Below are 67,902 nucleotides of genomic sequence, written 5' to 3' on the forward strand. Positions count from 1 at the left end.
CTAGTAATTAATCTTTTTTTTCCCATTAAGGTCCTGTATTCATATTTTACATAGCGGTTATCTTCAGTCTTATTCATCCATGTGCAAAGAAATCTATCTCTCCTTCTAAGACAGAGAGTCAGCATATTCTTTCTTTCTCTTTCTATCGTCTTCCTTCACTTGTGCATATAAAACTGGAGCAAGGAAGACTGGAAGGAGAGGTTTAAGTTCTACATTTAAGGGTCTTCATCGGAAAACAGTTTTCAGACCCCAAGGGTGAATACCCATATAATATCAGCAGGGTAAACCACGGCAGCTCTGTCAATCTTATTCATGGTAAAACACAAATTAGTTTTTCAAATAAGTGGATCCAAGAAAGTAGCATTTGAGCTATCTTGAAAAAAGCAGCAGAAAACAGCGTGATGCACCAGGGCAACCTGCTAAGACCAACCTCCCACCACCTCTTAGGAGGTCAGTGTCTACATGTTGAAACAGTTGACACTTCTCTGGTTTCCCTATGGACAGTACCAACCAGAATGCATTCCAAGTATAGCCTTGAGATGACAAAGGTATAGATTAAAAGACCTACAAGAGATGGAAAAAATCTGGGTCCATGCTTAAAAAGTTGTACCAGTGTGATACCATTTATTGTATGTACCACTTTTCTGAAGCACAATGGATTGTTTTGAAGTTAACTATAAATTTTCATTGCTTTTGTTTTGTGATAAATCTAGCACTTCTTAGCGAACCTCACTGGTGGCTAAGACTTCTTGTGTTTACCTTCTTTATTCTTATGATAGAAAATTTATCAGGTGAATCTGGAAATATGACCTCATGTGTTACAACTTTACCAAAAGTCTTATGGGCCACCAGTGAGCCACAGACTCTAGCTCTTGACAGTTATGTGACATATACCCTTTATATTGGTACATAATTTGACATTTTAGTCTGTAAACTATTAGCAGCAGAAAGCAAAAATTCAGAACCACAGTGTGATAATTTTCATCACTAAAAAATCAATAGCATTATCCGAGTGTGTAAAGTTCTGAGAACAGGAAGATTCATCATCTTGTCAATATTTTAAATTTCACTTTCAAATCATGCAAGGTGCAGCCTTGTGCAAGATATCAGTTGCTAGACCGTATCATAGCTAAAGAATACAAAGTTTGAAGGAAGTAAAAAGAAAAATGAAGAATTATGTTATTAAGAAATACATTAAGAATATTTAATATTACATCAAGGTCAGATGTCCGATTAAAAGATGTGCATTCATGCAGCATTTTAGCCAATCAAAACATTCTACAAGCACTAACTGGTTTTCACAAAATCATTGTGAAATAGGGAGGAAATTATTATCACACTTTTCCTATCATCAGAACTGAATATTAGGACTTGAAAAACGTATCATATGTCACTACCACTGATGAGACTTGCAAGAAGTAGTAGTCAAGATTGCCATCTAGTCTTGATAAATCGTTGGACGATTTGGAGTTCATAACCACCGTGGACAGCTTCTCTATGCACTATGAAAAATGGTTGAGCTAGCCCATTTTGCTTCAAAGTAAAGTAGAGTTTGCTTCAAAGTAAAAAGAAAATTTCATAACATTGCAACAAAAAATATAACATCTTCCTGTTTTTCTAGCAATTCATGACCTTAATTTACAGAAACTTTTGATTCCTAATATAGCTCGCTTTCTGCTTTTTTTCTTTAATTTATCCAGCAATTAGATCTGAAAATTTGAAAGTCATATTTCAGAAATTAATGTTAAAGACATTGCACAGGAGGAGAAAGACAAGGTAAGTTAATAAAAATCAGAAAATTCCGCTATGAAACCAAAGGTTGAAATTTAAGGAACAAACCTTTGCTTCTCAAACCCACCACAAGTCCTGTTAGGAGGCATGGTTTTACCCTTCTGCTTTTAAACCAGCTTAGGGGGTAATGTTCTGATTATTGAAACTGAGAGGAGCAAAATTGTTAGATGCTGCGGGAATATGATTTTTTTAGTATTTTTTCCTTTTTACAGTGAAAAAATTAGGGGATGATAAGGTTACTCAGACAGATCTTCCTTTGCCAGTAATAAGAGTTTAGCCTGAATGAGTATCTCAGGATTCAGTCCATGTTTCTACTTTATGGTTTATTGCTTACAGACACCAATGCAGGTGAAGACACAAAGCAAACGAAAGAGTAAGTGGCTGATGGACACTTTTAGTTTTGTTTGAAATAGGTATCACAGAACTCTCACGCATCTTAAAAGTGTGACTCATCTTGTACTTTTTTGTTTCTATTTTGCTATGGAAAACATCATTTCTGCTCTGAGAAAGTTTGTTTTTGTGGCACTTAGTGTACTGCTAAATTAGCTCAGCTTTTCCTCCATGCAAGAGTGAAGTTGGTCACATGCTTAAATGCTGCCCACAGGAGTAGAAGGGACATTGGATCGAGCCCTTTCTGACAATTTACATCATTGGCTAATGGTCGAGGAGAAGATGAGTGGCACCACCTCAGCCATGGTCCATTGATGACCTGCCTTTTGTCACTCCTGATTCCTTTTATTTTTTGGAGCTAGAATGCTTTGCAGAAAGCAGCTCCAAGAGAGAAGGAGCACTTTGAGAAATTTATTCAGTTAATTAAAGTTCAGTGTTGACAGGCTGAAGGGATTCCCATCCAGACATTGGCAGAAGAAAGGCTAAAACAGAGCACAGAAAAGAAGTGTAAAGCGTGACTGGCTCAGGAGACATAAACTTTCCCCTCTAGGTCAAAGCATCGACCTTAGCCTGGAACAGGGATGATTAAAAAATCTCTGTTATCACTGTTGCTGTTCAGGATGCCGTGTGAAATTTAGTGATAGCCAGTCCGGCTACACACATCACAAAACCCTCGTTATCTTTCTCAGCTGTTTACAGTTTAACGTAAATCAGAACCAGATCTGAAACAAGTCGTATAACTTGAATTGGACTGATGTTCTCTATACAGTAATTCTTGTTTCCCTCTTGCCAAAGTGGTGAAGTTAGAGTAGCCAGATCTTAAATATCAAGCCAAATATGGACAAGAAGGAGCTGTATACACAAACTCTTCTAGAAATAGAAATATATTCATTTTCAAATAGAAATGTCACTGAGCAGTACACACAGACATTGCATCTGTACAGGAATATGGAAGTTTCCCACCTTCATATTTAAATAGGACTATAGAAAGTAAATTTCTCACTTACCACATAGCACTACTTGCAATAACAACAACAACAAAAAAAATATCTTCTGAGTCTCCTTGTTTTGCTGGAATGGAGGTGGGGAGAAATCCAGCTCAATTCATCAACATGTTTAAATAGTGCCTTTGAGAAAGGATTCAGAAGCAAATATGTACTGTTGCACCGGGCAGCTGCTCTTGCGGATTTCCAGTTAAACAAACATCTATTGCAAGGTATGTCTCGTAATGAGGTTGTTTTCTCTAGACTTTTTCTAGGGTCATGGTCATCACCTGGGAATTGTGGTTTTCAGTTTTACGAAATTACTAATCAATATCTGTGCAAAATTACACAATAGTATAATAAACAATAGTGGTGTATGAATGTGCAGCACAGAAAAGTAAAAAGTGAATTTCCTGTGAGAATTGTTGATTTCCAGATTTTACTTCAAACTGTACTTAACAGAATCAAGTAGAGTAAGTGACAAAACTTGTAACATGTTAAATAATTTTTAAAATTTGATAAAAAAAGAAAGACATGGAAACTAATGGTGACAAAATATAAATATAAATACAGCTCCATTTTAGCAATACTTGTATCTGTAATTTCTGATTACTTTCAACAGGCAAGAGCGAAGTAAAGAAGCGTGAGCCTTTGCAGGAACGGTGATGGCTCATTGCAGTGTGCTCAGTCTTCTCTGGCATGTTCATTCAGTCTGCTGAGCCAGGAAAAAGCTTTTACTAATAGGATTTGATTAAAAGAAATACTAATTGCCTATTGGAAGACAAGAATCATTTTTTCTTTAATACTTAAAAAAATTTTTAAAATGGCTGATATACTAACAGATTGTTCTCATTAAGTACCCTTTTAACCAGCATGGTAAATACATTTGTTTTCAGCTTCAGAAAGACAAAACTCTCCAATTTGGACTTCTTTTCCGAGTGCTTTTACAACTGTATGGAGTTACAACAGGGTCTCAGCTACTGCTAAGACTCTGTACTCACTTCTGAGTTAGGTGCTCAAACTGCAATAAAGTGCCTGGCTTCATTTGTCTCTGATTTTTAGCAGCTGTGTTTGAATTGAGAGCTTGATTGACAATTACCTCACCTTGACAGAAGCTTGATTACTTGGGCTATGAAAAGATTCTTTACACTATTTTGTAATAAACAGTTACTTTTTTATCCCACTTTTTGACATTAACTCTTACTTGTTCCTGAACAGCCACAGCTATAGTTTTTAAAATTAAGCCAAAAACATTAGGTGGTTGTGGCTGGCATGACGCTTCAGTGTCTAGTAATGTTACTTCTTGGATTTGCTTATGTTGATGACGTTTTAGCATGGATAAAATTCAAAATCAGTTTTTATCCAAGAGTTCTACTGAGCAAGGATTGTGATAAACTCTGTTAATTTAGGATTAAAGAGAGAATGAAAAGCCAGCAATAAAGGCCCTTTGATAGCAGTGGGGGATGAATAATGGAAAATGTTCTTGCTGCAGACTAATCAGAGTGTAATTGCTAAAGGAACCAATCTTTCATTAATTGGAAAGGCAGTAAACTCAATCAGTCACAGTGCCAAAATATTGCAGTTCAGTTGAAGAATTTTATTGAACTAATTGATTTAATTGTTTTCAGTAATGATGTTATGAGTCATTATTAAGAAATATTATTCTCAATATAATTTTCTGAAACATAAAAAATTTTTATGAGGCAAGTGATTTTCATTTCAAAAAAAGATGAGACAAAGGTTTTGATTTAAAAGAGCAACTTGACTAGGTTATGTTTCATTAGAAATTATCAGTACTTGATTTTGGATGTCATCATGGATAATGTGAAGCACTTTGTAAGTGAAGGATACTTTAGCTATGTTTAGACTAGCTTAAACATTTCTGACGGCATTTTCTCGGAGTCAGAAAATTGGTTTCATCTTATCTGCCTAATCGGGATATAATGGACCGGGGAAGTCTGCCTCCTGCTTTTGCACACCCACCCTCCACTCCTCTTCAGCCCTGAGGGAACATTGTACAAGTGCTGTAGGTTACTCGCTAGCTCCGCAGTGAGTTTAAACTGGAATAAGCAGTCCTGGCTTACCTTCCAGTCCTCTGCCTGCATATTGCCACTTGAAACTCACTCTCCCTTCTGCCAGATGTTTGTGCAGCCACACGGTGAGTGGGAACAGGGCAACGCTCTGGGTTAAAACTAGCCTCTTTTTTTTTTTCCTCCCATATGTATTTATGACTATTTGCAGTCACTGGGGAAGCAAAGAGAGTGAAAACAGCGATTGGGTCAGTGGGAAGCTGGCACTGCCTCTTTTAGCATCAGCATTTGCTTATGTTGACTTAAGGGAGTTGTGGGACTATAGTGTTAGGAACGCTCCTCCAGGGTTCAAACCCAGCCGGGGTCTGTGGAGTAAGAAGCAGGAGCCCAGATACGTCGGTCACTGGTTCTCTTCCTTTCCCAACAGTGTTTGGACTGATTGAAAAACTCATCTCATTGGCACCAGTTCTGATGCAATATCCCTTAAATTCAAAAGCAGAGGGAGAGTGCTTTATGTAACCCTATATGAACTGCAAGTGCAGTGTCCTGGCCATGTCTGTGTAATCTTTCTGGGTCTGTGACAGTGACAATAAATATTGACATCACTGCAAAGCCAAGCAAACTCTTTGGGAGTTTTTCATGCCACAACGAACCTTTAGTGCATTTCTAGCAACATCCCATTGGTTATTGAATCACAGACAATCCTGACGGCGCAAGATTTGTAGGGGAAGGTAATGTAATTCATTAGACCCAATGGCAGAATTAAGGAGGGAACATTCCCATTTCCAGACATCAGGTCCAAAAGGCAGAGCTTGTTGGTCTTTCAGATACGGTCCACAATCAAGGAGATATCAACAATGACTGAGTTCCCATAAGGTGACTTTCTTTGATTGCTATTTGTGTTCAGAAAGTTACTTGGCAGGCTTCTTGCCATCAAGCTGTGGAGTCATTGTGGCTCAGGGGTCCAAAAGGCTCGATTAAGTGCCTGGAAAGCCTCTCAGCCAAGGTTCTGCACAAATTCATTGCAGCTGCAGTATGAAAATAGGGTTGTCATTACTGTTGCTTTATCACTGTTATTTTTAGCTATTACATATGTCTCCTGCGGCTTCTCCTCTTGATCAAATGCCATTATATTAACAACCACACAGGCAGGCAGTACATGACCATTTCTAACTCACATTTTTTAGGAAAGAATAGAGCTTAAAACTCAGGAAATCTCATGAATTAGGACTGGAATTCATGAAGGCATCTTCCCCATGGAGTGCCTACCAGGATTAGGTGTGGTACTGAGAGGTGGAGGACAATCTGCTGGGTCAGATACTGGCTACCATCATGTGAGGCTGTTGAACTCGGCGGATCAATGGCTTGATCAGAGGGGGCAAAACCTTGCAGAATTTTCACAGTTTGTTCAGAGCAAAAGTATGTTTTGCACAAGGTAACAGGAGGGATATAAAAACATGACAGTGTAATAAACGTTTCAGCTAGTGTAATAAACAGAATTTGGAGCCTTCAGAGCTGAGCCAGATTTCTCTTTTAAAAGAGGAAAAATGCACAGCCAGGCATTGTCTCATATGACAAATTATAATAATAAGTAATAACGATAACATGAATCAGTGTTATAAGTCATCTGGTGATTTTTTTATTTTTTTTAGAAACTAATAAAGCATTACAAAAAGTCACTACCATGGGGTGAGGAACACTATCAAGAGAAGCATGTGGAACTGACAGAGACAAAGCTTTTCTAGATATGAAGTTTCAACAGAAAAAAGTAAGAACAAGAGTGTTTCACAGAGTATGGTTTTGATCTTTTTTAACCCTTTTTGCATCTTTTTTTATGTGGCTTTACTATACCATTAATTCATTAACTAGCTGATAAATGGCAGCCAGTTTTCCTTGAGGGCCTACATGCTCCTTTGTTGCTTAGCCTTAAATATACTTATCCCTGTGATGTCCAAGTGAAACAGGAAGGTACTACATCCCCAGTTTTGCAGATGGAGGACGGGGGAGCAGAGAGTGGATTAGATCCATTAAGGACATTGGGACATCTTATTCTGAGCTGCTGCGAGTTTGTCTACAAGGTGTATTTTAGGCAGACATGCACTGACACTTCCCATGCTCAAAGTCAGTCCAACCCATGGAACCCTTAGGAGTGCAGCAGCGAACTGAAGCTTTGTTAGGCTGCCACGTCTCATACCAGTAAATGTGTGTTTGGTGTATTTCGAACAGATTGTGCAGACTGAACAGTGAAGAAACTTTGACTTTGTAGAACCTGAGTTGCCTGGGTGCTGAGCTGCTCAGCCCTGCCCAGGAGGTGGCTGCGCCAGACAGGGCTGTGTGCACCTTGGGGACCTCCCCAGGGAAAGTGTCAGTGCCTAACACATTGGTGTGAGCTCTGACTGCCACTCTGGTCCCTAAGCTCTCCACAAACGTTGCCTTAGAGGTGTGTTCAAGATGGCAGAAAAAGTCTGCAACAGAGCCAGGAATTCCATTTTATGCCCTGGACTAACTGCAAGGCACCTGGGGAGATCAGGACCAGGTGTATGGCATCTCCCTCTCACTGCCAGAAGAGAGTAACGGGCTCACACTCTACCAGACCAGGAACGTATTGGTTTCACCTCTTTTTCATTCATTTTAATAAATGGGAAATCCTTGTAAGCTGTCAACACCCATAGGTCTCTGAAGGCATGCTTTTCCCCTCATGTAAATATAAACCTTTTTAAGAGTGGTACCTCATTCTGATTCCTTCTAAAGAGCTGACTCTGCTCTCAGGGTCTAAGTAGTGTTGTTAAGTGCTGCAAAGTATTATACACTGCTCAGACAGCACAAAAAACAGTATCGCTCTCCCACAGAGTCTGCTAATGAAAGGGAAATATGATTGTTTTCACGGGCTGATTTTAATCGCATCTAGTTTATATGAACACGTTGTTATTTTTATAAACAGAAATGTAGTCACAGGACCCTAAGTATTACTGGTGAAACTAAGTTATCAATGGCTTTTTTCACGTTTTATAAAAACTTCTTGACTCCTAATGTAACAACAACTGAAACCACACAACTCTGTGGTTAACACAAACACAGTCAAGGACAGACTAGACAAATGCATATTAGGAAGAGCTTGTCCACTTTTTCCAGCTAGGTCAATGGTCTGATAAAAGTGGTGCCCTATCCCCTTGCCCGCTTCTTTTCCTTAGCTCACCATGGGAGCTACAACTATGCTTGTGGTCTTAGTCAGGAAGGACCCAGCTGTTGCTAACCCTACTGTGGGTCAACTGTGTTCAGTGCCCCTCTGCCTCCAAGGAGAGCCTGGCTCTTCTCCATATCCCCATTAGGTTGTTGTAGACAGCAATAGTATCTCTCCTTAGCCTTCTTTTCTGCAGGCTGACCAAGCCGAGCTCCCTCAACCTCTCTTTGTATGCCTTGCACTCCACTACCATCTTGCTGTACTCTTTCTTGCCGGGGGAGTGGGGGGTGTGTGTAAAACTCAAAAGTGCCTGATAGAGGAGAATAATCTCTCCCCTGCCCCTTACCTGCCAGCTGCACTTTAGCTAATACAATCCAGATGGTTTCATGAGAGCTCTTCCAGGCCTTCACTCTGTGACCCCAAGGTGAGGAGTAGTGGTGTCCAGCTCTTCCATCCCAGAACGTCATGCCAGCACGTATGGAGGCATTTGAGAGCTGTACACTACTAAACAAATATAGGCTTCTTTGGTTGACTAGACATGAACAAAAACATATGTATGTGTTCCCTATTAAATGATGAAGGGTGAGCTCTCCCCAACCTGTGTGACTGGAAGTGTATTTATCTCATGGTAGATAACCGTGGACATGTACCATGGTGAACACACATCTGGTCATGCAATAGGACAGGCATTGGGCCCCAGGGAAGAGGGAGCCACAAGCAGGCTAGCCTAGGGAGTAATCCTGCTGGAAACCTTTCCTTACTCACATCTGAAGGGCCTCCACAAGAGGTGGCAGCAGAGATGGGGACCACCTGGATGAAATGTTCTGGCAGGTTGGATCTGAGCTGGGCTGCTTCTGACGAACTGCTCAGGATGCAGCGGTCATTGCAGCTGCTGCAAAAATTAGCCTTCTCAAATGAGGATGGAGACCAAAATATCAAACTAGGTTTAACTCCTTTTCACCCAATAGATCTGGGCCTGCAAGTTTTCAAGATCTTAAAAGAAGCAGAGGTCCCAAAGACGTGCCTAACCTGCAGCTCTGGATGCTCCCAGGACCACTCAGTCTCAGCACTACTCACTGCCCAAGTCACAGGTGTCAAACCAGTGGTACATTTGAGAGCCTGAAATCACTAGCTCACATTTGGGCAGACCATGGCAGCAGCTGTGAGAAAGCACAGGCACTCTGTTAGTCACCTGAAAGGGCAGTTCTCTACACTTAGCAAATGGCACAGTGTAAAGAGATTGGATAAATTGCAATATATAGCTCCAAACAATCAGGGATGTTAAGACTTCTTATATACATCAGTATGGAAAGGGGCTAGGCTAAAGTGATCTAACACCTCAATATTCCTCAGTGAGCTATTATATTTAAAAGCATATAAAACCATGGTATTATATTGCATGTTATCCAGCAGTGGCTATTCACTACCTAGTGAATTCATCATTCCTCTGCCCTGCAGCTTTGTCTGCTCAGTCTCATTCCATGCAGACCATGGACAATACATTCTTTCTAGCACAGGTGGACACTTTCAGAGCAAACAATAGACTCAGGGTTGCAGTGAAAACCTCCAGGTAGCCCCTGCCTTTTCTCAGGCACGGCTTGAAGCCAGGAATTATTGTCCTGACAGTGCAAGATATTCCCAAACCTGTTCTGAAAACAATGGAGGGTGGATTGGCACCACTGAAGTAATCTTTTTTATGTGAGGGTGAGGAACAACAGAAGACCTGGGGTAAAAACCAAGAGAGGATGGTTTTGTCCGTTCCTGACATCATTCAAATAGGAAGAAGGCAAAACAAATTTTGCATGGTAAGTCCTTCTTCTAAATAATATAAATAACACATATACCCTTCCCAAAGCCCAGACTCATACCATCAACCTTTAAGCACCTGACTGAAGTGTATTAAAGAAGCTGGCTGGTGACCATAAGCCCCTTCTAGGTGGTCTGAATCATTTTCTGAGATGTTCCTGTCTCCTTCCATTGCGATTATACAGACCCTAAGGCAAATCATCTCCTTTCTTAGTCATTGCAGTGAAATGCCTTTTGTTAGATGTTATGAACCTGAAACTCTCTGTCTCTCCCTTCTCCTTAAAAATATTGGGCAACAATAAATACTCTGCACTGGCAGGAATCATTACAATAGGGAGATGTGGTAATGTTGCAAAGAAAATATCCTGTGCCATCTGTAGTCATACTTAACATTATAAGCACACTAAGTCAAAAAACACAGTAGTAAAGCAATTAATATATTGTAAATTATAGCCATCATTCTGAAACTTGTGTTTATTATAAGGAATCCTATTTCTTAAAATGAATCACTTGAGTTTTATTTAATATTCTATTTTAGCTCTTCCTCAGTTCACTGTAGCCAGCTGTAAATGCAGCTTTTCATACTTGCCTTGTGAAGCTCATTATTGCCCGAGAGACTGGAATAAACTTGGGGATAAGAAGAAATTGTGATTTTGGAAAGGAAAAACAGGATGTTGCAGCCTTTTTTCAGAACATACCAGTTATTCTGCTACAGAGAATTTAATACGTTTACCAACTATCCTCAGCTTTCTTTTGCAAAATTTGTGAATATTAATATTTTAAAAGAGCACTTTGAGCTCTTTTGTGGGTAGTGGTAGGTGGGTATTTACAGTGTATGTGTGAAGGCAAAAAGATTTCTTAAGCCAAAACCCGCTGCTCTTTCTCCAGCAAATCTCCTCAAGAAGTCAATGGACTATTGAATTCGTCACTAAGTCCTTTTTTTAGCTTGCTTCTGACGCATGGAGTGTTGTTTGCCTAACGTCTGGCCATGTCTCACCTAATCGCATTCCTGCCGTCAGTAGTTTTGAGGGCATCTTTAATATCTTTGTGTTCCTGCTTGTGGCACTAAACAGTTTCACAGACTCATCAGAACACTGGTTGGAAGGGACCTGTGGAGGACAGCTGGTCCAGCCGCCTCCACAAAGCAGGGCTGCCATGAACACCAGGTCAGCTCAGACTTTTGCCTTGCAAAGTCTCAAAAACCTTCAAAGGACGGTGACTTTGCAGCCTCCCTGAGCAACATGTTCCCGAGTTGCACTACCATTCTCCTAATGTCCAGCCTGAACCTCCCACACTCTGGTATGTGGCTCCTGCCCCACATCTGGGCTGTCTGGCACCACTGAGAAGAGTCTGGCTCTGTCGTCTTTGTAACTAACCTTCAAGTAGCTATAGCTTGCTCTCATGCCACCCCCTTAGCTTCCCCTCTGCCAGCTTAAATGAGCCCTGCCTTCCCAACTTTTTCTATTCTGAAAAACCAAATGCTTTAGTCCAACTGAAGTCATGTGACTCCTTGGATTTGCAAGATCTGGGTGAGAATTCAGGGTGTTTAAGATGCAGGAGATGACATTAGCCCTCTTGGCCTTAAACTTCCAAAAAACTGTGAAAAAAAATAATTTTTTTTGATGTGTATTTCAAAGGATAAAGCATAGCAAGAGTCAGCTAATACTGAAATGATCCCTGCAAAAAGCGTTCTAATCCTTTTAAAGTGTGGATTTGGACCTGTGTATAGATGTGTGTGTAGGGACAGCTGTTTTGAATGCAGCTGGTTTATCATCACCAAGATTACTTTGTCTTCTTGTGTATTGGTGAAGAGCAGACTTTGATGTGTATTTCTAAGGATAAAGCATAGCAAGAGTCAGCTAATACTGAAATGATCCCTGCAAAAAGCGTTCTAATCCTTTTAAAGTGTGGATTTGGACCTGTGTATAGATGTGTGTGTAGGGACAGCTGTTTTGAATGCAGCTGGTTTATCATCACCAAGATTACTTTGTCTTCTTGTGTATTGGTGAAGAGCAGATAGGCACAACAAAATAGAAAAATACACTTTGCTTTCCTCTACAGACTGGCTGCCTCAGTGACAATGACGATGAGTACAGAGTGAAAACTAAACTCAGAGCTCCAACAAAATCTCGTGCAACTTCAGAAGATAGTATTTGAGCAAGAAGCAAACACAGACAGACATAAGGCTCTTGTACCAAGAAGAAGGTAGTATGAGTCAGAGATGAGCAGTTACTTCAAAACAGGTATATTACCATTATTTTTTTTTAGTTTATAGGTGAGAGCGGGATTTCCTGTTCGTAGAAAACAGGAAAATGTTAATGAAACATTTAACACAACCTCACATTCTAAAAAACAAAACCAAAATGCAGAAAAAATGTGCTTAGCATTTTGGTAAAAAGCATCTCCTGCACCTTCAGTACCAACCTTATTTCACCCTATAAAGCCTTTTTGCCAACATAGACTCCAGGCATAGCAAAGTAAGCAGCTACAGGGACAGCAGCGCAGCCCTGACCTGTTTTGCCTAAGCCCAAATCCTAGAGGCTGACCACTGCAGCCCAAGTGTGTGGGACAGCAGCTGGGGCAGAGGCAGGCCACAGAGTGCACTGGACTTCCCCCATAAGTGCCCCAGTGCTCCCCACGTTTGGGGGACCTGAAGTACCATGCTCTGGGCCAGCACCTCCAGTTCACGCAGCCAGACCAGATCTTGGTTACTCTTTGTCTCAGACAAGGGCTTTGAGCAGTATCTGGTAGGTTTTGCTCCCTAAAGAGCATTATAGTGTTCAGAAAACGGGACCTGCTGACGTGGGAGAATGTGGGAGGTTGTGCCTGGAGCACAGGGACCACTGAGCCCTATCTAATGGCACTGCTGCCACCACTGCTAGCTCCACTCCTTGCTGAAAACCTCTGCTCTGGAAACACCCTTCTAGCTATAGAAGATTGCTTGGGGGAGGCCGCCTCTGTGCAGCAAATGTGCCCTCAGTCCTCACATCTGCCACGTCTGGAAATTTCTCTCATCTTTAAACTCATGCACAATCTCAAGTAATCCTAGCAAATGCAGTTTTCTTTAGAAACAGTGAAATCAAATACAGCCAAGCTGAAGACAAGATAGAAAGGGCTCTGCAGTCCTAGGGTTACAATGTGCCTCCCTTCAGTCTGAAGACTGGACACTGACATTTGCTCTGCTGAGAGAAGTCTTTCCTGGTGAAATTAAGCAGTGCTTTTCTAGTTAGGGATAGGCAGAAAGAACTATCAGTGTCAAGAAACCCCATGTTAATACAGCTGGCTCCTCCTCTGCAGACAAAATTGCCTACGAGCATGTGGATGGTTTCTGCCAGCCCCACCTGCCCGTATACCTTATGCTGCCTGGCATCTTCGGGGCATCAGGTGCTGGGGTGTCCTGATTTCAGCTGGGATAGAGTTAATTTTCATCCTAGTAGCTGGTATAGTGCTGTGTTTTGGATTTAGGATGAGAATAATGTGATAACACACCGATGTTTTAGTTGTTAATTTTCATCCTAGTGGCTAGTATAGTGCTGTTTTGGATTTAGTATGAGAATAATGTGGTAACACACTGATGTTTTAGTTGTTGCTAAGCAGTGTTTATACTATAGTATACTATACTGAAAGGACTTTTCAGCTTCCCATGCTCTGCCAGCGAGGAGGTGCACAAGAGCTGGGAGGGAGCATAGCCAGGAGAGCTGATCCAAACTGGCCAAAGGGATATTCCATACCATATGATGTCATGCTCTGTATATAAACTAGGGGGAGTTGGCCGGGGGGGGGCAGTGATCACTGCTTGGGGACCAGCTGGATGTCGGTCAGCGGGTGGTGAGAGGTTGCATCGCTTGTTTTTCCTGGGTTTTGTTCCTCTCTCTCTCTGTTGTTGTTTTCCTTTTCATTACAATATTATTATTATTACTATTATTGTTATTAATAATTTATTTTGTTTTATTTTATTTTAATTTAACCATGAGTTTTCTTACTTTTGCTCTTCCAATTCTCTCCCCCATCCTACCAGGGGGGAGGGAGGGAGGGTGAGCGAGCGGCTGTGTGATGCTTGGTTGCCGACTGGGGTTAAACCACAGCATGGGGCAGGGGCACTGCTGAGCACCATCGGTCCTGACAACTCCGTCCCTCCATGCACTGAGGAAAGACCCACCCAAGTACCCTGATGTGGCTACAGAGAGAATTGTGCCGTGCTGCTTAGGCTCGATGGGTATCAGACATAGACATTGATATCTGTGGTATTTGAAAAGGAAATGAACTCTAATCTTGATTATTATTTTTTTTATCGGGTTCAAAAAATGTATCAGAAGTAATTTTCACAGCTGTTGCTGATTTGTTAGTACATCTGTCCCCAAATCTCCCTGCTGTTTGCTTTATGGTTTACGATCTTATTTTCATTTGTTTAAAAAAATGTTTTTCTCTCCCCTGTTGTTACATGAGACATCCACATGAACAACAGCGCAACGAGGAAACTGCCTATACCCACAGTCCTGTCAAGTGTGCAAAGCAAACAGGCGCAAACGGAGCAGGACTGCCTTCCCCAGCCCTTCCTGCAGCTCTGCTCCTCTCACACTAGCAATGGCATAGAACAGTTTGGTGCCAAACCGCAGCTGAGAACTGCTTTAATTCATTAAGGACACCTATTCTTTGTCGTATGCTGTAGAGGGAGAGCCTGTTTCCCTCATTAGACCAGCTGATGCAAGGGAAAATGTGGGCAGCTTTCAGACTCGAAGTCCCTTCAACCAGTTTAAGCCCAAAAATTTGTTCATTTTTCCAATTATGCGATAGGTTTAGAGCAAGATAGGACCTCTAGCTCCGAACCTTGCACCTCTTAATCTTTGGATTGTTCTACTTTTGGCATCGTATGGCATGACGGGCCTTATGATCAGTCGCATTTTCATGGGAATGCAGAACTGAGGGAGACAGAGCTTATTTTTGTTAAACTATTTGTCTGAGTCTATATTGGAACTAGGATTTTTTTTGGAGGGGGGCAACCATGAAACGGCACACCACAGCCTGTGCTGGCAGCAAGCAGGCAGAAGCCCTGCTCACGGCAGAGCGGGGTTGGGTTCCCACAGGTTGTCACCCAGCCTGAGCTAAAGCAGTCTGAAGTGCTCCACAGGAAACTCTAAGAATTAAAAATTACATCCCCTCACTTGCCTTCCTGCCTTTGCAGTCAGGCCAGTCTGAGGTCTTTAATCACAAAGCCTACACGGGAGGGAGGGCTGGAGGGTTGTTTGTTTTTTTTTAACTATGGTCATTATGTAATTGGATAAAAGACTGTAAATTCTACAGTATTACAGGCACATCACAGGTAATTAAATACTTCTCCACAGGTCTATAGTGCTGTTAAATGAATAACATTTGTCACTTGACATATACCTCCACAATTGCAATTACAGTAAATATTTCAACTGGGAAACTAAGGCACAGGTCAACCAGCCTATTTGAAAGCACACACTTCCGACCAAGTCCCGCTGCGCACACCTCACTGCAATTGCAAGATGTAGCTCTGTAGTCGCAGAGATAAGAGCAGTGTGGGAGCCCTTAGTTAATTCTCCCAGATCCTATTTTCCAGGCTTATTACTATTGTGCTACTGCAAGTTTAATGCACACGCATCATTCAAAAATCAAGACTATCAAATGAAAGCATGATCAAGCCTGGGTGAAGCATTCGGCGGATATGCATTTTGTAATAGTGCTAAGCTCAGAGAGCAAATAGCTCTGGTAACTGAGATGTTTGCCCTCAGTGTGCTCCAATAAACTGATTTACCTTTCTTCTTTTTTTTTCCCCTTTTTTTAAAAAAGAGCTGACGCAAGTTTATCAAAGGGAGTTGTTGGGGTGTAGCAGCTGTTGATTGGTTCATCTGATACACTCCCATTTGTCTTTAAATCACTGTCCAACTGCTCTAGGTTGCACATGAGCAAACTTTTCATTACAGGTGCAATTCCTAAAAGATATAACCTGCTTAGCAAGCGAGCAAGAGAACCTGCCTGACTCAGAGGTAAACCTAAAATTTTTCTCTTTGCAATGTTTGATCAATGTATGTTAGACACTGGCCACATCTTTAAAAATCGAGAATTAGAAATGTAATTAATCTGTAAATATAAGTGCAATGTGAAGGATGGGCTCCTTAAGATTTACTGACATGGTAATTTATATTGGCAAATATCTTTGGTATTTCTTCAGGAATGAAATTTAGTCCTTTTTTTGTACAGCAAATCAAAACCTAAGCAACCAGAGAAGCAGCAAAAGGTGTTTAAAATTGACCAGGCAATTAAGAAATCAATGCTTGCTTTCCTTTGCAGCACTTGGCTAACTTCTGAGAATCTTTTTCAAGGCTCTTGATTTATTTGGCTAACATTTCTGTAAATAAATGAATTTGTGAAAGCAGGCTCTGCATTTTAATTGTTTATTTCACAGTGACAACACATTTCATTTTGAAATAGCTGCGCAGACAATAATGTTATAAAGTCACTGTCATGAACATGAAGAATCTGGCAAAATCTGCTAAATCAGATACTACGGCGGAGCTTACAAATCTTGATACTGCAAAACCCATGAAAATGGTAGTCATATCTGTGACCTGGCATTATTTGCCTGATGGTTGTCCATTCTTTTAATGTCCTAACTGCAGACTGGACAGAAATCAATAACGTTGTGAAATCAAATGCCGAAAACGTCATCATTTTCTGAATCATTGCTGAAAACTGTTATTTAATAAATGATGCAAACAGTACCCTATACTTGAAGAGAAAAATAGTTTTATAGGGATAAATAACTTCCCTCTAATAATAGGTGAATCTCTTTTGCAACCAGTATTTCCATTTTAATGCCGTACTTTAAGAAAAATCTTTTCTGTTCAGCCAAATGCCACAGGAGGCAGAAAAACCATCACCATATTGAAGCCAAGTTTAAGGAACACTGTAGAGCTAAGAAATTTTTCTTGTACGTAACCATAAGGCAAAAATGTATTGATTTTAACTAAAGGGAAGGAAAAAGAAGTGGAGAGCTTTTTGATTACTTCCAAACTTACAAAACTCCTCTGTAGGGGAAGGAAACCAGGCAAGTCACGATGGGTTTGGATGCCTAAAACAGGGTTTAAGCACCAAATTCAGAACTCTGAAGCAGAAAGCATTAAATCCCAGGGAAGCTAAAGCAGATGAACTTCGGTGTTTCTCCTCCAATATCATGTGCTAAGCTTCTGGCAGGGCCCAGGCCTGCCCGACCTTGGTGGCCGTGTTCTGTCATGCCACCACTGCCCTGGTGCCTGGCCATTACCCAGGAGCAGCAGTCCAGCCAGCACGAACCCCTGCAGGGGTGCAACTGTGCACCCACCTACCAGCCCTGGCAGTGGGCTTGGGCATGGTACAGCGTGCAGCTGTAGCCAGCATTTTATTTTAAACAGAGCCAGCTGGTGCGTCCCCCTTTTCCTAAATGATATCTTGCAGGTCAAGCAGACTCAAGAGGCGCAGGGCTACCCCATTTCCTCCTCAGGTGAAGGGGTGGCAGGCCTGTCCCTTCTATGTTACTCATGGGGAGGACGAGCTACCAGTACCTCAACATCCTTCCAAAATCTTCAGTACCTGCAGCGTTAAGAACCTGAAGATAGGATTTCCACCAACTAAAGGACCAGCTCTGCCAAGTTCTGCTGAAGTTCAAAGGCACCATTGCTCATAATTACAGTTATTAGTGTTTGCAGGATTCAGATCTAATACCAAGCCTGTTTCATGGGTCTCATCCTGCCCATATCTGTGCCAATGGCTTTCAGCTCATGGTTTGCAGACACCTTGAGCTCTACCAACCGTTCCCTAAAAAGTGACAACTGCAAGAAACCAGGTTCTCAACAGATTTAATTTTGCTACCTGAGGCTTTGCAACTTCACCAGAAGACTTTTAGGTATTCACAGATTAAAAAAAAAAAAAAAAAAAAAAAAAAAAAAAAAAAAAAAAAAAAAAAAAAAAAAAAAAAAAAAAGAAAATCACTGCTTTATTCACTGCTTTATGCAGGAATTCCACAGCCTCTTGAGATGATGCCCATAAATCAGATTACTTCTGTAAATGTTTGACAGGACAATGTCCAGATGATTCTTATGCTGTAACGTATTTCCAGTCAATTTTTGCTCCCTTTTCCAAATTGTGTTTACTGTGCTGCACAGACTTTCCTCCTCAGCCTAATCTCTGTGTAACTTAACTCCTGGCAACTTTTTTGCTTACTTTTCCTCTGTTTCCCAACTGTTTGAAGACCTGTGTTTTTCGGACTGCCACTTCTGCAAAAGATGTTTCTCCGACAAGCATTAGGCAGTGCGCACAGGGGAGATTTTACCGTTTACCAGAACAGGGCTAAATGCAGTCAGATTTGTCTGCCTGACTTTTACACCACAGATTAAAAATAAGCATCAGGAATTGGAAGGACTTTGTTTCTCAGACAGGGCAGCGTCTGCTTTTGAAGACGTCTCTGTGAATGAAACCACAGTTGGGAGGGCTCTGTTGGGGTTTTTTTTTATTATTTTTTTGTCTCCCGGAGTTATTCATATCCCGAGCGGGCAGAACCCCCCGGCCACTGGAATGCGAGTGCCGGCAGCTCTGCCCTGATGCCCGAGTCACTCGCCCCCTCACGCACACTCCCCGCGCGGCAGCAGAAAGGAGTAAACACAGACGCTGTCTCTGGTAGGAAATTTCCTAATGCACTGTGTTATTGCTTTTCCTTTTCAGTTGTCTGGTCTGGGTGAATGTTTTTAGTAAGAAGCAAGGAAGCTGACTTTAATTTCTGGCCCGGGGTCAGTTTTAGCCTCCAGGATTGGTATTTAAAGTTTACATTTACATTTTAAGCACATGCACTCTAGCATTTTGCCACTACAAATACCTTTGTAAACGTTCTTAAGAACAGCATGTGATCAGTAGCAGAGGATAGTGAAGGTCTGATCATCGAGCAAGGACCCATACATCCATAAATGCAAAACCAGGAAAAAGGCTATTAAATAATTGCAGGTTTAGTGTTACAAAGAGCCAGAGATAGAAATTATTTGTTGCAGAGTTTTCTGATATTGTTATTATGCAGTGCTGGGCTGCATTTAGCATGTGATATTCAAGAAAAATGTAATGGATCCAGCCAGTGCGCCTGATTGCAAGGTAGCGGGTAGAGTGCCAGGAGTCTGCAGTTCTGGCCCCAGGTGTGCCAGCAATGTGCTACCTGGTCTGTGCTTGCTCCCTTCACCGGTGTGCCCCTTTGTCTCCTCAGCTGTGAAATGGAAATATAAAATGCACCAAGGAATATCTTTGGGAAAGGAAAAGTATTGTAAAACTGCAACATTTCCTGCACAGTGTTTTCCTCTTGAATCTGGGAATAAGCAAATGAATGTAAATGTGTATCTGCAGATGAGACTGTAACATAAAGTTGCTGAGATCCCGGAGGTGAAGTCCTCTTTGTAACTTTGGTTTGTACAGTTTCCTTTGGTCCATATAGAAATAGAGAGTTGAGCATTTATTCATATGATTTTTAAAAGGCAGGGATTTTTCTAACAAGGGTAAAGATAGTCAGTCATATCCATGTAATAATCCTGTGTGAGACAGAGCTTCTAGTCATGGGACAAGTAAGAATTAAACACAGATATACTGAAAACCAGAAACTGCTATATCAGAATTGCACCTCCTAATTATCGAAGAAGTGATCATACAGAGATGGTCACCTCTGTCAGATCCCAGTGAAAGGGACAAATCTTCAAAACATTTAAATCTGTGACAACATTAATCTTACAATGAATGATTCAAAACACTGAGCATTTCCCTTAAGAGTATGCATGTTTTGAAGCAGTGGTAGGAAAACCCTGATATACTCCCTTCATTTCTAACACCAAGCACTTCTGCATCACCATCCCCTAGCAAGTCAAAAGCAGCAGTTCAAGAAATTATTTTCTGCTGGCTTTGTAATTTCGCCAGATGCTGGACATGCACTGTGCATCCGTTGGCCCCTGCACTCTTTACCATTTGAAGGGAGACAGAAGGGCCAAGCGCTGGCACATAAAGGGACATTATGCTTGCCCAGAATTTTCCCAGTCTGCAAGTCTTATTGCTATTACAAAGAACAAACACAAACCCAGTGATTCACACTGGTTTATCTAATTTGAGGAAAACTCTAATGAGTTCTGTTGTGTTTTGTTTGCAGAACAGAGTGTTCCGGCAGTCCCCGCATGGTAGAGAGGACCCGCAAGCAGACGGCGCGGTGCTGTTTACCCTGAAGAAGCGAGTGTGTGTGCTGGAAAGCGCTGACCGCTCTAATGGATCGCATGGAGCTGCAAAAAGTCAACATCGAACTTGATGATCAGAGCAACAGTGGGGAAAGCCTCGAAGACAACTACACGGAGCTGGTTGATTCAGAAAAGGCTGCAATTAGGAGGTAAGCATTTAATTGGGAAGGCTGTTCTGTTAAGGCTAGAGAGCAGTAATCAAAAAACAAGCTTCACTAATGGCATCTGGGACTCAAAACATTTCCTAGGTAACACATTGAAATTAGTGTGATTGTTTAGCTAGCGCTTTCCCCCAGCACCGGCCCTCCCTGCTCTGCACCCTGGAGGATGGTGTGCCCAGCACAGCAGGGGCAGCCCGGGTCCCCCCTTGCCAGCCATCACCTGGAGTGACCTCTGCAGGCTCCCAGCCCCGAGCACCCACTTGGCAATTTCCAACCACTCCAGTTAGACAGCACACGTGTAAATTAATACGCTCTCAGGGCGGTGCAACCTGAGCACACTGAGACGGGGAATGCTTTCCAGGGCGAGGTATGGAGGGCAGCAGCTTAGTGCTCCCACGGGGACAGCCCACCCTCAGGCATCTCCAGCAGGACGCATCATAGCACCGGCACCTGAGTGGCCTGAGAAAGACCTCTCAAAACCAGCCATCAGCCTCCAGCTCTCAGCTTGCTGAACCCCCCGGCACGTATCTCCAACAGGGCAGTTACAAGGCACTTTGTTCCTCAGATGTGAAGTACGTGCTCAGCTTTAGCATATTGCTGGCAGTAAGGAATTGTTACTTTCCAACATCTGCAATCAGATATAATTTGAAGATTACTGGGTTTAAAACTAAATTCCAAGGCAAAGCAAAGATCTATTAAACATGACATTGGACATGAGAATCTTACAGGAGAAAAGAGGGTTTTTTCCTGAAGGATTTTTAAATATTCGTTGCAATGTCAAAGGGAAGTTTCCACTAATGACAAAAGGCACTGCTTGAACATAATGTGCCGTATCTAATATTTCCTTATTTTTCTTTGTGTTCAGTCCATTTGCTAGTGATGATGCAGAAAGTCAGAAGTTCCTTACAAATGGATATCTGGGTAAAAAGAAATTGGAAGAATATAATGAAGAATATGTAAGTTTTATTCATTTTTAAGGGTAATTAATTACAAAGTAAATCTTACTGACCTGAATCTTTTTCCAAAAGTTTCAGTAAACAAAGTTACTCTGGAGCTTGGTCAGCCTAATCTTGGCTTTGGAAGAGTAAACATGTTTTCTAACAGTTAGTGCAGCAAACCCTTTCTGTTGTCTTGCAAGTAAAACTGGGTCTTTTCTTCACAATTAATCGGAAAAATTCCTCAGATCGTACTTGGACTTCAGTAGCACCCTTGTCATCTCACTCGTTTAGCAAGGGGTGAGTCTGGACCCATATTTCTGACAAGAGATTTGGTGCAGAGAAACTTTGTTACTCCTACATCCAGGTAGAGCTGGGCCTTAGTGCACGCGTCCTTGTATCGCTTGTTTCCAGCACCAGTGTAAATGAATCCACATCCCTTTAAAGAAGGGACATTCATGTTTGGCTTTACAGTGCTGAACATTACACGCTCAGCACAACTTTTAGGCAACTCCACATGCAAATGGAAGCACAGCACCAGTTCCTGGGGTGTGCATGTGGGTATCTCTCTGCTCAGGATTTAACTTTATTCAAAGTTTTCCTGAATCTGATGCAAAGAAAGGCATCGTTTTGTTGGTCATGTTACAGGTTTTATTGGGATTGTTCAAATAAAACCAAAAAATACTATTTGTGATTGCAAGCTAAAATTAAAAGCCATATATCTTCTGAATTTTTAAAATCAATAATTGGGAAGTCTGTTAGATAACATCATGTATTTCTATAGAGGCTGGCCAACACAGCCAGTTGTGGTTATGTCACCTCAGTTGCCTGTCGGGGATGTCACCTGTCACCTCCCTCCTGCCGAGACAAGGGGAGAGCGGAGCCAGTTGTTTATGTCACCTCAGTCGCCTGTCGGGGATGTAGCCCTCCCTCCTGCCGAGACAAGGGGAGAGCGGGAAGAGGCAAACGCCTACCAGCACAGCTGGCTTTGGGGGTAAAAGTGGCAAGCACCTGTGTGCTCAGGAACCTTGACAAGGCTCCACCTCTAAGGATCAAGACAGCAATACCAGGAACCCCAGCAATATGGATAATTCGTCTGTTGTGTGCAGTAAAATGCAAATTAATTGCCATTTTCTGTTCTTGCTCCCAACAGCACCAGGGCAGAGCTTCCTTTGGAATGTCCTCGTTCAACCTCAGCAATGCCATTATGGGCAGCGGCATCTTAGGGCTCTCCTACGCCATGGCCAACACAGGAATTATCCTTTTCGTGTAAGTACATAGAAAGAAAAGCAAATAGAATATAAGCAGTGAGCTGGAGCTAAAGCTTTTGTGGTTAGAGAGGTATGTTAAACATGGGGTTTTTAGCTGAAAAGTTTTGTAAGATCATCTGTAACGAAAACATTTTAGCTGCACCGCAAGGAACCGTCCACTGCTGACAAACCTTTTTTTTTTTTTATTTTAGCCCTGTTTTGTATCAGGAACACAACTGTGAATTGATACTGTGCAGTCAAAAACCAGAGGGGAAGAACAGTATACTGATCCTAAAATAACAACAGCAATCTTGCTGGTTCAGTATGGTAATTCAACAAGGAAAATAAATCACTCATAAAGTATATATTTACATCATCCCAACTATCTAATCACTATGTAGAAATGTAAGAAGAATATTCGATATAAGTCTGAAATAGCAGCATGCTTTGAATGCAAAGGCATTCACAGATTTATTCAGATTTAATGTTGCTCCCTCAAGTCTATTTGTACTCAATGTGCACAGATGACAGCAATGGTATGTGGCTGACATACAGTATCTATACAAAATGAGTTTTGATAGACAGTAACAGATAGCCATGTGAAGTTTTTTAATCTATGCCTAACCTTGTAAAATGAGAGAGACTGTACAAAAAAAGTTGGTTTTCTTTTTTTAATAACTGGTTTTAATTTTAACTGAAGCCTTAATTTTAATCCCCCATGAGGCTGGAATAAAACATGACAGTACTGTATGACAATGAGCCATTGTTTTACATTACTGAAATCTAACAAGCCTTTAAATCAGGTTGCATGGCTATCTTTATACGGTTTCTTTCTTCTGGAGATTGTGTAACTATGACAGCAACAGCATTTGAAATGCTACATGTAGCTTCCAGTTGCTAAGAAACACCTCCTGTTTTGCCAGTAGAATTTTTAACTGAAAATTAATTGTAGATGCAAATTCTGTCCTGGTATAAGTACTTCCCAGCACCTGCGCTCAAATGGTTTAGATATAGTATTTGCAGATACAAAAATGGAAGCCGGTTCTAAAATTGACTGCATTAGAGTCTGAAAAATGTAGGATTTTTTTTTTCTCCAACTTTCTCTGAGCACTTGTATTAACTAGTATGGCCATAAATTATCAATGGAAAGAAAACTGTGATACATCAAGCCTCACTAGATGAAAAAACTTTGTAATATCTTTATTTTTAAGGCTCTGTTCATTCACACAGGTAGCTAAAAAAATTTGATATGAGCCTAATGACATTAGCTCTGTTGGCAGTGCTAAAGCAAGGAGTAATGCTAAAGCAACCCTATGGGCTGTTATACAGCAAAAACAAAGGATGTCTCCACCCCACAGTTCATTTTCTTTTCTGTCATACTTCCATACTTTCTGCATGAGAACATTCTCCCTTCTGGTAGAGGAAGGAGTTTTATTTAAAAGTACAAAACTGTGTGGGGATATTGTTACCCCCATGGCATGCATCCACTTGCCAAAGATTCTTCTGTTTTCACAGATCGTGATGCTAGCGTTAGCGGGACAGAAAAATCCCATCCACTAAATGGAAACTGCTGGATATTAATTCTAATTTAGACGATGCTGGCAGCATCGTCTAAATTTTTGTAATTTACTGTTCTCATGTTGCCCAAGTGCTCTTGTGCTGGAAGATGTTCTACAGGGTGAAGGCAGAAGGAGGGCCCCTAAAACTCAGCAGCTCTCCAGAAGTTCCCATAAGATCCTCCTCTCCCACAGGGAAGGTTTTCAATGGCACGGAGCACACACTAGAGCATCTCTTCTGCTGCCTGGCATGACCTAGCAAGTGCAACCAGGATGGTTTTGGTTTACCACACCTCATGCGTCAGGACACGGAGACCATGTCTCTGAATAGCAGCTGCATGGGTGCCCCTGATCAAGAATGATGCCATCTTGGCAGGATACACTGCAAGCTCAGACATGATGCCGCTTTACCATATTGCAGGAGCCCACAGCATGAGAGATGACCCTGCTTACATGAAGTCTGTAGTGCTGTCTGTCTCTCTTGGAGAAATAAACTTGAGAGAGAAGTGATGGTCTGGTGGCCATCACCTGGCCCCAGGGCCTATGTCTCCTCTTAGACTGTAACTCATTTATGAACTCGGCTGTCAGTGTCTCCTGTATCTATACCAAACTGTGTGTTCAGTGGAGTGGAAGGTGTGGGCACAACCTCCCGTTCATTGAGTAAGGCACATCGGTATTTCCCAGCTCTGTCATGTTATCATCGCATACCCTTCTGCACCAACACTTGTGCAGGCTGATGACAAGACGGTTATGGTAGTAAGATATGCTGCCCATGGTGTTGTGCCCTGAAAATGTCATACAAAGTTACATTTTTCACCAGCAGTTTGCAAAAGGCAGATAGCTGAAATCACATAGGATGCAAATGTTGTGTGGAAGGAACAGGGCAGTAATCAGAATTAACAAATTCAGGCACCAGTTACCTTCAGGCAGACTAGGCTAGAAGAGTACGCTGCAAGTGCTCCAAGAGCAGGTTTTCCAGTGTCACGCTGCGCTTTAGCATTATGCAAGATTCCTAATGTACTTTGTAAAGTGAGCATCTCAAGCTAAACTCCACAACTTCACAATGACATGGCAGAAGTCAAAAGTAGTGACAAGCCAGGAGCTGGCAGTGAATTTGTCACAATCATGGTTTGGGTTGGGTTTTTTTATAGCTCAGAGTAAGGCAAGAGATTAAAATGAGAGGTCAGTGAGCAGGTAAGAGACCAAAGACCTGACTGTTGCATAGAAATCTGTTTACCTTAGTAGGGTCTTGTTAAGATGTAAGATTCTGTCCTTGTGGAACAACACAAAATTGGCACCTACTTGGACTTAAACAAGCCTTGAGGGGTTTCTGGAGTGTATAAGGTGCAACTGCACTCACGAGTAAGCTGCAGACACTTATGTCTGCATTTACCACTAGGAGTCCAAAGCACAAACTTGCTGAAAACTATTTACACATTGAACTTCATAAGAATGAGCAAGCATACATTCAAATTAACTGAGTGTCTCTGGTGTCCTGCTTGGCATTCTGATTTCTGTTTTGCCTTGCAGAGTTCTGCTGCTCAGCGTAGCAATACTGTCGCTCTACTCGGTCCACCTCTTACTGAAGATATCAAAAGAAGGAGGTATGAGAATCAGGCTGTGACTGACAGAGTCCCTACTGCATGCATGTATTTTACCTTGGAATGCAATTCATCAAGTGTGTCCAATTCAGTGGCCCATGTTTCTTTTTTGTTTTGGGTTTTTTTTTCAGGATCATTAATATATGAAAAACTGGGAGAAAAGGCATTTGGCTGGCCTGGGAAGTGTGGTGTTTTCATTTCAGTTACAATGCAGAACATTGGAGGTAAGGGGCAAAAGTTTTTAGAAAAATGTTTTCTAACTTCTGATGCTTTTCTACAGAACATAAGTGATTTCGCTCCTCTGTCGGGCTAAAAGGCATCAGGGATGAGCCAGGTACAGTATACACTATACTGTAATAAGGAAGGGCAGGAGGAATTCATCTTGCCTTGTTTTGGCTACCTGACACTTCAGTGTCTGGTGAAAGCTAGTTGCCTGGGATCTCTCCATGACCAGTGAAGAGCCCTCGGTGATGGCTAAAATGGCTTGGTTGACTGTCCTCAAGGAGTTGGCCATTTCTCTTCATTGAGTACAGCTTAGACTAGACACCATCTGCTTCAACTTAGAAAGGATGAATCCCACCTAAAAGGAAAAGCACATGGTTCTGACTTCTCCATAAAAGAAAGCGCTTCAGTAGTTCATTTTCCAGCTCAATTCCCTCCTTGAGATGACAGTTGGGTTGTGATCTCTCTAAGAATTTGAGTGTTTAAGAGTGTTGAAAGTATTGATCCACACAAATACTTCCTGTGAAATATCTATCAAGTAACCTCCATCCGCTCAGAACAGGAGACTGTTTACTTACCAATGTAAACAGTAGAGGTAGGACTGTGCCTTCATGCAACAAAGTTTATTTCCTTTTACTATCCTGAGAGAAACCTTTTAGGAGACTGGAGAACACCATTGTAATTTTTTCCAGAGTTCTTAAGGAGACATAGATGAAATACAAATTAAATGTATCATTGGTCAATTAAATATATTTAGATTTTTTTGTGATCTCTCTCTTGGAACTTGGTATGTTTTGCAAATCTCCATCAACAACTTTGCAACCCAGACAGAGGTGGTTCACATCTCTCTACTGCAAGAGACTTTTTGATTTTGTTCATAAAAGATCCTGTTCCATGGTCTTCCTTTCCTTCCTCAAGCCTGGATATCAAAAGTGGTTGAATTCAGGAAGGAAGTATGCTTCCCTGTTAGAGAGGAATAGCTGTTCCTCTAGTCCAGTGATTTTCAACCTCTTGTCTAGATTGATCCATAGGTCTCCAGAGACCTTTCTGTGGCCAACGTAAAATAACTGAAAAAAAGCATGCCTTCCGGCAGTACATTTAAATGAGATATATAGAAGTCCACCCTTCCATCAGGAATCTTGATAATTTGATATCTTGATATCTTTTTTTTTTATATATGGAGTAGAGTCTTGGAAGAAAGAAGCTTAGAATAGAAGGGATAAGGTAGATGAAGAGATTTAGAGGCAGTAACAACTAAAGTTACTACAGAATGTGGATGGAGGGTGTCCATTGGAAAACCAACATTTACAACAGAAAAGCAAAAGGAAAAGTTAAGAGTGTAAATTTCATCAGAACAGTGATTTGAGCATGTTGTTAATTCAGTAATAACTGTATTGTATTCTAATACTGAATGCTAGATGTCATTCAGGACATGCTCATAACAATATCAAGGGAATGTACCATCTATTTAGTCACACTGTTATTTGAACAAAACTCATTTCTCTATTTTAGCAAAAACTGGTTTTCCAAAACAATGTAGTTTTCATGCAGCATTAATTTTTTTAAAACAAATTATTTTTGTTGGAACGACACTGTTTTCTCTGAAAGTGTTTGTTTGGTTTTTTCAGCAATGTCAAGCTACCTCTTTATTATTAAATATGAACTTCCTGAAGTGATCAGAGCATTTATGAAACTTGAGGAGAGTTCTGGGTAGGTACCTTTGCCCAACCTAAACCTCAGATGAATTTTTTTCACTTTGATGTCAATGATAATGATGATGATTGTTATTTTTTATTCCTCCTCTTCAGAGAATGGTACCTAAATGGGAACTACCTCGTCATACTCGTAACAGTTGGGATTATTCTTCCCCTCTCCCTTCTAAAGAGTTTAGGTAAGATTAATGCCCCACTTAACCTCATTTCTTATTTCTATTAGGACTGTGAATTTATATGTAGCTGAATTGTATATTTTTTTTTTCTTGCTTCACAGGTTATCTTGGTTATACAAGTGGTTTTTCACTGACCTGTATGGTTTTCTTTGTCAGTGTGGTAGGTGACTGTTTGGGTATTGTCTCTAAACAAATACAGAGTCTGTAAACTGTGCAACGCTGTTATATTTCTTACCATGACAATTTAATGTGGATGTTAGAATAGCACCTACAAGTGAATCAAATCAACAAGCCTATTGCTGAACGAAGCCAGAATAAAAAAGATCAGCCTAAAAAACAACATTTGAGAATAAAAAATAAAGCATGACAACAGCAGAGACAGAGTAACAACAAATACTTGCAGGAGAAGCAGAAGTGATAGCACTGTTTCTTGCTCCCATTCTTTCCCCGCTCTTGTCTGTGTGCCTGTTTATATTTCTGTTGGCATATCATGGGTATAAGTGTAATCTCCTATGGTGGTACTCTTCTGATGACATTGCTACTCTTTTGTAGGTAATCTTCAAGAAATCCCAAATACCCTGTCCTCTTCCCATCATGGACCACGGGGTTGAAAACTGGACCGCCACCAACAACACAGTGCCAATGCACCTGGTCACGTTACCAAATGAGTCTCTCAGTTCTGGTGTGAATTTCATGATGGACAACACAGCTGGGCACTTGCCGGGCCTTGAGGAGCCAAAAGATACCTTCCCCAAAAGTGGTGTAGAATATGAAGCACACAGCGACAGTAGTGACATGTGTCAGCCAAAATACTTTGTGTTCAACTCACGGGTAAGGGAGATTCTGTAGAATTTGTCTTTAGCCATTCATACCACAGCTAAACTGCTGCCTGCCAAAAGTCAGAGGTACAGCAGTGACCATTCTTACTAATGGGAGCTTTATTTTACAGACTGCCTATGCAATACCCATCCTGGCATTTGCATTCGTATGCCACCCTGAGGTGCTACCAATATACAGTGAACTGAAAGAGTAAGGTTCTTAAATTTTGTCCCATATTTCCAGTTAACCATAGCTAGAAATCACTTTCTATGTCTTCTGCCTTGACTGGTGGTGTGTAGACACCCACCCACTACTGATTTATTGCATTCCATAGTAAGCAGATATTGGCTTTGCTTTGACCTAATAGTCAGATAATGGTGACAGAGAACCACTATTCAGATAGCCGTGTTGATCGATAATTACTTAGGAAAGGAGGAATCTGGACAGTCTTTCAAACGATGTGAAATATACTGGGGAACTTGGTTGCACTGAAACAGATAATTCTGTTTTCTAAAAATATCTTAATGAGTTCTGTGTCTGGGTCAGCTGCTGCTTAAAGTTTCTTGGGATGCCATTGTTTTGGGTGTCTTACATAGGCTCTTAACCCAGACTATTTTGCTTATCAAATATCAAAAATCAAATACCCTTGGTTAAATCAGCACAGAGTTGACAGTGGGAAGGGCTAAGAAAATGCATTTGTTCAACAGCAAGAATTATATTACAGGAGGTTTTGCTGCAAAACTCAAGGAGGCCAAGACCCATTACCTCCTATTTCAGCAGGTTTAACCTCAGAAGAAATAAAAATTCTCAGATGACTTGGGAACCTGCTTCAAGGTCCTATATGCTGAAGATTTTCTTACACCAAATCTTTAACCAAAGGATTTCTAAAGAAAGGACTTGACCTGCAGGAGGTTCTTGAACCTGCAGAACAGCCCTATGTAGATATAAGGGTATGTTCATATAGAGCTGACTGAAAGCTCTTGTCTGTTATTATTACCAGCCCTGTAATTTTAGCCACTCCATTTTTTATTTAAAATACACCATTTGAGATTGATAGTACATAAATAATTATACACAAAATAACATGGCACATTTATATGTTGTCACTAAGTAAGCAGTGGAAATGGAGTTTCAACTCACTTTTATAAGTCTGTGCTCTTCTGCATAGAGCTGCAAAGCTTCAAGTAAAGAGTTCTGTATAACTAATGTGGTTGCTATGAACTTACTAGCCAGTGAGGGGATGTCAGTAGAGCTATGACTCTTCAGAGTACTTCTTGTACAAATAGAGGCTTTATAAGAATAACACTGTTACTCTCTTTCTCTCCTACTTCAGTCGTTCCCGAAAGCGGATGCAGAATGTCTCAAATATCTCCATCACAGGCATGCTTATCATGTATCTTCTGGCTGCCCTCTTTGGATATCTTACCTTCTATGGTAGGTCAAAGCCTTGTTCTCTGCAGAATTTTCCCTCTCATTCCAAAGCAGGCGAGATGGATCTATCACACTGAGGCTCAAGTGCTCATGTATTTTCTGTGGGCCTGAATCCAGGTGTAAGCATTATTCAAACATAATACGTAGTGTATAACCTCCTGAATAAGCGGTGGGACTTATCCAGCTGTCAGGCCACAAGTTCCTCACCCGTGAGAGACTCAGGGGCACCTACTAGGGGGGCCAGTTGTGTATCTCTTGGTTTTGTGAACTCAGACAACAAGCTGCTGTAAACTTGGCTCTTGGCAAAGGCCAAGAGTGACCGTACTAAAAATACTCTAGTGCTCAACAGTTTTACATGACACTATTAAGTGCTACCCACCCTGGCTCTGACGCCACTAATTCAGCTTCACCTATGCTGAAAAACAGGTGCAAATCATTCTAGTGTAAAAAACATATGGACGAGCTAGACTAACAGGTAGGTAAACAGAGTAGCCCCCGTATTAGCACACTGTTTTATGCAAACGCCACCTCTTTTTACCTCGTTAGTTCCTCCGTTACAGCAGAGAAGTGAATGACACAGCACAATCTGCTCTCTACCGCTGGGGCAAGAGGGCTCTGTCCAAGAGCTGGGACACCTGGGTGGAGGTCAAGGGATCTGTTCCCAGTTCAGTTAGTTGTTTCTTATTTCGATTCAGAGAAATTATTTTTGCCTCGGGTTCCACATCCACTTAATGACTTTGAGAAAGTCATGTGAGATACTAGAGTACAAAGCATCACCTCAGAGCTGTATTACCCTCATCGTCTCTGAATGATGGACTTGTATCAGTCATGCTGGGAAAATTCCACTTTCGTGCCTAGCTCATAACATGTATCTGATGACAGCAGCTGGGCCAGAGCTAATCTTATCTGGCTGCAGTATAAAGATCCTTTTGCATGTGCAGATACTGCTTAAGTGATTTAACTCCTTTCTGTTTCCTTTTTGTAGGAGAAGTTGAAGATGAGCTACTCCATACATACACCAAAGTGTACACCTTCGACACCCTTTTGCTGTCAGTTCGCCTGGCAGTGCTGGTGGCTGTAACCCTGACCGTGCCCCTTGTCCTTTTCCCTGTAAGTAACACAGCTGCTGAAGCTGAAATCAGGGCTAGCCCATATACACTGGCTGTATGTCCTTAGCACAGACAGACTTTAACAGTGAAGAAAAGTAAGCCTGAGTTTTTATTTGGGAGGGTCTCTTTTCTCACATGCAGTTTGACCAGAGCAAGGACCTTAGGTAGTTAGGGTTGCAAACTTTGAAAGGCTGAAATAAATCAGTCTTTATAAATAAATCAGAAATAAATCAGGAACAACTGCCCTGGCTCTCTCTGGCTCTCTCTGTACTATATTTAACAGAGCAGCAGTGTAAGTACTGAAGACTTGGGGATGTACTGAAACCACATACAAGATTTCCTAATACAGACATCGGCACTTACTATAGCATCCAAACTCAAGAAAGACACATGCAGCCCAGGCCACGTGCTGCGCAGGACTGCCAGACCTGGCTGCCAAGGTAGAGAGGCAGAGGCCCTGTGCACGTCTTACGTACTTGAGTCTACGGAGAGGGGAGGAAGCTAAGTGCCAGGAAAACAGATGGAGTCAAGACCCAGCCATATAGTGAGATGTCTGAGCAAAGTTTGGAGCTTCTAAGTGTTGTTCACAGGGAAAAACGCAATATCCACAGTAGCAGGGACAGAAAGGCACAGCTAAACAAACCACTCTGCAGAGGGACTGACCATCCTCAGGGACCAACCCCCACCTGAAGAGCAGACCTCCAGGCTCCTGAATGTACAGGACTGTCCCTCGTGCCTTCCCTGAGCTGCTATGCAGCAGGGGAGAGAATAGTTGATCCTGGTCAGTAAGTTTTGGGAGGCTGGTGTGCCATTTGTGTGGCACGTACAAGCCCAGCATCATGCTGCCAGCAGCTTCCCAGCAATCTGTGTCACACCGTAGTGTTTCCATCTGATGAGAGCAGTAATCCTGGGGTCCTGTTGCTCCGTTGTCCAGGATGCAAACACAAGCTCTGCGTATATACTGTTTCCAGGCTTGCTGACAAATACCTAAGAGCAGGGATCACCATTCAAGGTTGTCCACAAAAAAAATATGTTGTGGTATAAAGCACCCGGAGTGATCAGTCCATCTAGCTTACAGAGTGCTCCGGTGCTCTGCCTTAAATGTTGTGTTTAAACCAGTGACTAAATGCTTAAATTAGTCTTAACTAACTGATCACTATTCATGGGAAAACAAGCTAAGGACATTGCAAAAGCCTCTATCTGTCAGATGTAGCATTTTGCATTTTTAGCTTTCTGTATTATCATTTTTATATCTGAATAGTGTGCAAAGGCCTAGCAGTTACATACCACAGCACTAATTGCTCTATTAAAAGAACTCCCGAGAAAATATCATTTGCTTGTAAGCCAGCATATCAAACAATTTTATACGGCCTATCAGGAGAGCCAGCTCAGCAGATCTAATTACTCCAAATAAGCAGTATAGTTGTATCAACTACTTCTTTATGAACTACCACGTTTGTATTTTCTTAAAGTAGTCAGAGTTTATTCTTTAAAAAAAAAAAAAAAAAAAAAAAAAAAAAAAAAAAAAAAAAAAAAAAAAAAAAAAAAAAAAAAAAAAAAAAAAAAAAAAAAAAAAAAAAAAAAAAGAAATCATTGCATTGCTAAAAAATAAAATTAAATATAGATCTATGTACCATTAGCCACTGTAAAACTTCAGTTTGATAGCTTCATTTTAAGGACAATGTCACAGCAGGCATAATGCACAAGATGCTGACAGTAAGTGAACAGGAATACAAGCAGCAGTTCTTTGATGGAATAAAGCTGTTTTACACCAACTCAGGGACTGGACAAAATTTTTGCAATCGGTGTCCCTCTTCCTAATATTGGCTCACATCAACCTGAAAAACATAAAAAGCAAAATTCATGCTGTGTTTTCAAATGATGGGCTCCAAGTCTGACAGCACTCCATACATTTATTGGATTGCCAAACTCATCCAGAAACAGTTGTCTGTTATTTTAAAACAACCAGAGGTAGTTTTTGAGCTTTTTTCAGTGTAAAAACATTTTTGTTCAACTTCTACATTTCAAATCTTTTAAGTTAATCATAGTACTTCAGAGTAACACTATCTCCTGCCACCAAGGGGATTTGCTGTTGACCTTTTTCCTACTTACCATCTTTGCTGATGAAAAAGCAAAAAAACGCTCTCTGTGCTGTGTGAGAAAGTCAGCGGAGCAAAAAGGATCTTCTGCAACAGCTTTTAGGATTATAATTTCCAAATGGCATTGAAAAATATGCTTTTATTTTGAGAAAGAGAGATATGTATATACATATATTTAATGCAAGAAAAACAACAGCTTGCTCCTTCTCTCACAAAAGTAAATGACAGAACTCCTGTGGGATTTTCAGAGGGATCAGGTTCAGGAATACAGCAACTCATATTTCACCAGTGCATTTTTTGCCTGCTGATTAGTATTCGTAGTGGGGGTTTCGGGGCGGGGGGGGGGGGGGTGGTGATTTTATACTTTTTGGGGGGACAAATATGTTTGTCAGGGTGAACAGATTCATGTCCCTGATTTTACACCCTATTTACTTGATGTTCTTCTACACTGCAAATATTTGAGTTTCTGTTGTGAACCCAGTTCTCAAAAACCTACATCAGAGTAAGATTACATTAAGGGAATCAAAGACTGAAAACACATTTCTTCAGTCAGAATTTCTCACTGAAAAAGTAACTAGTATAGATCATTTAAAAAAGTGAAAAGTGAAGATAAATTAATTGCTGTTTTGCTTTCCCTGCTGGTTTTCATCTTACAGATCCGTTCATCTGTCAGTGCATTGCTGTTTCCCAAAAGGCCATTCAGCTGGATAAGACATTTCCTGATTGCGGCAGTAATTCTTGCTTTTAATAACCTGCTTGTAATTTTCGTCCCGACTATTAAAGACATCTTTGGATTTATCGGTAGGTTTCATAAATACTTTTTGTTTACTCTGTTAATCCTTTCCACAACATATTTACATTCATGGACTGAATGACAGTCTCAGTTTGGGTCTTACACAGACTAAAGTTAAAAGGGAAATAAAAATTCTCAAATATCTGACAGAGAAAGCTAAACGCTACCCAGCTTCGTTGCTACCTTGCATGAGGCACAAGGAATCCAATAATCCCAGTATAAAAACTGGCAAGGAATTCCCACTTTGACAAAAAGGGCATTTAGTGCTTGTGGGGGAGAGGGAAATCACCTTTGGTTTTCAAGCATCTATAGCCTGGACAAAATGTATTGACTTCCAAACTGTGATGTTAGAGAAAGGAGAAAAGTGACACATTTCTTTTGACATTCACAGTTCTCTCCCTGCCTCTTTCTTTTGGTCAGTTTTGCCCTCTGACCTAAGAGGTCCATGAAGGGCCTCCATGCTCTGAGCTGCTTGAGGACTCGGGGATGCAGATGCCCTTGAGAAAGATACCTCCATGGGGTTTCTGCCTTTTTCGTATTTTATACTCCATGCAAGCAGTTGGTTTGCACGTCCCTGGCTTTTACACCTGGGCCACCGCACTGGGGTCTGCCGAGATGAGAGGAGTAGGCATTTCCAGGGCACAGCTCATCCACCCTGTTTTCAACACCTGCTTTCCAGGGTCATCACGCCCTGGGAGTGCCTGCTTGTCCCCGCTTGACCAGCTCACAGGCAGACGTCTGTATCGCAGGCAGCCACACCAGTTCGAAAAAATCCTCTCGGCAACGAGTGCCTCTCCGGGCCCTGAGCACTCAAATAGGTGATTGGACATCTACGGCTCTGCATGAATGCTATCTACAGAGAGATCCCTTTGTGCAGCTGGGCTCGGAAGAGCAGCTGCCTCCCCACACACTCCCTTTTGCAGGTGCACCACGTTGCTTATGTGTCAGACGGCACAGTACTCAGCTCTGCTTTCTCTTCCAGGTGCCTCTTCTGCTACGATGCTGATTTTCATCCTCCCTGCTGCCTTCTATCTGCGGCTTGTTGAGAAGGAGCCCCTGAGGTCTCCCCAGAAGATTGGGGTAAGGGAGCTAACAGCAATTGCAACAGGAAGGATGGGAGGGTGTGTGCTTTCTGCTGGTCACAAATACTCGGCCCTTTGACTTGCAACACCCGGCAGTTGATCACAAATGGTAGCATCTCACTCAAAACACAGGTCGGGTAGTACGATTCACCTTAGTGTGGAGAGCCAGGCTTCACAAGCCGAAGCCTTTAGCACCCTGCTGCTACTGACACACAACAGTAAGTGTCTAGGTTAAAGTGTATCTTAAATCACTAGAAAAAGGCATTTATTTAATCCAATCTAAGCTCTAGTTAACACCTGCACTTGTATAAATAACACCTAGACAGCGTATAAGGAGCTGTTGGTTCATGCTAGAAGGCCAGCTGTGGATTAACAGGAAGATTTGAGGTCAAGGTTGGGAAGGAAGTTGTACTGCAGAGATAATTAAGTAATAGTGAGTTCCTCACTGAGATAGATCCATACACCTACAGGAGACACGTATGAAGGTCTATCATTTATACACAGCATGTGTTTACACATCGTGCTGGACTTCCGCAGCAGTACCTTTCATCCTGAACATCAATAGCTATCTGCACATTTAACAATATCACCAAGGAGATGTCCTTTGAAAATTTGATCAGAAAGGTTATTGATGAAATATATGTGCAGACACATAATGTAAACAGATGTACATATATACATCTATATAAATGTTCACAAAAAACATGGAAGTGAAAGTTCAACCCATACATACTGCAAGTAGAAAAGAAAAGTTTTGTCATCATAAAATTATTTCTGAGGATGACTTTTGGAGCTGTTATTATAGAGAGACTGTGAATATTTGTTCATGTCTCTTTGTTCATTCTTCATGTTGCTGTGTGTTAGGCACATCTAGAATTTCACACCCTGCACTGAGATTACATACAATATTCATCTTTTTGTCGTGAGGCAGAATATTGTTAAGTGTGGACAGATTACGGCAAACTAAAGCCCCGCTAAAGCAAAGAGGGAATGTAAGCATCTGAATCCCTTGAATATATACAGAAATGCCTTCAGAGGAGAGGGATGGGCTTACCTGTTTGTCTAATAAGGACGAAAGAGATGATTAACTCTGAAGCTGTTCTTGATATGATCAAGAGACAATGATCATTCATTGAAAACTGGTCAGGTTTAAAGAAAAAAAAACCGTTCCTCTGTTATAGTTTATATTATTGTTCATAATAACAAAGTGGGGGGGTTTCAGGTCTAGTCTTGTAAAGCCTGGCTGTCTTGGACTGAAATTCACACAAGAGTAACTTTGATTCACACAACCCTGTATGACATTACTTGGGCCACAGAGAATGACCGAAACTCAGGCCCTGGGTGTTACATAAATACGGTTCCAGTGGGACAGTCTGTGAACTACAGTCTGCTCAGTCACTTGCTTTATTAATACAATTTCATTTTCCAATTGCAGGCTCTAATTTTTCTCATACTTGGCATAATCTTCATGATTGTGAGTATGACTCTTATTGTAATGGACTGGATTTACAATCCCCCAAGTTCCAGACATCACTAACCTGTGGAGACAACCGAGTGCTTTTTATACCGTAAATATTTGTATTGTGTGCTCCAAAGGACACCTAAACGGGACTGTTATTCCTAGCTAGTAACTGCAGTATTTTGAAGACAGTTTCTGGTAAGGTCACTAGAACCCAATGGAGTCTACGTCATCCTTTTCACTAAGGATCATTATTTATGCATTAGGAACCTGAGCTTAGCATTTCTGGCCAGGCTAAATGAAATGTGTGGTGTGGATGCGTGGATGCTTTTTATTTTCAAAACGAAAATAACTGTGTACATAGTCCTCAAAAATAGCTTGGTGTCACCCTTTTCAACCTCTCCCGTCATGCTAATAACCACAGTTCCTAAGGCCCTGGAAAGGTAACGGCCAGAAAACCAGCTAGTGCCTTGTTTTCTTTCTGAAGCTCGTGGGAGTGGCTGCCCAGCTCCAGGAGAAAGGGTACGGTTTCTGTAGGGGATCTGAAAGGTGACTGCTCCCTACCAATCTGTCTATCAGAAAGGTGACGGCTTTGACAAGCCAGTGGACAAAGCTGAGCATCAGATTTGTTGCCCAAATTCGTCACCCTTGGCAGGTGACCGCTGTCGTACAGAATAAAGCTCTCTGGCACAGACTCTGTGCTGGGACATGTGCGTGAAGAACAGTTGAGCATTCGCGTTTTGTTGTTAAAGATGCCTGTGCTGGAAATGTCAGGCATTTCTGCTGTGGGGTTTTTTGGTTTTCTTTACTTTTTTAATTCTTGTGTGAGCTTGCATCACTGAACAAGTTGTATCCTCCATAGAAACTTGTCTTCCATTCTCACGGGAATCTAAGGAGACTACAAGGTGTGGCAAAGCACCCTATCCAGTATTGTTCAGTACTTGTGTATTTGATAAATGTTCAGTGCAGGAAACTGTAATTTGCTATATATAAAAATATATGTATTTATGTACATAATTTTTTGTTTTCCTCTAGTTATAAAAATGTTACCCTGTGGTAAATGATTTTTGAAAATTTTTTTATGTGTCACTGTTTTCATAGCCACACACTTAATATTGTTTTGAAGAAAACATATTGGATTGGTGGGTTTGTAAAAGGTTCATTTTTATTCAGCAGTGTTTGAAATATACCTGTAGCAAGCCCTAACTGTTACCTGTGTAAAAACACATTCAGATGTTTACTACTTATGTTACAATAAATTGCAAGATATTTTCCTCTTGAGAATTTTTAATACGTGCCTCAAAGTTCTGTATTACCATTGTAAACCACAAATTTGGGTAACTTGCTCTGTTGCTGTACCTTAGCTTCTCTATGCACATCCTAGCATTCAACAACATACATAATTAAGCTATGCAAAGGAAAAGACATTACTGACGATCTCAAGCATATCATGCTATGCAGCTGTGCAAGACAAGACAGGAAAAAAAAGGTTAAGTAAGTAAGTTCTGTGTTATATGGATGCTTAATTAACACTCAGTACCCTCCAGATTGTGATTTTGTCTATGCTGTGGAGTACCCACTGCATATGTTCTCTGTACACACAGGGAAAAAGTCAGAGAAGTCACGTTAACTCCATAGCAGAGGGAATGAGTGGGAAGGTGCGACTGCTGGTTTTAACACACTTACACAAATCCAGGCTCATGTAATTGGAGTATTCATTTTCCAACTTAGAAATCTGTTGAGTACACACCTGTGAACTCAGAAGGCCAAAAAGCACACAAAAGTTGACTCTGCTCATTCATCAGCTTTGCACAAAATTCAGTGTGTGTATAAATGTGTGTCTACTTACAGGTTAACTGGAAAAGCATATCAAATATATATTCCATGCCAACTGCTATATTTCTGAGCAGTATTTTATGCTCACTTGAGTACTGTATCCTTAATATACTGGAGCACACTTCCTTGTGAATGCTAAGTCTGGGTTTGCATTTTTTAAAGAAAAAGGTGCCAATAATCTTTTGCTCTATTTTAAGCAGACTAATACAAATAATGCTGCATTATTACTGAAGAGACCTTTAACATGGACTAGAGTTAATAGTAACACGCCCCTACACCTCTCTTCCTATTGCCATTTCTGAGAGTTACATGTATGGAAGAACCAAACTGTAACTGCATCTTTGCTTCAGAGCAAAAGCACATATAGTGACTGCAGCTGCATGTAGAGACTTAGGAATTTACATAGCCCACGTAAAATATAGATGAACTCAAGAAAAGTAACAGAAAAACTATGGGACAACGGCACAAGTCACTGCCTTTTCATGGCACAAAACTATCAGTGTCCAAAATAGAGGTAGAGAGTGTGTAAAATGCCAATTTTTCAAGTTAAACTATGTTGGTCACAGCGATATGCAGCTGCCGCACATACTGGGACTAAGGGTAGTATTGCACACTAACTTATTAGCACTGCTGGGAACGGTGGATGTTGGAGTTTCTTGTTCATTTTGTAATGTTGACAATAGGCCTTGTGAGTATTTTTATTATAAAAACGTCCATTGATGTACAATAAATGAATTTTTCAAAGACTACAGAACTTTTTTCTTCTGTTTTAGGCCAGCAGGAGAAGGAATTTTTTGAAAATCAAGCAGAGTCAAACTGGTAGCCTTAACATGAGCATCACTAAAACTGCATTCCCTTTTAAGAGAGAAATTTGTGTGCCCATGTATCTGCAGATGAGCAAGACAGCAGACAGTGCAGCCCCTTCATGTAATAACCCTTTTGCATACCCCATTTTATATCTATTCATGGACCTGCATAGACATCACCGGGTAGAGAATGACTGGCGTTAAAAGTGGGGTTATCTGCGAGATACTGAATGCCTCGTTCTTTGGAGAGTGGGATTAGCCGGGATACAGGGTATAGCAGCTAAGTATAGTCACTATTAGGAGCGTGCACCAGATGGTACCGCTCTGTATAAATACTTCCTATCATTGCAGCTGTAGGTTTTCCTGCTGTTACATATTTGTCTGGTGTATAATCGTAGCCCAAAATATACTGGTCTACGCACCGCTCCAGCACCGATGAGCTCATGTGAGAACCACGCTCACAGACCCGGCCAGCCAGCGTTTGCAACCTGCCCACTAATGAGGGAGGCACTGCAGACCCAGACGCTTGTTCAACACCTGTGACACAAACATCCTCCCCGAATTTCTCCTTCCCTTGAGGCTAGGTATCCTTAATCCTGCAGCACCTCCTTTGCTCTGTCTTGACGGTTCTTGAGATGTAAACTTCTTGTGGCAGGAGGCTGCTTTAATTCAACAATTAAAATTGTAGCAAATGAATGAGGAGAGTTAAAGAAAAGGAAAAGGCATGTCTTCAAGAACAAAAAAGAAAGCAATGAAATGTATTAGAAATTTTTATGGTCATAGAGGTGTGTCATTAAATGGACGTGACAAGAATGCCAGAAGTGATATAGAAAAAAACCAGAAGTACTCAATAAATATTTCAGCTCTGGATTTGGAAAGAGGCAGAACAAGGGACACTCATTAGAGGGCAAAGTCCTCTCTAGTCCATAAATAATCAAAGATGATGTTAAACAACATCTATCTGAAAGGACAGCAGGCCTAGATAAGCCACAAAGCAGCTGGCCCTGGTGTTCATTTTCAGTAAACCCTGGCATGCTTGGCTAGTTCTCAACGGCTGACATAATAGTAATTAGAGCTAGTCAGCAATTACTCACTGAGAGGTCTAGTTGGTGCTATAGGTGGAAAATTTCCATTCATTTGACTTTAAGTTTCAATGGAAGTTTTACTGAAAATGTGCTAATGCAACTAAATTCTGGTGGAGCCCAGGCAGACCCGAGTGGAAACCTGCCTGGTTTTCCATTAACCCGCCTGGCAAGGTGCTGGGGGCTCCTGGGGGTTACAACTCCTGGCCTCCACCTCCCCTGGCAACTGAGTCCCCCCAGGCGGGGGACCTGCTATAGGGCCATCCTGCTGACACCCAGCCCGGGCAGCCCAGGTGCTTTGGCTGGAGGTCCAGGGTGAGGTCGGGGTTGCAGAGCTTCCCCCCGTGGAGCTTGGCCTCAGTGCTGCAGTGACAACCCCGTCAACATTTCCATGGTATATTGTGCTGTCCAGTAGCATCCTGAAAAAAAAACCCACCTGGAGAACGTTTTTAGTTAATTAAATCATCCCTTACTGCAAACACTTAAAAGCTTGTGCTGAACCTGGGTAATAAAGACTGTTTTCATAAGAGCATGTGAGATATGAAGCTAGAAGAGATCTCAAGTAACCTCCCATTCCAAACCTGGGTTAGAGAACAGTCTTAAGTTAGTGTTTGCAGGCAACAACATTGGCTCCAGCTGCTCATTTCAGACATTTAGTAAACTACATGGAAAAAAAAAGGAAGTTGCTGTGCTAACCGGTCTCACAACTGCTAATGCCTGTGAAGAGCTGCTCTTTCCAGCTACACAGGAGACACCGCTGACACCCCAGTACCCTCTGGATGCTGAGGTGCTGGGGGGTCCCCAAGCTCCCCTGCAGCTGGGATGGCCTGGTGGCATTTGCAGTGGTGCAGAACTGCCGCCTTCCTCAGCGGAGCGTAACGCTGAAAGGAGTCACGTCACGTGGAGCCTAAGTACCCCTGCCCGCCTGGTGAGCCAAGTTCTAAACCCAATGCATTGTATAATGATAAATAGCTTTGGAAATCAATACCCTGTCCTAATTTTGCTACATAAAATGAGATGGAGACCTTGTTCTGTTACTAACAATAAAACAGAAGGTGTTTCTCTCCCAGCAGAAGCAAAACTAAATATAAAAGGATGCTCGCTTGACCACAGCTCTCCGGGATACTTTGAAGTGGATGTTTCAAGTTCCACATGCTCAAATGGAAAGTGTTCACAGCATTCATTCATCTTTACATGCAGCACGTGCCTCTCCTGGCACGTTTATCTTAAGGCTTGGGAAAGTTACACTGTCCCAAGCAACAGATTGTCTACACATATTTTATTACCTAGCTGTTTATTCCCAAAAGGAGGGTCCGTACCTCCTCTCAGGGGGAAGCTTGCTGATGGCGAGAAGCGACGGCTGCATGCCATCAGCGTCAGCCTCCTTTTCCCTCTCTGACCAAGGTGAAACTTCTGCCTCTTCCACCACAGAGCACCTAACTCATCCCACCCTTTCTTTCCGAGATCACTGGGTTTAGCTTTTACACAAGCAGCTCAAGCAATTGACCCAGTTTCCAGATTGCCATGGTCAAAGTAACCCAACAAACAGCTTCACAGGCATAAGTTAATACAAGTGCTCACACTAAGATTGACGCTTCTCCTTTGAATTCCCACCTCCAACTTGGTCATCCTGAGCAAACTTAGAGGGCTTAGCACAAAACATTTCTGAACTTCCCCAGGAAGAAGCAGCTGCTGAGGCAGACACCTTTTCACATACTCCACATTATTTACTGCTTCTTACAGGTCGCTTGATGTTCTCCCTTTGGCTTGCAACAACACCTCCCCACCATTCAGAGGCACTTTAGCCTAATTTATCACTAGTGGACAGAAATAGGTGCCTTACTTATGTCCTCAGAGCCCTGTTGCAGGGATTAGGAGCCACCTGTTTCCCTCCTTCAGCTACAGAGTGATGTAAGTTACATATATCTGGAACTTCGATGAACTGATACAAATCTTCCGATGGAGCCTGGGCTGTCTTAATACACCCCTTTGCTCTTAATAATGCTTTTGCACTTTACAGTTCATTTTATAAACCTTCTGCAAAATGCAATTCAGACCTTTTTTTAATCCAGCCTCAAAGAAAACAAACATTTGAATTACCCCTGCTTTTACACCTGTGAGTAACTGGGCAGATAAAGGCTCAGTAGAAAATTATATTCCCCATTATTTTCTCCAGGAACTCTTATGTCAAACCCTAGGCTGTCGCAGGGAATGTGGTTCCTTATATTGCTCATTAAGAGTCTGCGAGACACTGAAGCCTGCTACTAACCTCACCCATAGCGAGCTGTGCAAACATCCACACAACGTGCAGCTAAAGCAACAGCAGGCAATTAAAGCAACTATGCTCCTAGAAGCTGTTGGGAAATCGGAGACGAGATTACTCAGAAAGCAAGTTTCCCTGAAACTGTCTCCAATGCCCGAGATCTCATACTACTACGTGAAATACATCAAATTGCATTCAGTCTAACAGCATTCATGGCGGGGTGAGTCAGGCAACCTAGTCATTTTCTTATATACACTCATACACACTGCCAGAGCCATGAACAGATGTTTTGGTTAAATGGGAATATCTTATCTAGCTTCAGGTACAAAAGAAAGACAAGGACAAGCTCAATATTTCTGTAAAAAAGAGGGTATCACCGGCGCCCTTTGGATGGGACCAAAACTGTTTCCCTGCCATAGACGCTGTGCCACCAGCAGCAAAGGGATCACATCCTCAACTTCAGTAGCTGGCAGCGTGCAGTTAATACTGCTTCAGTCTGTGCTCCAGCCGCTTTGAAGCACAACAGCTACCATGAGGGTCAGGTTAGTTATTCAGTGCAGGGGAAGTTTTGCTAAAACACTGGAGTCGTCTAAAGTGCCGAAGTCTTTACCCAGCATTTTCCAGATTCAGTGCCAAACCAGAGAAAGGCGTCACAGCTGTGTGCCCATGTGAAAAAGTTTTTTACAATACTTAGTACAGCCTGATAGAATATTTTGATTGGTTACCATGGTAAATACCAGGAAGCAAGCTACTAGAATAAGAAAACTCTCCTACAGTCAAACTGGATTGTTTCCATGCCAAAGGAGATTGTTTCAGTTTCACTTTCAGTTTTTCTATTAACCTTATGCCCCACAATCAGTGAATAATATGAACTAAGCAGTGTATGGGTACTAGCAATAAAATGTGAATCACAGGAGAAGAGGGCCTGCAGGGTGTGCTGAGCATTGCCTCCTGGCTCCATGGAGCCAGACACTGCATTTTCCCTTCTTTAATCAGCAACAAGTGAGGCAGGCAACTTTTTTTTGCCCTGTTGGACACAACAACGAGTTACACAAGAAACCATCTGAAGCCAGTAGCAGGTCACCCTGAATGTCCAAGCCCACCCTGCCTGTCACAGAAGGCTGTGCCACACACGCCAGCCTCAGCGGCAGCTGGCAGGAACAGCTTTCTCCCTCTGGGACCTCCAACTAGAAATTGCTCATTGTAGTCCAGATTCCCCTCCCAAAAGCTAAAAGTAGCTTTCCTGAAAACCTTCTTGGGGAAAAAAACAGCAAAAGACAGTGAAATGGAGAGAACTTCAGAGTTTTTAAACATTATTACTGGGTGGCTGGGGAGGAGAGGAGAGACAGACATTTTTAGCCTCTGTGATACAGCATTCAGCACATGTGAAGAAGACCTGTGGTGTTTGTGCTCCCAGTTTCCATGTGCTGAGATTTCATCTGAGCACTGAAAACTACTCCATCATCTTCTTTGATTCTTATAGTCTGGCTATCTTAATCCTCTGATATTTGCTAGTGTCCACATTGGAGGTTTATGCTGGTTACTACAGCTATCTAAACATTGTATTTTAGGATCTATTGTAAAAATCACCAGGGATTTAAAAAACCCACTAGTTATATCTGTCCCCTTAAGGAACAATGAAGAAAAACTTTTTTATTTGCTCTGGTAAATTTACTAGTACATTCACATTGGTATATAGCCATGTTGAAGGTGGTGAACAGAAGACAAGGGACAAAGATTCACCAGAATGACAGGTTCCACCATCTGGCCCTCACTTTGGAGGCAAGACATGAAAACCTTTCTCTTTCAGCTGGAGTGCAGAAGGTGGGGAACTAGGAAAATGCTAACTTTTCTCCATTTGCTTAAATATCACCCGTGTGCTCTGCTCTCCTCATTCCTGAACACAAAAATACTTTGCTCATGACAATTCTCGTGCAAGGAGATGGTCTGGAGAGCGCCAATGTGCAAATGAATTCACCAGAATGACTGCTGCTGCTTTGGGGAGACATGCAATCTGTGATGGATAATACACAAACACACGTCACTATAGCAACACTCACACTAATATACGTTTGCACAAAGGTCCAAGCCTCGAGGGACCCATTCAAGCCTTCATGAAAAGTTTCAGCTCGCCAATGAGAGAGCAGGCGCAATCCCGTGAGATGGAGACGGCCAATGCACCATATGTTGTGTGAATTACTGGTCACTTGGGGCTGAAACAAGTGACGGGAAATAGTTTGTGAGAAATCCAGCATCTGACTAAAACCATCCAGAACTAACTAAATAGCAAACATATTCATAAAAATCCAAGTCTTCCTATGACAATGCACAGAAAACAGTAAATATGGAGTTAACTGCTTGCCCTGAAGTGTTAGATCATCTCTGCTAAGGTATGCAGACTTGATACACCATATACCTAGTACTGGCTGGCATGAAGTTACTCCAGTAAAAGCAAGTGGAAAAATTCACATGCACCCAAAGACAAGTGCCAACCAAATCACAAGAAGGAACACATTAAACATGTTCCTGAAAAAATTTCCTTTCTTCTGCTTTGAGGATCCCCCTATATTATCTTTTAATGGAAGGAAATCATGCAAGCACTAATACAGATTAACTCTAAGCACGTGCTTTATTCCATCACATCTGTCACTCCTGTATAAAATATCAGTTACAGTATAATCCTCTGGCCTTTTTTCTGGGGTGTCATTGTTCTCTGATATTCATTGAAATCAGGAACACAAAATATGATGTGTCAAGCACCTGACATACTGAACAAAATGTGCAATATTTCTAACTTCTTAGTTAAAATCACCTTATATTTACATTTATCCTGCATACAGAGAATTCAGTTGAATGTCAAATGATACATTTGAATTTAGTTTCCGCTGATCTACTGATAATATTAATGTGTCCTCTGAAAGCATTCAGCTCCGTTACATCCAAAGTTCAAATAGATTTTAACCTCAGTGAGGTAATACAATCCCAATCAGAAACCAAAAATAAAAGGCAGTAATAGTAGTAGTAGTAGTAGTAGTAGTAGTAGTAGTAGTAGTAGTAGAAATTTTGTCCCATCTTCAGAAAGCATGTTCGACAGCTATCCTCTGTCACATCTGTCCATAGTTATATAGGCAGAAGGAAGGCAGGGGTGCAATCTGGTATCAGAAAGCTCATTAATCCAGTCCTGGAGTTTATGCAATATAAGGAATTGTATTTGCATTTTCTTTTTCAGTGTTGCTCATTGCACTGATGAGCCTCAGCCTAGAACAATGTCATTTTTAAGACAACCAGCCTATGTGGGTGGCTATTTTAAACATTGTTGGACAAAGCTACATATCATAGAGGTCACAGGGTTGGAGGAAGCTGTAGCCATGTGCACAGTGTATTGTTGACACAAGGCAAGATGTCTTTGTTTATTAGGCACTGATTAGATCTTTTTTTGTGTTAAATGCACTTTCTTAATTGGCACTGCTCACCACCACGCCTCCACGTGAACTGTTAACCCCAGCAACAGCCTTTAGCCAAAGGAATCAGAAACAGCCAGACACTTGCCCTGACCGGTGCTTGTGGACAATCCCACTGGCACTTCTGCCTGGAGAAAGCATCCATCCACATACCTCTGACAAGATTTTTCAACATTAGCAAAAAAAATATAAACTGCTAACGGTCAGACATTAAATCTTTCCACAAGAGGGGAGAGAAGTGACCCTAACCACAGCAGGCATGGCTCATCGCTGGCCATCGGGATCACCCACCCCAGCATTGCACTCAGCAGTGCCCAGACATCCTTTCCAGAGCTCACCGGAGCGGCTTGAACCTAGCAAGCTGATTGTGCTCTGAAACTATGGACGAGCACTCACGTGTCCCTTCCAGTGGCTCTGCTGTGGGGACTGCATTTCCAACAAAGGGCAGTAACGAGCTGCAGAGGGCAAGTGATATTTCAAATGCTGAAGCCCTTTCTTCAGTGAACGTGTGCCTGTCCGTCATTGTATGTAGGGTCACTGAAGGCAGCTGCCTGATACCCTTTAACTTTCAGGTTATGAGTAAATTCAATGCTAAAACAAATCGACTGATACTTGTTCTCGGAGCTAATCTGTCTCTGGTAACCAACAAAACTGCTTCCTCTTGCATTTGATTCTCTGTATGAGGAAAGAAAATTTCTCTTTGACGTTTCTGGCAAGGTCAAACAGCTCTACACTCAGTAACACACAACATGCACATGAGAAATGAGTATTTTGGAATAATCTCCACATTGTTGTTTCCCGATTGCTCATGCCTGTGTAAAGAGTGTAACAAGTTCTTGAGTTCCTGCAGAGCATGACATACTAATCCTCAAAACTACCACAAACAAGCTGAGGAGGAATTCCTGCCGTACCCACTCCTGTCCTTTAAAGCATCACCTTCAGACTGATTGAATAAGAGCCTGGTATGGTGACAGATCATACACAGTCACTGCTGCTCTATGCCGCCTTGCAGAGAGCACTGGGTGCTGTCTGTCCAACCCTTTGACTCATGTTTTGAGGAAGACGCCGTGAGTGCTGCATCCAGGATAATTTCACATAGTTCTTGAGGCATCAGGCAGTCAGCACAGGTGGGGTGGCAGAAACAAAGTTGACTTTAAAATGACAAATTTCCCACTACGGATGTTAGAAGGAAAAAAAAGAGGTTTACCCAACTATAACTGAGGAAATGCCAGGCCAGTCCCTAGGCTAATATACCATTGAACTGGGAGGGAGCAGGTGTGTCTATCTTGACTCTACAGGGAGAAGACAGCTTTTGTCTGACTGTTTCCAAGAAAAAAAAGAAAAAAAAAAACCAAAAACTTTAGGTGGGATTTATAGGTAGAAAAAAACCATAGATGTGATGGTCCATAAGTTCAAAATTTCTATTATAGTTTTAACTACTGCTGCCATGAGTAGCAAGAAAGATAACAGCATGAAGCAATCACATTCAAGTGCACTAAAATCCTGTCTTGGCCTTCACTGGGAAAATGGCAGCACTGAATTGGCTGGGAAAAAAAGAATTTTGAGGAAATGCCAGGCCAGTCCCTAGGCTAATATACCATTGAACTGGGAGGGAGCAGGTGTGTCTATCTTGACTCTACAGGGAGAAGACAGCTTTTGTCTGACTGTTTCCAAGAAAAAAAAGAAAAAAAAAAAACCAAAAACTTTAGGTGGGATTTATAGGTAGAAAAAAAACATAGATGTGATGGTCCATAAGTTCAAAATTTCTATTATAGTTTTAACTACTGCTGCCATGAGTAGCAAGAAAGATAACAGCATGAAGCAATCACATTCGAGTGCACTAAAATCCTGTCTTGGCCTTCACTGGGAAAATGGCAGCACTGAATTGGCTGGAAAAAAAAGCATTGCAAACAGCACTGAATTGCTAAGGAACCGAGGCTAAGCTCATCACAGTAACCATAATACTGGGAGAAATTATTCAAAACCAAAGCAGGATCATCTCATTTGTCCCACCGGAGAGAGGATTCATGCCGGCACCACTGAGACCTTCCATGAGCTGCATCCTAGGGTAAGTTTGGAGGGCATACTAATAGCCATGCAGATGGGGCAGCAGAAGAAGGGATCCCTGAGCAGTTGACCCCCTGAATGCTTACCCAGGGTGCCAGGCCGGTGCTGCAGCCTGTGCTGCTGGGGCTCACGCTGATACCAGCACCTGAAAAGGTGAAGCCACATAAGATGCAGCCATGCTGTGGAGCATAGTGGCTCTGCAACCAGGCTTACACTCAGCAGCACCATCAGTTCAGTCTGCTCTCCATTATCAGCCAGTAGATTACCTCCCCTGCAGATAACACCTCCCCCAACAGAAATACCAAAGCTGGCTCTACTCAGGGCAGTGTGGATATGGCTACGGCTATGCTAGCACGGAAAATGTGTCTGAGCAGTACCAGATAGTTCATGACCACATGGAAAAATTTGCTTCCACCCCCAGGAGAGATAGCCGTGTCCACGTTGCCTCCAGCCCACGCTCTCCAAACTGTCCCTGCCTACCCTGGTCTGCAAGAGAGTTAATTGGCACTGGGGAAAATCATACCACGGAGTGAGTGAACAATTAATGGCCACTGTCTGAGACTATACTCTGGCCCTAATATTTTTGCTACAACCAAGGTACCCAAATCATGTTCATTTGGGTCAGGCACAGCTCTGCTCCCAGTGAGCCAGCTGAAAGCAGCATGTCCACAGCCCTGGAGTGCAGCACCAGGAGCTGGTAAACCTGAGCTGACTCCGTACCTCCGCACCTGGCTCCCTCCTGCTCCTTGCTCCAGGAGCTCAAGATCGATGCCTCTGATCCCACCTGAGCTGGCTTCCAGCACCCATGCAGCAGCACACGTGAGCTGGGAAGCCCTCCCTGAACGAGTGCGCCTGGCAGCATGATGCAGAAATTCAAGCTGGCTTTACATGGAGCCACCTTGGGAAGCCGTGGTACCTGTATTACACAGGTCTTCCAGCCCCACTTTCCCTTGGATAACAGAAAGCTGACAAGATGTAACAGCAGTAAGGAAATAAGCAAAAGCTTAGGCTACAGACTGTCATCTAGGAAAGCACTTGCAATAGCACAAATAAAACTTTAATTTGCACTTTCAGCTTCCATGGCACAACTTCTGTTTGGTACAGTTTCTTTGTCCTTCACATGCATAATAAATGATGTAGGGCCTGATCCTGAAGCTTTTATGTGTTCACTTATTTTGAGTGCCTGCTCCTGCAAGAAGGTGTGGCGTACAACTACCTGTAGGACTAATGTCTAAGTGACCGTTTCCATCTCTTTGTCTGTATAATATTGATCATCTCTTTGTACTTTTGCCTTATTTCCCTGGCAAAACCTTTCAAAGCCAAAGGAAATGAAACAATACTTCCCTCTACTGGAAGACCCAGGAATTCTGGAAATTAATTTGAAGTGTTAAATTTTTCTGAGCTACTTTTGGTAGATTGAGAAGACAGACCACAGCAGCAGGGGACCAAGAAGAAGACAGAGGGGAGTTAGAATTTTTTTGTTTGGTTCTTAGCCCTGGATTAAAGCATTGGAGAGCTCCTATATAACTCACTCTTTTTCCTCCAAGTTTTAGTCAATGTGCCATGTTCATTATTTTAATTATCAATGCACCTCTGAAAACCCTCATGCCACTCAGGCTATATGCTGAGATTTTTTTAAGTAAGTCTCACTGCGTGTGCAATTTTCTGAATCTGTTGCATGGTTATTAGGTAGATTTTTCTCAAGCTGCAATTACATGGCTTATTTGAAGACTCCAATGAGAGGTTTGGAAAAAAAATCAACCACCACCAATGAATATCTTTGAAACTCCCACTGGGAGTGTGAATCAATGGCTAGCCAGGGGAAGGCTCCAAGGGACATGGAAAATTTCACTTGTGGCTTATAGATCTTGTTGAGAAGGCTGTTCCACAGGGCTGGAAAGGGTGATTCCCACCGGAGTCATGGGAGCCCTCAGATTTCCAGCTTTTTTTATAAATCAGGATCATGTAAAGCAAGGTCAAGCACCAGCTGTCCCATTCCTGATTTCCAGGCATCATCTACTGGCAGCTGTCCATAAGCTTTTCTATAGATAGATTTCTACTGGTTGTGGAGGCCACAGGGAAATTTGATAATAGGAGAAATTTATACCGAGTAATTCCCAGATACCTCTGTTCCCAGTTTTGTCTCTGTCAGGTTGTCTCCCAGTCTCTCTCTGGGTTCTGCACAATAATTACATTACTTTCCATACCTTCTGATCATGCATAACTTACTTCTATAATCAAATTAGGCCTACAAAAGTAAGTCTGATCAACAGGCTTAACATCTACAAATGTTTATCTTCATATGAAATCCAAAGTGTCCTGAATTGCTCTTTAACTGACAAAGTATCATTATCTAACACCTCTTTAACCGATGAGGTAACAGATGAGGTATTCAGCTGCTAGTAGATGTTACCATCTCTGGGCTGAAACACAGAACTACACAACAGCAAAACTACAGGCAGGAAAACAGATTTTTCAACTGAAAACAAAAAGAATTATAGGTAGGATCTCCGTGGTCAGATCCTGAGACCATCTTTGGTATACATCTAGCTTGTACTGAAGGAAAGCTTTTACCGATTCAGTAGTAGCTGCTGAAGGATGGCAGCTCTAATCCAGGGGTCACATTTTGCCAGGGCTCTGGAATTAACACCTGCTGCTTTGGAAATAGTGCCGTGGCATCCCTTGGGGGCTAAAAGGGGTCAGAATGCCCTCCCCTGCCTCCTAAGATCCACTTGAATCACCGGGTTAGCAAGCTGGCTAAAAAAAAACCAAAAGGTAATAACACAACTTGATTCATGGGTTTGACGTGCTCAGCTGAAGACTCTTCCCCCCGCCCCCCTTTTTGTTTGGTTAGTCAGTTCCTCTGTTTCACAAGGGACCTCGGATACTGTGTTTCTTTCCTGCATTCAGGAACATACTCGCCCCAAGTCTGAAAAGGAAGGAAAAAGTACTGTTGCTAAAAATGACCGTACGGTCACTTCAGGCAGGTCATGAGCTCTTTATGCCAGCAGCTAAGCAGCCATGCTCAGCTAGCTCCATTCAATGAAATCAGGTTGCATGTATGAGTAACTACTCATTCAGCCTCATATAGAATTCAAAATCTGGTCATTTAAAGTCAGAATAAGAAATAAGAAGACCATAGCAGATCACAAGGCCTAAGTCACACTGTAGGAAAGGACTTTGTGTTCTTAATTATTCAGAGCAGTGGGACCGCAAGACTTGGCATCTTGCATCGAGTAGGAAAAAAGGGCCTTTTTTTGTAGGAAAACAGCACACCAACCTCCCAGAAACAACATAGTTGGAAAGAATAGAGCTGGAGAGATTTCCTTTTAGGGCAAATAGCCATTCACTGATTTATTATTAACATTCATACTGCTGCTGTGCTAAAAGGCTCTGGCTAGCTTGGGGTCCACTAGGCTAAGTGCCACACCAATGACTTTATCTGTACCTCGGGGCTCAAGCTCAGCCTGTAGTCCAAAGCCCTAGATCACTGATACGTTGCCCAGCTGAGAGGTGACCTGCTGGTCCTTTAAACCAGGAAACTGGGGCAGAGAAGGAGAGGTTCCCAGGTGAAGGCTGTCCCTACACATAGTGTGGTCACTGCTAGCTCAACACCTTTTGTTCTGAAATTGGGACCGAATTTGAGAAAAATACGTGAAAGCCTCAGTCTCTGCAGACTTTCACATCTGATTCTTCAGAGCTGTATGCCTTGCTGCTGAATACAGGGGTCCATCATTCCCCATGTATAAATGGGCAGTTGCAGAATGGGGGGAAATTTCAACCAGCTTTACGAGATACTCCTGAGTGCAGCAGCAACTACTTTTAAAAAGCCTGATCTGTGACATTGGTCTCACACTGACTTTGCTCTCCGTGGGTAATAAAGTTGTAAATTCAACCGTTGCAACACATGGGGATTTTTTTTTTAATTTGGTAACCATTGCCCCCATATTGAACTTGTTGAATCATGTTCCTGAGATTCTTGGACTGACACATCCCCAGTGTGACTGGAAAAAAGTTGTGCATCCGCTCCACGGTACCACCTGTGACTAGCCTGCCTGGTTTGGCCATGTTTTACCCCCCAAAAGGCACAGTATGAGGCAATAAAGTCCTAGAGCTGACTTTGTTTGGCCACTTGGTCCCTCTGACTGCAAATACCTGGCCGAGTCTCGAGGGAAAGCATGTTCCTGCTGCCCCATGACTTCTGTCGCCTCTGCCGCACCCTGCAGTTGTGCTGTACCTTGGCAGCGGTCAGCCTCGCAGAAAGCCATCTGAGCGCACACTGTTTCCCACTGCATTTGTATTTGGCTGGGCAGCTGGGGATTATTCTTTCAGGCTCGAGAGCAGTGGAAACCATGGCTTACAGCAGCTGGGAACTGCTAAAACAAGCCTTTTCCTGTTTGTGTACTTGAAAGCAAAGATGTAGGGTCCCAGGACTTCAAGGAGAGGCTGCAGCACCTGGGGGTTAGTTAGCAGTATGTGTCAGGGGTGCCAAGATTCAGCCTTATGGGTGCTGCAGGGCAGCACGAAACAGTCACAGAGAGACTAATCCTAGATGGCTTCATTTTGTAGTTCTGCCTCCGGATAACTGCAACTGATGAGTTTGCTGTAAGGACAGGATTTCGTGGATATATACAAACAATAAGTATGTTTAAAAAAGGGTCGAAGAAAGCAAAGATCAAGCGAATAGCATGTGGTATACTCATAACATCCGTGAAATCATAAATTGAGCACTTTAAGACCCGTTGCCCTTTAGTGCCACCCATTTTTCCTATTTCCTGGCTCCCAGGCCATGAAAGGTTGGCCACTCCAGAGCAGGCTATTGCTAAGCAGTCTTCAAACAGCATGTAATTGCCAAGACAACCCTTTTAGATTTTACATGTCCTTGTGAATTATTAGACTTCACTGCACAAAGGAGCCTAAGAAGAGCCTTTGAAGATAATACTGCATGGGTTAGCCCTGGCCTCTGTTTGCCAAGTCTCTAACGACACCGCCTCAGGAGGAACCCCTTGCCAAAGAGTCTCCATTTCCTGATGCAGCAATATGGCACAACACTATGAAATCCACTTTTTTACTTCCTTGTCATGGGCACTAGATGCCACGTGCTGCCAGGGGCCACAGGACCTGCCCTGCCCATCCCCATCCAAGGTCTGAATCCCAGAACCCCAGAGCAGTTCTCTGGGAGCAAACACAGGGGTCATGTCATCAACAGCAGCAGAGCTGTCCTCCTTCCCAGATTTTGTTTCAAAGTGGTATGCCCTTCTGAAACACGTGCCCTAGGCAGCCACATGACATCAAACATGCAGCAGGTTTTGCAACAAGAAATTCTGAGGCATGTGCTACCCAAGCTAAATATTCAGCGTAGCTCATTAAAGTGGCCACTCTCCATGTTACTTTTTTTCCCTCTCAGCTGTCTTAAACAGAACATTCAACCCAAAGAATCACGTATTGTCCTCAGCCTTTTTCACAGGGGCTGTTTTCTAAACCTTCAGGAGTTTCTCTTTTGCCTGCCTCTGGTCTCCATCTAATTTGTCTGCATTTTCTATTCCAGATCTTGCTCATATGCTCCAGAATCACATGTGCAGCCTTTAAAATAGCAGAATAAGCTTTATACAGCAAGTCCACAGAATGGGAGAATAGGTAAGCAGTCTATCTCAATGCTCAAGTTAGTTTACAGCATGCAGAGAGGAAGGGCGATGCCTCCCCATGCTTTCTACTCTGTCTCTGCATACGGCTGACTGCTATTTGGTTTGTGCTCCATTATAACAGACAGATCCCTTTTTTTGCTTTGCTGCTGCATAAATGGTTGCACCTTATTGCTAATTCTGCATTTGATTTTGCCTCGCTAGACACAGAACTTTTTACTTGTCATGAAATCAATCAGATGAAGTTTAATAATGACATTTCCCCAATGGATTTAATTTGGAAATCTGCTGCTCTCCACAGTAATCCCCATCCCTCTTAGATTGCTTAGGCCTTGTGTTTCTCCACTACCTCATGATAAAGTTCATCAGTCCCTGTTAAGACAACTAATTTACCAAAAAACTTGCTGTTCTTGACCATGCTCTGAGCCCCTCACGGGTAAAATTGTGTCAGAACCAGAAGTCTGGAAAAAAAACAACATAATGAATATTTCAGCCTCTTCTTGTCCTTTACAGACTGGTCAAAGGAAAAAATTCAGGTGTTGTTTTGGCACACGGAAAGTATTTCATCCTAGTGCAAGGAAAAGTTTTCAGACATGATCAAAAGATTTTAGATTTGGGGATTTTAAACCTCGATAATCCAGCCACATAAGTGTGGTTGAACTAGCAACACAGGTATTCCATTGGGTCTGTTACAGTTCACTAGTCTTCTCCATTAAGAAATCAATCTACATGTTTCTTCTTGTACTTCAAATGTGTTTCTAGAATTTTTGTCATCTGTAAACTGTCACTCATTTTCTCCTTAAGTTTTCTTTCCCCTCTTATTCCATCCTAACTGATATATTTTAAGGCTAGGGACAGCTATCTACCCTCATCTCATGAGAGCACAGACCAGAAGACTCCCTGAATTCTTGTGGGGAAAAAAAAATCAAGCCCTGAGGTAAAGATTTCTAGTGCTAGAGTATCTACCACTGCCATAAGCAAACAATTCCAATGCTTGCTTTATGGCAGATAAGTCAATAGTGCCTTGACGTACGTGTCCCACAATCCAACAGCAGTATCAGGAGGAGAATCCGGCCGCCTCGTGGCCCCAGCATCCACCTCTCTTTTCAGCACCACCACCTCTGAAAATCTAGTCCTTTCCACCGTGCTTCTTTGGCTGTACCTCTACGTTTGAAACTGAACGCAACCTACCAAACACTATTGATTGATTGAAACATTATGTTATTATATTACTTTCAACAGCACTCTACTCCAACCCAAAATAGCATTTGCCTTTGCTCCTCTGTACCAGATGTTTTCACTGAGCTATCCACAATGACATCTGATTTCCTGAGTGACTACACATCATTTCCAACTCAAATTACTCTTCCCACATGCATATGCACTATTTAATATGCTATTGTATCATTGTGTTGGGTGGCTTAGTTTGGTCCCTCTAACCAGTGACTCACACAGTATTTTTATTAACCTATATAAACCGTTATCTGCAAGATTTATGTCTGATCTTCTTCACTCCCTATTCCACCAGCTTAAGAAGAAGACATATTTTTTTAAAACATCAGTCAAGACCGATCCATGTGTTATCGTCAGCTCCTCCTGTTTTCTAACCAGTCACATGATCAGGCCTGACCTTTATCCACTTGCTTACTGAAGAGTTAATTGTGGGGACTTTTGTCAAAACCCCTATTCAGAGGAAGGCATACGCACTATCACTACCTCATCTTGTCTCTCTAGAAAGAAAGGTGACACCACAATAGTAGAATAGTGTAGAAACTTCCCATTTCTTCCTGGATATCAAATTGTTGTTCATCTCCTCTACAGTACAGAAGAAAAGAGGTGTCTGGAAGGATAAAACAAGAAAGGATTATTTAGGTTGTCTTACATAACTATTTAGAACACAAACACGTAAACTTTTTAGATAGTCTGAAGCAAAAGATCATGTCAAATGAAAACCATGGTCCATCAGTACTGTCCGTGGGAGGGTGCCTCAACTCAGTGAGAATTGACTACGTACCCCTAGGACAAGGGATAATGGTTTTAAACTGAAAGAGGGTAGATTTAGATTAGATATTAGGAAGAAATTCTTTATTGTGGGGGTGGTAAGACACTGGAATATGTTGCCCAGAGAAGTTGTGGATGCCCCCTCCCTGGAAGTGTTCAAGGCCAGGTTGGATGAGACTTTGAGCAACCTGATCTAGTTGAAGATGTCCCTGCCCGTGTCAGGGGGGTTGGAACTAGATCATCTTTAAGGTCCCTTCCAGCCCACACCATTCTATGATTCTATGAATTTCTCACATAGGATCCATCAGAAAGCTTCTCAGCAGCTTTTGTCTCATTTCAAGGCGCTCCGGTCCAACAACAAAAGGATTTGGGCACATAAAAGTAGACACTTCAGTCAAATAACACATTTCTTTACATCTCTGTTGATTTTCCACCTATCCTGCCATACACAAAGTGAGTGGGAGTGAGAGCTGGCCAAAGAACTGCTGCTCTGCAGGCTGGTCCCCTGCGAGACCACAAGGACAGCTTTGCTGGCATGGAGGCGAGGGTCAGGTGGGGTGGTAACGAGCAGCAGATGGTGGAAAAGCGTGAGGGCATAAAGACATGCTGGAAGTCACAGCCTGCAGTTCCACAAATCATATTATCTTTTATCTATTTTCACTGCTCAGAGTGGACTGATAGGATAAAGATCTTCTTGTTAGCCTGGATTCCCATGGAAATGAAGTTTATGCAATTACTCTCTTTTTCTGTCAGCTTTTCCTGCTGTTTTCTGGACCGATTTTTGGCCCGTTTTGGTGCAAGCTGACAGAACCTCATAGCCCTCAAGAAATCAATATTTCTAAGAGTTGCATGAAAATCAGCATCTAGAGAGAGAAGAGATCCAAATCAGGGCCTTCACCAGGGGAAAGGTTGCAAATTGAGCCTTCTTCCTCTGTCCTGTTTGGCCATTTGGCCGTATCTCCAGCCAGACACAAAATGTCTTGCCTCTTGCCCAGCCAGCAGTTAGCGGGAAGGGCAGGGTGCTATAGATACATTTAAGGAACATGGTGGGGAAAAGGAAAGATTGCCAAGAGCTACAAGAAACATTATTTCTGCAGACATAGAGGAACAGCCTAGCTCAATTAGCACAGAGGCAGCTGCTCTGAGCTCCCCTGGGCTTCCACGTCCAGCAGGAACTAGGAGCATCTGAGGCAAAATACTTCCAATCAGTCAAAACCTCCAGCTGAGCCCTAAACCAACCTCACTGCCTTCCCCCAGTGCGAGCCCTACCTTTTCCACCCATTCCTTGAGCATGAGTAACATGGTGGACGCCATCTGAACCAGCTCCAGGCTTTTAGCCGCAAGGGCAAAGTTGGGTTTTGCCACAGTCTGTTTGAGGGGTTGGGAAGTGGCTGTTCCTGTCACAGGAGGAAGAGGAAGGGATGGCGTGGGGCAGAAAAGTCAGGATGTCCACTTCTACAGCCCACTTTGATGGGGCAGTTGTGGGGTGACTGCTGCCACTGGCAATGGCCAGACATGAGCTCAGCATCTACCCCAACGCATCCCGAAGTGGCAGAAAGCAGCAAACCTGGCTTTCCCAGGGCTGTGGTTTGGTCCAAGCAGGTGGTAAGACCAGAGGTGTTTTACCATCTCAGGGATCTGCCGTTCTCAGCCAGTGCCTGCCTAATCTGGGTGTAGAGCCAGGTCTGGGTTTCTCCCAGAAGACAGCAGCTGCTTCTTCTCTTCTAGCTGGATCCTGAGAGCAGCCTTTAACTTTGAAGCCCTTAAACCTGTTTTCTGAAGTGGTTCCACTTTGCAAGGAAACTTCACTGAGACCAGAGAGGGAGGATGACCTCAGTGAACTTTGTAGCTTCTCAACACCTAGCAAGGCAGGGGGAAGGTCTGGGCTCCTGTACGACCTCCAAGAACCAGCTCTGCATTTTATCCAAACAGTGTGCATTGTTAAAAAAAATCTTTTGGAGATGTTCAAAACCAGTTTGTCTGATGCAAAACATTGTGCAAACAGAAGTAGAAATAAAGTAATTTTACAGTCTCAATTTCTCCCAATACAGTGAATAAAGTCGGCCAACCAATGCCATCTGAAAAAACTCAGACATTTTGAAGACTTTTTCTTGCCCTTTGCAGGGACAGCAAAAGTAGGACAAAAAAAATAAAAAGCTTTTCTACATCTGTTTAAGGAAAACACTAGATAGTGCTTGACTTCACATTTGTGGGAGAATTATTACAGCCAAATGTTTGATATGTGTTTTTTCATCACAGAAAGACATTCTGGGGGGTTTTGCAGCCACTAAAATGATGTGTTTCTGGTGTGGATAAACACTCCATTATCTGAGAAGCTGAATCATTATTCCTCAATGGTAGTGTTATGACATATTTTTAATTGGGAGCTTGTGTTGATAACAACTAAAAGTGCATCATCTTTTCCAGGAAGCTAGCCTAATGCAGAGATCCATTTGATCTTCTGATTTCTCTATCGACTTTGTGCTGTGTGCCAAAATAACAAGTCATGCCTTCATGTCACCACTAGAAATGAGCTTAGCCAGAGTTCATCTCCAGACAGAAAACATACCCAGAGTCTGAAGGGATTTGAAATCACTAAATCATAGGTCGGGGAAACAGCATCCAACAGCAGAGTTCAGAAGAATTTGGGAGGATGAGAATAGAAGTTGGGCAGGGGGGGAAAATAGAGGGGGGGGGGGGGGGGGAGAGCAAGAAATTGCAACAGAACTTAGAAAAGATCAATGAAAGCACTTTAAATGCAGTTTGTTTATGATACTTTAAGTAATCAAAGGCTACTCAATGTGGCAAGAAGAATTTGTGCCAATATGCTGAAAACATCAAGAATGAGTGTGTTATTCCCAGTGCTCGTGGGGGAGGGATTTTAGGGCCAGTCCATTAGCCCTCCTGAGCGCTGCTGCTGCTGCCGCGCAATGCACCTGGCTCCCGGCCAGCGGCAGGGATGGAGAGGGCTCCATCTCACTATTGCAGCTTAGATTTTTTTGTCTTTCACCCAGGTGAAACAGTACATTTTTCTCTTAAGAAAGTATCTCAGTCATTCACGGTGAACAACCCTGAAAAATTTTGGACAGTTTGCTCGGCTGTAATAATATCTTGAAGTATTGCAATAACAGCACTCTCCAGAAGCCTCTTTGGCATGTCTAACACCAAAGGCCGAAGCAGATGGCAGTGACACTGTGACTTGGCTAACACATGTAGGTGCTACACATTATACCCATGGCTTGGATGACACATGCAATAGCCCTCCTTCCCCCAAGACTTCCCCCCCTTCCCACTCCAAGGCCACATTCTGCTGATTCTCCTGAAGCCAGGCAGAAAGGGGTCCCCCATTTCCCACTGCTATTGTGCCTGTGCCACAGATTTGCCACTAGAGGACACTGAATCAACATGAGACCTTGCTGGAGGGCTGGACCTGGGGTGCTGCTGGGGGGACTCTGCGGGCCCACACCACTGCCTTCTTCCACTTATGAAAAGCCTGGGAAAGCTGGAAACTGGATGGGGGGTTCTCAACTGCACCAGCGGTGGTTTGCCACTCGAGGCTATGACTTTCTTAGATGTTTTCCACCCCTTCGGGATTCTTTCATTTTATATTTGGGGTGCATTTTTTATGCCTCGGGGGAAGAAAACTGGGAAATCAATGTTATTTTGCATTGTGCAAAGCTCGATGTGTTTGTTTATGATGGGCTCTTTACTAGGGAGCCCATTCAAAAGGAATTGTGAAAGAAATCAAACAGGAAAGGGTGGAACAATGATCTTGATAAGAAGCATCACAGGCAATGCTCAAACACAATAGTTAGATTTACAGCCTGGAAGATGTGACGGCTCTGCCCCAACCCCAGTGAAACTGTTGTTTTTCTAAGGCTGTAGATCTGGAGATCAAAGGGTAAAGATCAAGCCTGCAGAAGAAGCAGGGGAGAAAGGGCTGCAACAAGCTCTTTTAGGCTCATGAGGCTGACAGAGGCATGAAGTCTGCCCTAGGCAAGTTGTGACTTCGTCTCCAAGAGAACAAAGTCTCATCGACTTGTACAAAGTTTCTACTACTCATGGGCATGAGAGGAGTGCTGAGTACAGGATGGCAGCGTGTAACTATGTTTCTGCTGTTTTGTAGAATCATAGAATAGTTTGGGTTGGAAGGAACCTTTAAAGGTCATCTAGTCCAACCCCCCTGCCGTGGGCAGGGACATCTTCAACTAGATCAGGTTGCTCAGAGCCCCGTCCAACCTGACCTGGAATGTTTCCAGGGATGGGGCATCCACCACCTCTCTGGGCAACCTGTTCCAGTGTTTCACCACCATTTTAAATCAACGTCTCAGAAGTCCAAGTACTTCGGACACATAAGTCATTCTTCATTATGAAGAAGCTCTTTAATGGTAGGCAGCAACCCGTAACTGTCCATGCATGCTCGCAGGAGGGACCAGCTACCTCACCACAGCTGTTGGACTGTGATGGGTATCACCCTTCATGAGTGAGGAACTGGATCCAGGGAACTTCTTGGGGGTGGTTAGCTGGAAGGGGCTACACCAAATGCCAGCACCGGCACTAGGGTATATCAGAAGCAGGGCTGGTTCCTCATACAGGCAGAACAGGCAGCAGACTACTTGAGGAGAGCAAAATGGACAGGGCTCCCTTGTTACTTGGCCTCTCTCAGGACAGCTAGTGTAGTTGCTGATGTCAAGTGAAGGTAAGTCAGGCAGGTGAGTTAGTAGCTATGGCAACAAGCCATGACGCTTCCGCAGGAGAGACCCCTGCTTTCCCCCACTGCACTTCTCACAGATCCCCTTGCAAGGGGATCTGTGGCTTTCCAAGATCCTCTTCATGAAGTTGCCAACCTGCTGCACCTTTCCCAATAGCCCTCCCTTCCCAATGCAGACACAACCTAGCTCTGGTCTGCAAGGGGTGGGTGCCCTCAAGGGATGCCTGAAGCCAGCTCCAAGCAAAGCCTTAGAAAGGCACCTGAGGATGAGCCTGCCGAGACCCATCACCAAAATTAAATCACTGTGTGAATGACACCAAGGCACCACCACCACCTCTGGGAGAGGAGAATAAAAAGGTTCTCCATCAAAAGCATGACACAGGCCCTGTGCCAGTGGAGAGTGACAAGTACATGTGCCTGTAGGAGGGAACAGCCACCGCACCACTGTGCAGCTATGCTGGCAGTGCTACGGATGGGAGGGAAGATTGTCCCCTTGGCACCTTTCACGCCCCAGCTCTTGGAAACCCATGCTGAGTTTGTGGGAGGATTCATAGCACCATGGTGGACACAGAGTGCCTCAGAGCTGATTTTGGAAATAGAAGGTCCTTTATGACACTTCTGTTCCTTTTCCTTCTTTGAACAAATACATTAGGACAGAGTCGATTCCTGTTCTTCACCATTAAGCACAGTACAGCAGTCTTTGCACCAAATACTGCTACTGGTAAACATCTCCAGCTACAAAAATTTGCGGAAGGGAAGGGAAGGGAAGGGAAGGGAAGGGAAGGGAAGGGAAGTAGGAGCATGGGAACAGGACTGTTCTTCCCAGCAGTTACCCACAGCCTCTCATGATGGGCAGGAGTTGAGGTACACTGAGGGGAAGTAGGCGCATGGGAACAGGACTGTTCTTCCCAGCAGTTACCCACAGCCTCTCATGATGGGCAGGAGTTGAGGTACACTGAGAACAGGAGAATGGAAGAAGAAATTAGTTTAAAATACATATTTCTTTTTTAATTGCTGACAAACATTAACCTTTATTCAGTTACTGTATTTTCCATACCACTAGACAACACACTGTCACTGCAAAAGCTGAAGGAGACCTTCCTCCAAATTCCCTATTTCCTGGAAGGTAGGACAAGCTCACAGAGGGGGAACCGGTCCAATTCAGAGGAGGGTTGCAAACCACCATCTCAGGAAGCATCCCAGCCAGGAAACTATAGGATGTTTGACGGGAGAGGGAAGAAAAAAGGTTGACTCCACCAGTTACACCCTAAGCCCTTGGCTTCTTTTTTGAATCTTTCTGTGTAGCAGATTTGGGGTTTTTTCTGAACCATCAAACCAAACCATTCAGACAATTCTGAGTTCTTCTTCCCTGTTCTGTTCATCCATACTGTTGCCAAGCTTGTCCCCAATCCATAGGCACCCACTGCTAAGCTGAAATTGCATTTGCAGAGCACAAACTATTTGATGAGACAAAAAAAAAAAATCCAGCTGTTTTAATATCTAAATGGATTTTAAGCAACAGTGATGTATTTTTTCAAACACAGACAAAGAGGGAAACTTTAAGACATAAGTTTCTGGAAAACTTGCCCATGTCAAAATCCTCACAGCCACCAAGAGGCAAGAATACAGCTCTAAATCACAGCATGAGACAGGAGGGGCTTCACATCCTTGTCATGCACAGCCAAAATCAAGAGCCTGGAAGGAGTCTAGATAAATCCCATATTGACGTAACTCATACTTTCTTTCACCTCTCCAGCCCCATCCCTCAGGATTGTATCAAGATAGACTCCCGCTAGGTTATCCAAACTCTGCATTACTCAATTCTATGTGGGTGCACCCCCTGCCTCACCCACCCCTCACCTCTGCTCTCTGGCCCCTGACGTCCAGGGGAGCTCAAGGTGGAGCCTCTCACATACCTCGAGTCTCACTCCGGCGACTGTAATGACAACATCTAATGCTTGTTTAACTTCTGGGATTGCCCGAAAGAGCTATATTTAGGAGAAAAATCTAAAAAGTTGCCCCTTTGACTTGTGCTCTCAGGAAGTTCCTGGCTCCTGCAAGTCTCCCTGTACCAAAGCTAACTATTAAGCTCTTGTTATTGCAGCCCATTTCAGTAACAGCAGTTGCCCAGTAAGCATTACATTTAAACTGCACAAACCTTCTGGAATTCACATTAACATATAAAGGACATTTTGCTCTGTCAAAACACTTCTACTTCTTAATTTTCTGCTGTTATTCACACACCTGAAATAGGGATAATTCACAGCCAAAAATAAGTTTCACAACTTCTAAAAGGTAACAGTTGTATCAAATATATCAAATATCTTCCTAGAAGCACATGTGTACACATTTTTTAGTATTCATTTCTGGCTTATTAAAAAAAAAAAAAAAAGAATTGAAATTAGGACACCTGCTGGTATTCACCCTCTACCTAATTTCAATTATTGCAAGCACATAATAGAAAAGCAAATACAGGCAGTTTCAAATAGCACTAGCATTTGCTGTCATATTCCAACTCTTGTTTAAAATTATGCTAGCTGGAATAGGCTATTTTGATGGAAAAAAGTTAATTTTATGTTCTGATTTCATTTTTGTTGCAGAAGATAGAGATGTACAAGACTTCAAAGACTCACAAATTGAACAGTTTTATAACGCTGCAGCACAATTACGATCTCAGTTACATGCATATTCAGAAGCAACGAGCAGCAGATTTTAAAAGACATTCAGAAGTATACACTCCAGTTATGGGATGAGCTTTTGTAATCAAAAACACCAGCTTGAAATTATGAGGATTATTCGTTCACTGCTTGTCCCAGAAATGATGTTAATGAAAAGAGCTCTGAAAATCCCTGTCCCAGCTGATTTATAGCTGAGCTTTCAGACAGGAACATCAGACATATTATTTGGGTATATGTTAAAGATAATATAAAAGTATCAAACTATTTTTTTTTAATTACTTTTTGTGGAAGTACAATGTGGAGAATAGACTTGAACAATGGCTCTGGTTACAAATAAATAATCTAACCTTTTAGTACTGAACTCCTTGCAGTAGGCTGCCTCTCTTACTGGGTTGCACCATTTGGAAACACCAGTGGGCTGGATTGTAACGGGCTGCAGCTGGTGTCACCTGTCAAAGCTCTAAAGGTGAAGAAAGAGAGAACAATCTGGAATAGCTGAGATTTAGGTGTTTAATATCTTCTCAAACATGCCATAAGATTTAAATGCACAAAATACATATTCAGATTTTTTTTTTCATTCCAAGGGGAACTCACATGTAGAAATTAAAGCTACCTATGGCTGTGCCATTGTACTGCTGAATTCAGCCACCAGCCATGCTTTCCTTCTCAAATCATTTTGCAAACTTTTTCTGACAGGGATCAATAACTCCAAGGTTACAGCCTTTCTGATGCCCAGGGTAGCCTTACTCATCTGGAGACAGTCTCAGTCCTAGCAGTATCTACTAAGGGGGTCCACAGATGTGTATCAGCTTGCAACTGAGCTCAGTGTAGCTGCAAGAGTACAAGGCTGGAGCCCAAGTAACTATGGAATAGCAGAGTATGCCTGATCTGATATATAAAAACATCTGAGCAGATTATACACCTCCTAACCTTGTGCTAAGCAATTTGCTCTAGAAATATGGCATAGGCCACGTACATCCAAAATCCTGCCTTTGCGGCCTCTGCCACAAGCCTTTTTCCTTCGGGAAGTGAGTGCAGGGGCAGCTGCAGAAAGCAGGGCCTCCTGGTGCTGATCTTCTGCAGGTGGTCTCTAGCAGGACACAAGCCCACCCTCCAGCACTGAGCTGTGAGACAGACAGTAGTTGTCCGGGGGCACCCTGGACCAAAGGGAGCTGTGTCTGGCTGCAGGAGAGCAGCAGCAGCAAGTATCTGAGCAGGGGAAGGGGAGGGCAGTGGCTCATTAGCTAACAAGCTAACAACACATGAGCACAGAGGACAGGCTGGCAGCCCATGCTGGGGCCGCTCAGCGTGTGGTTTGAACCAAAGGGCTCTGCAGAAAAAAGCATCCAGAAGTGGATGCAGATGGCTGGGAAATGATCCTGGCCATGTCCAAACCCAACACTGTGGCTCACCAGCCTCACTTTTTTTTGAAATCTCTTTACCCTGAATGTGAAACTTCATTGGAGGTGTTTCAAATCCATACATGTATTTCCACATTTAGCAGCTATTTTTGTCCCTGTCTGTGGCATGACTGTCTAAGAGGACATGTTAAATAAGCGCAGCTTTAAGTGACTCTACCTTTAACTTTTTAACAGTACAGGTGTCTCCTGTTCTCAGACTGCTGTGAAATGTTATCTTTCCCCAAGAGCTTAATAAAAATTTGCTTTATCTTGATGTCAATGTTTGTGGTGTGAGCAAGTCCTCCATCCTGACCTTAGCAGGTGACAGTGCAGCTACCAGATATGTCTACACTGAAGGATCTTTTCAAGATTTATTGCAGCCCTAATGACGTTTTGGGCTTCAAAGGGCTTAAACCCTCTTCAGCAGCCAGAAATCATAATTCAGAGGCAGGTAAAAACACGGCTTTCTAACTGTAGACTGTTTATATTTTCCCTAAACCAGCAAAACTAAGTTTTATAAGCAGCACTGGGAGGGGTCAGCTGCAGATGCACATTGGGAGATTCCAGGGTGAAGGTATGCAGCACCTCTCCAAATAAAACTGTGGTTCAAAGTACATCTGCAGTGAGACAGGCAGTCTATCAAAAAATGCCTGGGCCTTAAGCCTAAAAAGACAAGATGGGCAGTGAAATCCCTAAGGCCTTTTAAACTATTTTGAAAAATTACAGATTAAACAGAGTAAAGAATTTTAAACAGGCTTTTAAACTGTTTATTAAAACAGTATAAACCTTCTGGATATAACCATCACTGAAAGGCAGAGGCCTGCATGCAACTTAAAAGGTGATGGGGGAGAGAATTACTGTGGGGTTTTTACCAGAAACAATAGAAGAAAAAAAAAGAAATAAAACCTCCTACTTAATGTCAAAAAAGGTAATGGCAAACATGGCAAACTTTTACTGTGCTGTTAAAGCTCCCACTGAGAATGGAAGGAGATGGACCTGGAGTATCTCAACTCCTGGCTCACAGGGTCTCTGCCGACTGGAGGATGACCTAGTGAAACACCACCTTCTAGGGCTCAGCAGCTAGACAGCAGCAAGACACGACTGCCTCTGCGTCCCACCTCCACTGCACTTAGCTGCTGCTGTTTGCTGGAGGTTGCCATCTCACAGTTCACAGGCTGGTCACAACCTGCTGCATAACTCTCCAGAGGGAAGGACTGCAGGAGACGTGATGGGCATTCGCAAGCACTAATTTCCTGAGAAGTGCAGCTATGTTTGGAAGAGGACATCTGCAAGCAGCCAGCTCCCTGCACAAATGCCTGTTTAGAAAGATGGGCAGGAGGGACAAACCTGTGTTGGGCACATGGTAGCCACCAAAGCAAAATATCCAAAGAATGACATGGGGAAAAATGCACTCAGTGTCTTCACAAGCAATGTTTTTAGCAATGCTTTCAACTTTAAGCATTAATTCCCTGCTTCTGAGCAGCTGGTAAATGGGTTCTTGCAGAGTCTTTACAAGCAGTATCATAGGTATCATTTCAGTGGGTCCTGATGAGGAATCCAGCAACCATCAGGTCACCGGTTAGGACCAGGAACCTAAGAGTGACAGTATGTTTTCCGAGGGCTTTACAAGTCAATAGTACGTGGAAAAATCTGACAACATTCAAGAGAGGAGTCAGAGAAGAGACATCTTGCTTCATTATGTACAAAATATAACACCCTCTAGCTCATGTCTCATCAGTAGACCCTTCCTCTGTGATGCCTAATCCCATGAGAACAACTGAAACTGGATAGCCTCTCCAAAGGCTATCCAGTTTAAAACCAGGAGGATAGCATTTTAAAATCTTCTGCAGTGCCTGTAAACGTTGTCACAAGATGTTTGTCACAAGCTAACTCTCTGGGAGACCGTGCAAAGAAAAGTTCTGATTCTCACCCATGTTAAAGGCATCCCTCCATTTTTCCTCATTTCCCACACCAGCTAGCTTGCACACTTCAGTTTTGTTTCTCCAGCCCTGGAAAGGGCTCAGGGTTCTCACAAAGCTCTCAGATGTCTCATCCCTCTGTCTTGGTTAACAACCAAAAACGTGCTGCATTTATTCATCCCATTTCAAACCACCGCAACAGAAACCCTGATACCACTTGCTTGTACCAAATGGGTAATTTAAGGAAGGCAGCTTGTCTAGCCTTCTGAGAAAAATGCTACACAAATGCCACAGTTTTGGCAAACACAGGCCCCTTCTTCAAAGGCATATAGAAGTTTTCCATGGGCCAAATGCCAGCATTGCGCCTCTTCTTGTTGCCATGCACAACAGGGTGGTTGTGATTTTGAATACGCAAGGCACTGAGGAGCTGGCAGACGTCCTTCTCTGAAAGAAGTTCTCACCTTTAGCATGTTCACAAGCCCAAAGCACTTCCAGAAGCACCATGATGGATTTGGGGAAGCCAGGAACACATTCAATTTTTCTGGTTACATTCAGTTTCGGAATGGGGAGGCACTCTGTTCCTCTGCCTTCAGTTGCTCAATGGGAGAATCCTGACAGAATATTTGACACCCTTGCTGAGTCAGCTCTGTTTTGATGAAAGTCTAGGAATCTTCATCTGCTTTGCCATATTCATGACCACACATTGGTCTAATTATAGACTTCCCTTTTCTGAGAAAAATCTGTTAACAGCAATGAACAAAGGCTTTTCAATGGGGCTGCACACCCTTTTACCCTGCCAAGCTCATGGGAATGGCATCCCTCACATCCAAAAGCTCTGGGTTTATCATCAACAGCTGTACAATTGTTTACACAATAGCATCACTCTTGAAATTCCTACCTAGGAGACTGCTGAGTCCTGCTGGCCTCCCTCCTGTCCACACACCTCCAGAGGCAGCGCTGAGCGAGGCGACAAGTTGTGCTTAAAGCTTCGCATCCTCCTCTGAAGTTCACCACCTCACCTGTTAAGTCTCCATCCCCTTCTTCCTTCCCAACACCCATTAGTGAAGAACATTTGCATCAGTGCTGCCTGTGTTATGAACTAAACATAGCTACACTGGTCTTATAGTCTAAAGCACTTTTTCAGCTTTAAATTGTCCACTAGATAAGTGTCGTGGTTTAATCTCAGTCGGCAACTGA

General features: G+C 42.6%; 1 protein-coding gene across 1 annotated transcript; it reads left to right on the plus strand.

Annotated features, from left to right (window-relative positions):
• The first annotated feature begins 18,804 nt into the window (after window positions 1-18,804).
• On the plus strand, window positions 18,805-38,106 carry SLC38A4 (solute carrier family 38 member 4). Its single transcript, XM_009286203.2, has 16 exons — window positions 18,805-18,857; window positions 20,353-20,583; window positions 21,461-21,551; window positions 22,684-22,799; window positions 25,867-25,940; window positions 26,069-26,161; window positions 27,788-27,869; window positions 27,968-28,050; window positions 28,149-28,207; window positions 28,600-28,878; window positions 28,997-29,076; window positions 30,200-30,300; window positions 31,283-31,407; window positions 34,162-34,306; window positions 35,281-35,378; window positions 36,816-38,106. Exons 2-16 carry the CDS (start codon window positions 20,465-20,467, stop codon window positions 36,915-36,917), a joined length of 1,647 nt encoding a protein of 548 aa, XP_009284478.1. The 5' UTR covers window positions 18,805-18,857; window positions 20,353-20,464; the 3' UTR covers window positions 36,918-38,106.
• The last annotated feature ends 29,796 nt before the right edge of the window (window positions 38,107-67,902 follow it).

Source organism: Aptenodytes forsteri, unplaced genomic scaffold (assembly GCF_000699145.1).
Source record: "Aptenodytes forsteri isolate BGI_AS27 unplaced genomic scaffold, ASM69914v1 Scaffold408, whole genome shotgun sequence".
NCBI classification, from domain to species: Eukaryota; Metazoa; Chordata; class Aves; order Sphenisciformes; family Spheniscidae; genus Aptenodytes; species Aptenodytes forsteri.

What these genes read in the sequence shown, in the direction of transcription:
- SLC38A4 (XM_009286203.2), top strand. Translation starts at nt 20,465, where the DNA reads ATGGATCGCATGGAGCTGCAAAAAGTCAACATCGAACTTGATGATCAG. An exon ending in GAAAAGGCTGCAATTAGGAG is followed by an intron (nt 20,584 to 21,460) that starts GTAAGCATTTAA and finishes CTTTGTGTTCAG; the next exon opens with TCCATTTGCTAGTGATGATG. An exon ending in AAGAATATAATGAAGAATAT is followed by an intron (nt 21,552 to 22,683) that starts GTAAGTTTTATT and finishes TGCTCCCAACAG; the next exon opens with CACCAGGGCAGAGCTTCCTT.